The 72,089-nt window shown below is 41.4% G+C and overlaps 2 protein-coding genes across 2 annotated transcripts in view; both read left to right on the top strand.

The window, feature by feature from the left end:
* cnga1a (cyclic nucleotide gated channel subunit alpha 1a) overlaps positions 1 to 2,455 on the top strand; it is a 3,916-nt gene extending 1,461 nt beyond the window's left edge. Inside the window, exons 5-7 of the mRNA XM_030093333.1 lie at positions 7 to 113; positions 828 to 1,438; positions 1,526 to 2,455. Coding sequence (XP_029949193.1) covers positions 7 to 113; positions 828 to 1,438; positions 1,526 to 2,455 — 1,648 coding nt within the window. The remainder of the gene's footprint in view (positions 1 to 6; positions 114 to 827; positions 1,439 to 1,525) is intronic.
* A 19,615-nt stretch (positions 2,456 to 22,070) lies between these two features.
* Positions 22,071 to 51,049, top strand: tacr3a (tachykinin receptor 3a). The gene is made up of 5 exons (XM_030093969.1): positions 22,071 to 22,438; positions 25,436 to 25,624; positions 28,328 to 28,478; positions 48,289 to 48,485; positions 50,337 to 51,049. The coding sequence occupies exons 1-5, from the start codon at positions 22,071 to 22,073 to the stop codon at positions 50,659 to 50,661; spliced, it is 1,230 nt and encodes a 409-aa protein (XP_029949829.1). The 3' UTR covers positions 50,662 to 51,049.
* Positions 51,050 to 72,089: the final 21,040 nt, after the last annotated feature.

Genomic DNA, 72,089 nt, shown 5'->3' with positions numbered 1-72,089 from the left:
AAACAGGGCTTGCTTTGAAGAGCTGCAGTACAATTATTTGATATATTGGGTGTTTCTGGACTACACTTCAGACCTAATTTACCTGGCTGATATGTTCTTCAGGACCAGAACAGGTAAAACCCCAAACCTTGAGCATCACGGTCTGAGGGATTCATTCTTTTCCTGAACTGTCAAGTGAATTGGTGACCTCTGATTGACTGACGATTAATGCCATTGAATATCCTTCAATTCAGTGAAACAAACCAAGTGTCATTAAAAAACAAACACAAACAAAAACTGTAAAGGGGTATATTTGGGGCATAATTGACTCAGAAACACGCCATCGTTTTAAATTGGCAGGTTTAGCATTTTTTTTCTGACATACATCAGTGTGTACTTTAGACATAAATCAATCTAACAGGAAAATGTATTAGACCCACCAAAACAGCTTTAGTGTGCAATAATATACAAATGCAACATTTGTAACTTGTCCTTCTTTCACCCAATTTATTGTGCCTTTTGGTGCTGTTAAAAATATTTACTCTAATGTATTAAGAGCATTTAAATCACTCAATATTCAGTAAAAAATGATAAAATAAAGGCATGTAGACATGTGGAATGGAAATAAATTGAGGATTGACAGTGTTTCTTGCGATGACTTGTCTGTATCATTATCAATGCCCCCACCAACTGATCACCACTGAAGAACACAATGTTTTCAGATTAAACAGTTTGCCTAATTTGTGCAATCAGTGATGATGACAAGCAGGACACAAAGTCCTTTTTTTAATTTAATGCCAAATCAAGCGTTAATTTTTCTCAAAGTTTTTCTTCTTCCTTGTTTGCAGGGTACCTTGAGCAAGGCTTGATGGTAAAAGATGAGAAGCTGCTCCGGGATCGCTACGTCAGCAGCTTCCAGTTTCGTCTTGACGTTGTCTCCATGTTGCCCACTGATGTCTTTTATTTCTTCCTTGGCCTTGACTACCCCGAGATCCGCATCAACAAGCTTCTGAGGATCGGTCGCATGATGGAGTTCTTCACCAGGACCGAGACAAAAACCAACTATCCAAACATCTTCCGCATCGGAAACCTGATCATGTACATCCTCATCATCATCCACTGGAATGCCTGCCTGTACTTCTCTTTCTCCAAATCCATTGGTTTTGGGGCTGATGATTGGGTCTACCCAGCTCTGGATGATCCCGAGGAGCCTGCGTTTGGGCTTCCCGGGAGGAAATATGCTTTCAGCCTCTATTGGTCCACACTGACATTGACCACCATCGGAGAAACTCCACCACCAGCCCTGGACTCAGAATTTCTTTTTCACGTTGTAGACTTCTTAGTTGGAGTCTTAATCTTTGCCACCATCGTAGGTAACATTGCCACCATGATTTCCAACATGAATGCAGCCCAAGCCCAGTTCCAGGCCCGAATAGACAACATCAAACAGTACATGCAGGTCAGTGAAAACTCCATCAGAAAGACAAGGAGTTATGAAAAACACTTGATTATTCTTTCAATTGTTCTAATTTCTTTTCTTTTGCAGGTTCGAAAAGTCAGCAAGGATCTCGAATTGAGAGTCATCAAGTGGTTTGACTATCTTTGGAATAATGGCAAGGCGCAGGATGAACGGGAGGTGCTACGGTACCTCCCAGATAAACTAAAAGCAGAAATTGCTATCCAAGTCCACATGGATACTCTGAAGAAAGTCCGGATCTTTGCAGACTGTGAAGCAGGCCTGCTGATTGAGCTGGTGCTCAAACTACGACCTCAGGTATTCAGCCCTGGGGACTACATCTGCAGGAAAGGCGACATCGGCCGGGAGATGTACATCATCAAAGATGGAAAACTTGCGGTCGTTGCCGACGACGGCGTCACACAGTTTGTAGTTCTTGGAAGCGGCAGCTATTTCGGCGAGATTAGTATCCTTAACATTAAAGGTAGTAAAGCAGGCAACAGGAGGACAGCCAACATTCGCAGTATTGGATATTCAGACCTCTTCTGCCTGTCCAAGGACGACCTCATGGAATCACTGGTGGAGTATCCCGACGCCAAAGGCATGCTGGAAGAAAAGGGTCGTCAGATTCTGATGAAAGACGGTCTGATAGATTTGGACCCGGCCAACATCAAGCCTGAGGTCAAAGAGCTGGAGGAGAAAGTCAATAAGCTGTACGGCACAATGGATCTGATGCAAACTAAGCTCAAGAAGATTCTTGGAAGTTACAAGAACGCCGACAAAGCTCTGAGGCATCGCATCGCAGATCTGGAGCGCCTCACCGGAGAAGAGGTCGAGGATGAGGAGGAAGAGGAGGAAGAAGTGAAAAAGGAAGAAAAAGTGGAAGAAGGAGAAAGAAAAGATGAAGGAGAGGAAGATGGTGAGGGAGAAAAAAAAGAGGATGGAGAAAGAGGTAGCGAAGAAAAGAAAGAGGAAAAAACTGACAAAGAAAAAGATGAAGATGAAGAAAAAGGTGAATAAAGACACAGAATTTATGGAGGGAAAGAATATCTAAACATACAGTTTTTGTATGACAAGCTGTTTTTTTATATAGTCCTAATTGACTCAATCACAAAATGTCCTTCTGACTGGACTTTATTCATCAACTGAAAATTTTAAAAATATGTTGACTAAACCCAAACAGATGGACTAAACACACAGACTGAAGCAAAACCAAGGTGTTACTCTTGTATATACTGTACATTACAATGTTCTCATGATGGGCAAGTGCTGCAAATGGAATTACTGAAATTCAGTTCAAATAAATGATTGTATTAAGCTGCGTCTTTATTGTGATGTGTAATTTACATAGTCAATACGGTTCCTGGTTCCAGAGCTGCAACAAAAACCAAGCAGATAAAATCATTGTGGTGACTAATAGGTGGTTTATTGTCAGAAACATGAGCTACAGAACAAAACAGAAAAGCCAGAACCAGAGCGCCACGCTAGACTGGAGCAGAGGATGATTACATGCAGCTGTGCCACGGACTGCAGGTGTAGCTCAGCAAGGTGACGACCTTCAGCTCCTGATTGGACTCGCCGAGTGTCAAAGTGGAGGGTCGTCGCAAGATATCTCATAGCAGCGATTTATCGCTTATCACATCCAGGAAAGTAGCTTAGGCTTATCAATCATTAAACCTTGGAGGCTCTGAGATTACAACACACGAAGCACAAAGAGGCAGAACGATCAATCATTTACAATGAGGATGTGTCTTAATAATTTCTTCTTTTTTTGTACAGACTTGGATAGTCAAAACAATCAATGCAATGAAAGAGGCTGATTCTCATCGCGAAGGTTCAATAAGGAGTTAATTGGTCTCAATAGACCCACTGTCAATAACATACTGTTGAAGAAAGAAGAGAACATGAGCATGTATTTTTGCCTGCCTCCATTTTTGCAGTTTTTATTTTTAATGCTAAATTAAACCTTTTATTAAAGCCAAAAATTTTATAGAATATGTTTGTTTATCAGCCTGTCTTGGCAAAGTTTAGCAGAGCTTTTGAAGAGCTCAGAAAGACAGCTTTGTCTGGGAATAACAGAAAATGCTTGTTTCATTATTACCTTCGATCATCAGGAGTCTGGAGCTATGCTTTCAAAATGAAACTCCAAAAGAAACAGAAAAAAAAAGGACTTTCATGGAGCATGCAGAGGAGGAACACCAAGAACCAGCTGATTTACTGAGAAGACAAATATATAAACGTGCCGTGAACACATAACTGGCAGTGCGGGAAGAAAAATGAGGGGGAATGTGTAAAAACACACTGACAGTGTGTATAATGTGAAGTTGGAACAGGGATAGGAATTATTCTGTCTTTAGCATCAATGATGGACGGATATGGACTGAAACATCCGGTGTGTGGCCCACCTACTGCTTTTTGTCATGTGCTGTGTTGATACCGATTAAACTGCACCTGGATGTGGTTTGTGAGCGGACCTGGATCAACTTGTGAAGCACATTTGACCCACATTTGGTGTGCACCAATACTGTATGGAGGCAGTTTCCACGCTTTCCACAAATAAGGTGCATTATTTTAAACTGGGATAATATATAAACAAGCTGACAGCTGATAATATATAAACAAGCTAATAATTAATTAACCAATTATGTGTATATTTGTCATTTTAAGAGAGATTTTTGAATTGGTCAGTGTTTTATATCAATGAGTGAGTTTTTATTTTCATTCCACTGGTGTTTCATGTGATTTTCTGTTTGTTTATTGGCCACAAATATGCCTTTTTTGAACGCATTATTTGATTGGTTCCGCCCAGTAGGAGGGGCTTATCAAATAAAAGGGAGGTATTTTGGCTTCTTTGTGGCAGGTCTGTTGTTGGAGAGAGTGAGACAGAGTGGAAGACAGTTTATTGACAGAGGTGATTGACAGAGTTGGTCAATAAGAGTCAGAAAGTCAATGGTACGAATGTAGGTACAGAGGAGGCTCATCTGGCTGGGGACCTGACTGTCTTGGTGGCGTTCTTTTGTCTGAAGGAGGAGCTGAATTCGAGTTCCAACCAGACCAAGAAGCCTGATCTGTCATGGTCACACATCGTTCTTTCTTTGTGTAACAGTCAATCTTGGCAACGTCGTATTACATTTGATGTTTTTTAGAAAGAACCCTGTCACATAGATGTGGCTAAAATAATCATAGCAAGAACTCTTCTAAACTTGAGGGACCACAAACACATCAGGAGAGAGGATAAGAAGACACGTGCTCATAATCAAATCAAAATTTGACAATGATGTTGTGTACGGTCACTTTCCTTTTTCATGACTGAGCTTGTTTCAGTGTGGCAATGAACAACATTATTAGGGGCAGAGTTAGAAAACAAAACAATAAAATATAACCCACAGAGTTCATTTTAAGCCGCTTCATTTGATTTTTGTACTTATTTTTTCTTGAAATGAAAAAGAAATGAGCAAATGTCTACATAAAAAGCAGGTGTTTGGAGATAACGGAGGCTTTCTCTGGCTCTGGCTTTCATTTATTGGAGAGCCAGAGAATAGTGGACATGCTTTACAAGGTTTACCATTTTGAGTTGTTACGTGTGTGTGTGTGTGTGTGTGTGTGTGTGTGTATGGATTGGCATGTGCGTGCATGCATATGACACACTGCTTTACATCAATGAACATGCATGATTTGATTTTGTTCAGAGACATCAAAAGAACACGATTTTCACTTCAAACACTTATAAATCTTCTTCACTCATCAAGACACCACAATTCACCCACACCTGACCAATTCTGGATCAAAGTCAAAGAGTGGAGGAAACAGAAATAAAAAGCATATACTTATGCGTTCCTCCAAAAAAAAAAAAAAAAAAAAAAAGACTGTGAAAGCAGCCAAGAAGGGGAGAATTGATTCTCTTTTGTGTTGGTGTCTCTTTGCTGATCGCCACATGACAGAGCCGCATTCCTCAGCTGGAATGTGTGAATGAAGCCGAACCGAGAAGAAAAGCCACTAATCTGCGATAACATGCATGACTGAATGAGCATGAAATCAAGTGTTACGGCCATAGTTTTTTACTAGTGTTCTAATAACTGACTGTGTGGCAAGTTGTGGGAAACAAAAGACTGTTGTGATTAAAGGGAAAAAAGACAATGAAAGCAGTGGCAGTACAATTAAAATGGTAGCAATTCACTTGTTAAAGGAGACTCTCAGTGGAAAAAAATCCAAAACAACTGGCCTGATTCCTCTGAAGTTATTGCAGTTGACCTTTGGGTGTCATAATCCAAAAAAAACATTGAGGGGCCAGTTTCTCCTTCGAGGGGTGGCAACTTCAATATCTTTTCATCAGCATGAGCAAAGTCACTATTTTAGGTGAAACATCAGGATTTTGGTAACACTTTACTTGAAGCCCCCCTGCATAACACATTATAAGTACATTCATAAAGCATTATAATGCCATTATAACATGTGTAGCTATACTTATAAACATTCATAGATGATCACAATGCCAGGACCAAACCCTAACCCTAACCCTAACCCTAAGCCTAACCTTAATCCTATGCTGTATACTGCTGTATAGTGAGTTATAAAGCATTGTGATCATGTATTAGTGTTTATAACTACTTATAATGTGTTATAAAGAGGGGCTTCAAGTAAAGTGTTACCAGGATTTTGAATGCAGATTTTTAACACTAAAATTGAGTATCGAGTATACTTATGAAACTATGAGGTTATTTTTCCTTTACAAACACTGGGCAAATAATAGTGATTTTAGAAGTGATTGTGTAAGCAGTCCTTCGGTGTTTAAGAATTTTGTTCCATAGATGGGGAGTGTAGGAACTAAAAACTGCTTCATCCTGTTTGCTTCTGACTCTGTGAACACTTGGTAATCATCTTCTTCGGGTGTCTGGAGGCTTTATATTCTACAGGTAAATTGCAGATCTATTTAGGTCCAAGACACCTCAAAGCTTTATAGACAAGAAGATAATTTTTCAAACTGACCTCTTGCCACACAGAGATTTAAGCTCGGGTGTGATGTGCTTCACCCTCTTACTGTTGGTGAAGACATGAGGACAGCCGTTTTACGTCAACACACCTCCACTATAATCCAGCCTGCTGAAAATAAATGGATTAACACATCTAGTTCACTCAGAAATCCTTTAGTTGTTGCATTTTTTTTAAGATGGTATCAAACTTTATTTTTTTGTCTTAAAGTGATTGTTGTGCCATCTAGTCATTGACTTTTGACCTCTGTTTTTGGGAGCCAAAAACAATTAAATAGTGAAGCTACAAACGCAAAGCATTCAGGTAGTCAGCAGGTGCAAACGCCACATGTGTTCTGCCTGCTTTAATTAAAAATGCTCTGTAATTCCATCTGGATAGAAACACACATTTTGTATGTCTTTTGCAAGGCGCTCATTGTTGTTGAAAGATTTGCCAAACCTCTGCAGTGAGCATGTTTTGAAAGTGCGCACTTATCTGGAGCCAGTTTTTTTTTTTTTTTTTTTTTTTTTTGCCTGTGGGTTCTGCTGGGTTCTGTGAGTTCAGTGACGGCATCTCAAAAGCCTCGTAAGAATCATATTACAATATGATGACTGCTCGTCCAGTCAAAGAATTCATGCCAGTTATGTGGGAAGCTGGAGTTTTATTCCCAGCTAAGACATTTTTATTTACTTCTTTTCAGCAAAACAAATAAAGGATTTATGCCGTGACTTATGCAGTTTATTGGAGAAAGAGACAAGAAGAAGCAAAGTCATCCCAGTGCACAACCAGTTCCCGTCTACGCTGGGATTTCTGGCACCGAGTTTAACGTCAAACCGTTTTTTCTCCTTCTGGCAATGTCTCCTCTGAGAAAACAAAATTAACTGGTGGTTACCTTTTCCCATGCAGCATTTCTCCTTTTGTTAGTTTTTCCAAACAAGGGTATCAGTAACTTTCTAGCCAGCCCACAGCGGATCGTTACTGGGCAGTGTATCATGGAGCTGTTTAAACATTATTTGACCAGGGGGGTATTGCGCAAAACCAGGATAAATACATCCAGAATGAATGAGCCTCGGCGTGGCTTGAATAAGCCTAGTTGGTGTTTTCTCGGATTAATTGGTTGCACGTTTGCCAAGTCAGGATAAAAAGACGCGGCTTAGTCAAGCCGGATGAGGATCATATGGATAAGTGTGCGTTCACGGCATAAGTTTTTAAGAAGACCACGAGATCGATCACAGAATCACAGATTGAAAATGAAACAAGGACGTGCATCTATCTTCACGCGGGATGAGCAGGCAATGTTTCTTCAACTATATGAAACATATAATCCCAAATTGCATGAGTGTTGTTAAAAAGGAGAGGAAAAAAGCCCGGGCGTTGATAACGGACCGGCTTAATGCGTAAGTAGCACGAACATGTGCTAAATAATAATAATAATAATAAACTGTACTCTGCAGACACTGTCATCATTACAGTTCAAGGATGTGGAGCTGATGACGTTTCAAGTCCACTAATAAATACTTGTGTTTCTCTTTAATGTGGCCCATAGACATGCATGATACTCGGGTTAGGTGAAGCATAATTAAGTTCAAAGAAAATTTCAGAGCCTCAGCTTTAATCCCCAGGAAATTCAGATGAGGAGACTCCAGAAGGCTTGAGGTATCATGTCAAATTTGTGGAGCTATACTGCTTTAGTCCAAAATGGTTAGAAAGTCGGTGATGTGGTGCTAATAAAAATCTGTTACAGGACCGAGAGACTGCACCACCTCAGAATCAAGCCGGTAACATTGTGAGTATACTCTAGGCTGAAGTAAATCTATGTGATACACACATCCTGTTGTGCTAATTGATAATTCTACAGAATTCACAAACTATCTGGTTGCTCTATGCCAAACACCTGCAGAAAGAGGTAGAGCTGGCAGAAGTGAAAATTCAGAGGGAGAAGAGGAATCTGGAGGTGATTGATCTGGGCATCAAAATTAAAAAAAGGAAGCTTAGGATATTGGACTTAGAGATCAATAAGTTGGAATGGGAGGTGAGTAGACATAGCAGTGCACACTGTAACCATATCTGTAATTGAGTGTGTTAATCATTTTTACTTTTTTTCTCTCTCAACTAAAGAATGAAAGCTGAGAAATGACCAAATAAAGAAAAATACATTTTGGAATTTTTTTCTTTTTCTCTTTTACTGTGAATGCGGGGTATTGATTTGGAGATGTGGAATTTAGAAACTGACTACACAACGTTCTACCAATGCTAGACAAAATGCACATGCACTGCAAAAAGTACCACACATGATCATTTATTCAAAATTCACCACTTAAGGCTATGAAAAAAAAAATTGGCAATATATTGCTCTCTGACTACTCGGCCAGCAATGTTGTCCGGGAAGATGAGAGCATTTTCCCAGACTTCAACAGCCACTCGAGGCGGGGCCCTCTCCTTGTTGTGCAGCACTGTGCATGCTGCAATGATGTCACACGCACTGGGTGGGGAAACCCTCAGGTGGTGCAGGCACTAACATCGGGATTTCAGAAGGCCAAAGGTCATCTCAATGCAAGCCCTTGTCCTGCTGTGTGAATGGCTGTAGGCCTGCTGTTGTGGGGTTTGGGGGTCAGCAAGAGGAGTCAGGAGAAATGACTGGCAGGCATAGCGTTTGTCTCCCAGCAGCACTCCAGAGAATTCACCTAATAATAAAATGCATAAGTTCTTAATCTAAATAGTTACACACTCCTAATATCCAAGGTGCTTACAAATATAATGTGTGGCTTACCTCGTGTGTCCTGTGGAATGGACTAGCCCTAAAGATTGTGGAGTCATGGACTGATCCAGGCCACTTTGCCTCCAGATTGCTAACAAGGCAGTTAGCATCACAGATCATCTGAAACGGTGACATGTAACCTATTCATATCCTTAAATGAAGAATCTATATAGGCCTGACTCACTACATATTACTCTTATCTGAACATTGATGCTGTGGAAAGATTTTCTGTTGATATAATCTCCCTCATGTTCCCCTGAGGGACGTTAAATTCTAATGTAGTTGCAGTCCACTGCACCCATCACGTTAGGAAAAGCTGTTACACAAAAAAGTATCCAGCTGTAACTGATCGAGTTTGAACCATTATTTGCAAGCTAAAACTGATGTTACCTGCAATCTTGCAGGAGTCCTCCACGATGTAGAGCAGTCTTCTGTGGTCAGGAAAAGTGATGAAGATGTGGATTAGTACCTTCAGGGCCAGGCAAGCATGTCTAACTGTGCGACAAATGGTTCCGCCTACATAGGGAGGCCTACATAGGGACTCCAGTCCATCGCGAGAAAATCTGTATCTCTCAATGAGATAGTCTTCGCCAAATGCCAATGGGTCTGACCGGTCCCTGAAAACTTTTTCTCGTGTAAAAGCTCGTCTGATGATGAGCGCTTCCTCATCCAATACATCCTCCAAAAAAAGGGCAGGTAACAGGTGAATAGGAATTTTGACCTATATACGAGGGGCTACCGGAAAATTCCCGGACTTTGATTATAACTTTTTATTTCTGACATTTCAAAATAAAACATCACTGTCGCCTTCAAAATAGTCTCCATCCGCATTAATGCAGCGCTCCAGCCGTGTCTCCCACTTCACTAATGCGTCGTCAGACCCGCGCGTAATTGTGCCATTTTTTGCCGGCTGCGATTTTTCTGTCACCTCCTCCACATCTGCAAACCGCTGTCCCTTCAGCTCCTTCTTCAACTTGGGGAACAAGAAAAAGTCACTCGAGGCTACATCTGGCGAATTAGGCGGATTGGAGAGGAGACTCATCTCATTCTTCGCCAGAAACTGCGTGACGCGCAGCGCCGTGTCCGCTGGCGCACTGTGGTGGTGGATCAACCGGGCTCCACTCCGCCACTACGCGGGCCGCTTCCTCCTCACAACCTCACGGAGCCGTCTGAGGACTTCGATGTAGTAGTCCTGATTTACAGTCTGACCTGGAGGGACAAACTCGCTGTGGACGAGACCCTGGACAGCGAAGAAGCAGCTCAGCATTGTTTTCATGGCTGAGCGGACCTGACGCGCGGACATCTGGCCTTTTAAAACTACCCGAACCACTCATGGACCTGATTCTTTCCCAGAGCATCATCCTTGTAGGCTTGCTGCAACAAGGTGAGTGTTTCTGCTGCTGTGTTTTCCCAGCAAAAAGCAGAATTTAATGTTTGCGCGCTGCTCTGGCTTCCCAGTCAATGTCGCCATTTTAGAAAAAATCGAAGACGCAGCTGCACTCTGTTACTATAAATAGCACCTGACAGGCGTCAGTGTAACTCTGGGAGCTCAGCTTTTCCACAGATGTGCAGGAGGCTTACCTGTAACACATCTGACGGCCAGAAGTCGAAACTCATTATTATTATTATTTTATGACCACAGTCCGGGAACTTTCCGGTACCCCCTCGTATACTCTGTTGCTCTCGTTAGTCGATATTGAAAACATCCTTGCAACTCCAGCAATCGTTAAAAATAATAATTCAATTAACGATATTAAATGATATACATATTAATCAAACCTCTGACAGCAATTTCACAAGCTGTCTTTATTAGTGTTATATTGCAATATAACACTAGGGCTGACAATAATGACACCGAATGAATGAATAGAAAGATTGTTTAAGTTAAAAAGTGGAGTCAGAATGATGTGGGACCCTTTCTCTCCTAAAGGTGGAGTCCTGAAATAAGACGATTTTCCTATTTTCAGGAGACAAAATGATATGCTGTCTGTTATATTGTCGTCCATTTCAGTGTTGTGATATATTTATTTTTCCTTTGTTTCTCCTCTTTCTCATAGCTTTAGGGTTGTTGCTTTTTATTTTTTTATTTTTTACATCAGTTTGGTTTAGCACTAATTTCAGTAAGGTCTGTTTTTTTTTTCCATTTTCTTTTTAACAATTTTAAACCTTATATTGTAGGACTTTTATTAATAAAGAAAGAATTCTTAAATATCTGTCTTAAGTTATTTTTGTCTTTCTATAATCTGTACAATTAAACATTACTAAACTCAAACAGCAAAAGCACTGACTACAGTTGTCAGATTTGGGTGCAGGTCGATTAAATAATGTAATGTGTAAAAAAGCAGAGAAATGCTGTAAACCATGCTCATTTCTCACATTACAGACAGCAGAGCCAGCACAGGATTACTCTTGCTCTGGTAGTCAGCCTGGTCTGGAGCAGGCTAGCTGCAGAAAATAAGTCACCATCGTAACTTGTCCAGGACAAACTTGACCAGCTTTTGTTCAGCCGACTTCAGGCTAACTTCATCCAGGATAATCAAAGTTTGCTGGCTTAATCTCTTATCCTGGTTTAGTGCAATACCCCCCAGATATAAAGCAGATAAAAATAAACTAGTAGGGGCTGAAGACTGCTGACTGCAAAGTCAAAGATTAGAAAATGAAAAGTGGGAGAGAAACATTTTGTGCATGTCAAAGAAACTGTAATAATCCACTTCAGCAGATATACAGATCCTTCTAATTCAACTGTTTTCAATGAGATTGGAAAACAAACACCCATGTAAACTGGGCCTGTGAGTCTTGAGGGGTGGGTTTCAAAACAGGATGTTTGCTGAACCCTCATGTGTTCAGGTTAAAATCATGACAAATGGGAAAGGAGTCTTGATGTACTTTCAAGTCCCCACAGGATGGCTGGTGAAACCGCTTCAAAACATCAAGGAAGGAAACATGCATTGGGGATAATAGAGACAATGTGCACTTTTCTTTACTTTTCTGTTCCAAAAATGTGAAAAGTATGTTTCTTGATAAAGCTGTGAGGTTGCTTTAGTGCTTTTCGTAATAATCCATATTCTCTCACGGAGCTCTTCACGACTCCACACTGAAGTTTCTGAGTCTCTACACCTGTCATTGTTCATGGCTGAGCTCTCAGTGCTTTGTTCAGCAGCAATACAAAATAAGGAAGGAGGTGTTGCTTTTCTACACCACAACGAGCCAGTAAAATGCTCAACAGGGATAATACAAGAGCTTTCTGGGGTCCATTAAGCCATCAAAGAATAATTCAGAGGTAGATGTGCTTCAGAGACCAAGGGGTTTTTTTTTTTGGGCTGTTCTTCCAAAAGAAACTGAAGAATATCTAACTGTTAAGCTATCAATACACAGTGAAAAGAACCCACGCTTCGACATGTTTTAACAATTTTGAAGACATTGATTTTAAAAAGTCATCTTTAACATTGGATACACAAGAGTACAAATAGACATTAAACTATAAAAAGATTTGTTAGGAGTTTTGTGGTGCTGTTGGCTAAAGGAGACCTCCTGCCAGCAAACATACACATCCTTGAGATGTCAGCCGACATCCCTTCTCCCGCCACAGATCCGTGCTTCTTGACCCCCAGAGCAATTCACAGAATCAGGATCCTGCACTGATGTGGCCTTTTCTGCCAACTGCTGAGAAGACGTTTGACTGTGCGTCAGCTTTCTGATGTGTGAGGCAGCATGAGCCAAGTTTTCTCAAACATCGGCTGCAAGTTCAAAGAAATCCAGCAACTCCTTGCTGTCTGAGTCAATGACGTCAACCTGCCTCTGCCTGCAGTCGGGCTCCAACTCATTGTCAGTTCCCAAAGAAGTTAGACATGTGGAATATATGTCTTCATTCAGCAAAAGTCAGAAAACTTACTACCAGGCCAAGAAAGTCAGTAAAGTGCAGCAAAGTAGAGATAATACATGTTGTCTTACGTCTGTGGAGTCGAAAGACGCAGAGCCACTGACATCTGCTGAATGCAATTTGTAAATTTTGACTAGAAAATTACAAAGGTTAACTGCACCCTTAGTTTCTTTTAATTCATCCATCTAATACTCTTCTATTCATGCTTTGTCTGACTGAGCGTTGTTAGGAATTAAAGTCAGTTGTAGCTGACACTGGGCAAATCGTAGAAAGGTTGCCCATTCATTGAATGGACACATTTTTTTGTTTGTTTTGTTTTTTTAAATATTAGACTTTAAGTGAAGTCTTTTACTTTTGTAAGAAAGCATTATTCACCTGCTGCAAAATTATACCAAAGAAAGCTTTTATCACACAGTCAATTAAAATATTTTACTTCCACGCCGCCCTTCGCTCTTGGATGACCAGCAGCCATTAAGCAGCTGTGAACAGCTGTAGGTCACATAAGAGTCATGATACATATGCTATTATGGCATTTCCTGCTTCATAAAATGTCAGTTTTATTTGAAACTTAGCAAGTAAAAAAAAAAAGTGTACATAGTGCACCGTGTGAGGAGCCTTTACTACAGTTCATGGAGCAGAGAGGATTGTTTCCTGTCTCATACCAGCAGCTTCACATACTTCATGTTCTCCATCTAGAGGCCATATGAATGGTTCATCGATTAATTCTGCCTGTATGATCAAGACTCTCTGAATGATTCAGTGGCTCCCACCAGTCGGGTTAATGGTGTCAAGGTTCACGCTTCTGGCTCGGATGGGTTTGTCAGTCCCTGTCAATATGCAGACAGTATATATTCATGACAAACTGCACCATTCAGAAAATGAACCCCTGCAAAATGACATCTGAGAGGCAGGGCTCTTGAGCGTCAGCTTTAATCTCCACGGTCTAGCATGCAGGAATTTGGTAAGATTCATTCAGACATCTCTGGATTCCTTGATGTTTCTACAGGTTTCCCACAACATGCCTCTAAAGACACTTCTTCAGGAAGGGGATCCTTCAGTATGGCTATGATGGGGCTCCTTCTGTGAACTCCGAACCTCCCTGTGGGTCTCTTTTTACACTCTGACGATGCTATTCTTGGATCTGACACCTCGCAGATTCAGTGGTGAGATTTGGGAGGCTTGTTAGAGAGCTCACATCTCCAGACATGAAAGTTAATAACCTCTGACTGAGAGCTCAACTGACACTTACTGACAAGTTACTGCTGTCATCATGAGCTCACCTCGTGTTTATCATCAGGGCTGGGAGGGTTACTTTAAAAATGTAATCTGGTACAATTACAGGTTACTTGTCATCATCATCATCATCATCATCATCATTTTATTCAAGCTCACGACCGTTACAAAAAATGTAATCAGTAAAAAGATAGACATTTATAATGTGCCATCCTCACAGTGTATAGACAACTCTACACACAGCAAAAACTAAATGCTCGGAGGACTATGAACACATGCAGACCTCTGTGTCTTCAGCCCAAAAATAATACCAACAACATGACATCCTCTAAACCTACTAAGAATCTTTCTTTCTTTCTGACTCAGGATCAGCACCATCAGTTCAAACTATGGTCCACTAGTAGTTATGCAGCGGCAGCACCAGACTTCCCTGTCCCAGGACACTTCCTCCAAATCTTCCGGGAGGATCCCAAGGCGTTACCAGGCCAGCCGAGAGGCATAGTCTTTCCAGCGTGTCCTAGGTCTTCCACTGGGTCTTCCACAGGTGGGACATGCCCGGAACATCTCCCCAGGGAGGCATCCTAAAGAGGTGCCTGAACCACCTCAGCTGTCTCCTCTCGATGTGCAGGAGTAGCGGCTCTACTCCGAGCTCCTCACCCTATTTCTAAGGGAGCGCCCAGCCACCCTACGGAGGAAGCCACTTGTATTCAGGATCTTGTCCTTTCGGTCATGACCCAAAGGCGAAGCTCTCGATTCACTGGTCAATGTACGTCCTCACCCTCTCACCCTCACCTATGGTCGTGAGTTTTGGGTCGTGTGTATCATACCTGTAGATATTTCTTCAGGTTTGACGTTGAGTCCCTAGATGTTGAGAGCATTTTCACAGCTGAGAGGCACAATTTTCATTGCACAAAGAAGTTATGTGCTTTCTCTAACTTAAATACAAAAAAGAGCTTCTTTCCCTGGGAGCAGCCATGACTCCAGCAGCAGGTGGTAAAATCCATGGCTTGTTTTTTTCATTTAAAAGTAGAGCGGACGACTGCCTCAATATGGTGGTAGATGCAGCATATATCCTTTATATATTTACGCCGTCTATTGTTTATGTATTTATGGTGGTGTCACGGGTTGTGCCGTAAAGTGCCGTAAAATGCCGTAAAGTGTCACAGTGTCTGTATACAGTGCTTATGTTTGTTGTAATTCTATTATATTCCATCTGGTTTTCAAAAGTAATCCCGCTCAATTCACTTTTTCATCAGATATACCTGTAATGAATTTACATGTTTTTGATATGTATTGTAACAGATAAAAGTTACTTTTTGTATCTTAATTACGTAATACCGCTACATGTAATCCGTTGGTCCCCAACCCTGTTTATCATATGAAGCTATAGAAGAGATGAGAAGTGGCCATGTCAAAAACAAACAAACAAAAAAAAAAAAAATAGAAAAGGCTCTAATGATGTTGATCTCCTGCCAGAATCTCAACAAGCTTTTCACGGATACGACTGAATTTTGAACAGACACTTGAATTCCGAGAATAAAGAATCCTTATGACCTCTTAAATTCGCCTACCTTTAACATGTTTGCCTTTGATCGATAATATTACCATTATTCATTATGTAATTTCCAAAACAGGAGGATGAACATTAAATCTGTCTAAATGTTATATTTTCAGCATTTTTAAAGAAAATTCTTTCATGGTGTATTAAAGTTAATACCGTGACCCATAATGTTCTCTAATATAAAGATTTAGAGCTGCTGTCTCGTGTCCTGCCTTTGGATCTTTACCTCTGGACTGACGCAGACTTTCTGAGCTGTGGCACAGAAGGCTGATAAATTGTTATTTGGGGATGGCGGTGTAGTTCAGAAATATTAAACAGTTACAAAAGGATATAGGCTTACATCTATATGCAGCAATAATTTAAGTACAGTACATTATTATGTCATAACAATTGCATAATTTATATATTTAATATATCGTCTTTTTCAGGAGCATCAGCGTCCCACAGTGGTCGGCACATTGGCCTGACAAATACATGAAATAAATCATGGATGAAAATCATTGCCTGCTGCACCGTTACACCTGAAACACACAATCATAACACAAGAAATGTTTATTTTAGTAAATCAATATTAATTTTACTATGAGCAGTATCTATACGTATCTGGCTGTAAGTGCTCAGTGGCTCTAGTATGTTTTATGGGATCATGCAGGCTACATGTCATCGGATGCAGGATGTGTTTTGGTGTCTGTTCGCACTTGTCTTTAGGGCTCACCACATAAGATCTGATCACCCAAAACGCATGTTAACGCCAGGGGCAAGCTTGCATTGGAAGACAAACATGAACCCTTACATGCTTGCTACTGTTAAAAGCAGGTCTGCTTATTGGCTGAATGTGGGTAATTGCATTGAAGCCAACATACAAAAGAAAGACGGTTTTTATTTGGTTTTTATTTCTGAGACTGAATGTTTAAATTTAAGAAAAAGCCATTGTTTTTCTGTGTGTGTGTGTGTGCGTGTGCGTGTGCGTGTGCGTGGGCGTGGGCGTGGGCGTGGGCGTGCGCGTGGGCGTGGGCGTGCGTGTGTGTGTGTGTGTGTGTGTGTGTGTGTGTGTGTGTGTGTGTGTGTGTGTGTGTATCTTTGTGCCTTTGCTCGGCTGCACTGAACACAAAGTAACTGAATTCTAAATTTGTGCCCAAATGCTTCAGCAATGCCAACATGCCCTCTGATGACACTTAATTGATCAGCGTGTGACAGTATGTGGTTGATCAATAGCCACTTTGCACACACACACACACACACACACACACACACACACACACACACACACACACACACACACACACACACACACAAACAAAGCAGACCGCCATTAAAAACATAGAAAACATAGTAAAGCCTTCATGTGAAACATTTCTTGGGAACATCGTTTTTTTTGTGGATATCTCCATGAAAAAACTAATTACAAAAAAAAAAAAAAAAAAAAGGAAACCTCTTTCATTAGGAAAAAATGTGCTGTCCCTGGCAACATTCCGAATTGATTGAAGCAAATAGCCGGGAGCCCTGACACAAGGTCTGACAGCACAGGCACAGCCGGAAAAAGTCTGGGTGACAACACTGCAGCTGAAGCGGTGCATGTGTGGCCCTCATATTTTCATCACAATTACACAAAAAGTGTCATTTCATGGCAGAACATGTAATTACGTAGCGACAATCAAGTCTCCGCCACATAGCATGTGCACAGGCATGCCGCGGTCGGCCAACGATCCCAGAGAGCCTCATTAAGCAGGCAGACGTAAACTGATTCAAGGAGAGAAGAGACGGGGCTCAAAATGGAACGGTGCATGCAACACATACAAATGAAGAGTTTCTTTTAACCTTTGATCTTTTGTCTTGGCCACTGTGTATGGTGGGAGGTGTTAATGTGAACTCCATGCCGCTTTCATAATACATATATTTAAAATGCATCATGAGACCTCAGAGGTGTAATTGTATTGTGTGCTTGAAGATTGAACCTTTTTTTTTTTTTGTTCCTTAAACCTAATTGCAGGGCATTTGCTTAACCTCGTATTAAGATGCTTATTTGCAACCATAAGCCACCTGGTTTGAATATTACTGGGGACTTTAGTTTGACGCCATGTTCAGCTTTGAGATGCTCCAGTGGGTTTTTCAAACTTCTGTAGCATAATTTGTGCCGGTGGAATTTAAATCCCAAACAGACTGTTGACTTTTTTTCTTTTTTCAATAGATGGGAGGAGGAAAAAAAACAGTCAACAAAATGTTTATCAAGATGTTCAATAGTAACCATTCTACATTTAATAAACAAAATAAAAACATATATTGGACATTAAGATTTTCTGACAAAAGATGAAACCATTAGTGGTCAACTGGATAATTTCTCCCCTTGAAAAAGGGGTTTTATTAACAATGTTGATCTGGAACATTACATCTGTAGATGTCCTTTCAGTACGGTTGTGAAGTTTCTGGAATGCTTTGGGGAATCCCTGCCAAAAGAAAGAATAAAAACTGAACTGGAGTCAAAATCAGTTGCAGTTGTTCTACCTTTAAAAGTCCTGTTTCTATCTCCCCAACAGCTTTAAACTCATGACCATGTTATGGGAGAATAACATTCAATTCATTTTTAAGGATATCCCATAGTGGCAGAATTTCTGCCACTTGGGCCAAGAACTATCACTCAGATGCCAATGAACAATAAAGAATTATGAAACGTCTTCATGATGCAACATACAAATGACATGTAGGGTGTCAACACATCAGAGGAAAGAAAAACAAAGACTACTGTCCCATCACATAGGCGACTGCGTCTCTATCTATCAAAATCTGCTGCACCTGCATGCACCACCACCAGCAGGACACCAATCAGAATAATGATGGCAACAAAAGTTCATTTAAAGTAGCAGGTAAAAGTTATGATACATACATATTATACTGTATATGATTTCCTTTAAAAACATACTTCTCTTTGAATGTTTAAGAGCAGTTTGCATATCCCTGGATCAAATCTGGATTTGGAGGCCTCTCAAACATAAAATTCTAGTGTCCTTTCTTCCTGTACATGCTTGAGATTTTCTCCATAGGCGCCCCCTTGAGTGTGTGCGTGTGTGTGCGTGTGTGTGTGTCTGTGTGTGTGTGAGCCCTGTGATGGACTTCAGTCTGTCCGGGGTGTCGAGCTGGATTGAACCCAAGACTCTGCTATTATCCCTGATTGGAGAAAGTGCTTCATGTGGAAGACGGATGGAAGCAAATTTAACATATAAGGACCGATCCATAAGGGGTTTTGACATAAAAAAATCCGCCTCACACTAACATGAAAGCTGTCCTTCGACTGATACACACTGCCTGCAAATGAAACAGAAAAAAAATGAAAAAGAATTAATCACCCCAATCATAAAAAAAAAAACATTTACAGTTTGTATTTGTGTTTCTTTCTTTAGTTTAGTTTTTTTTTTTAATTCAAATCCATTTGCTGCCACACTTTAATGTGTTTAAAACTTCCTCCACTAACACACCCAACTCCACATTTCTGTGGTTGTGGAGGCTCAGCATCCATTATCTATAACTGCATCGTTAATGGACACAATACTATTACCAGCAAATTGTTCTCATATAAAAGGGCCTGTTATTGCACATGAAAAACCTCTCGCTTAAATCATCCCATTTGCGCATCACTCATGGCGTTATTCCGAGTCGAGCGGCCACAAAACACACGCAAACACAAAACGAGATGCATCTGGATGGACAAGTGTGCTACATTTTATGCCTGATCTGACACACATACTCAGTTTTCTTTCAGAAATCTAACCAGGAATTAAACACATAACGATGCATCACTGGACGCCTCTTAGCGGAGCCATTCCTTTACGTTCCATGCAGGATCTCTGCGCACATGTCTGTGTGCATCCTTTCAATTACAACATCAATAGCAAGACTCGCACAGCACATTAATAACTGCGGCTGAGATTGTACAGCTGAAGAGACCCTCGGGGTTTTAATAGTGATCAAAGACTCAAGTGAAAGCTGCTGCGATGAGGTTCGTGTCCTCCACAAGTCATCACCTCCGCATGCTGTATATAGCACACTGCTGTGGCTGCTCATGTCTGTAATTGAGTTTTTCTTTTCCCTGTTACCCCAGAGCATGTCCGCTGGAGCTATGGATTTGACATTACTTACAAAGTATACCTATAAAAACAATATTTAGTCACATTGCAAGAGCACATAACAAGCAGACTTACACTGATACATACCAACAGTCGTCAATATGAAGATTTCAAAATCTATGAATTCATTCAGGTAAATGGCTGGATGTGTGTGCTCCACTCTCACAGCAGACGCAGCCACTTCTCAATAAACCTCTGACCGTGTGTAAACCCTCAAAATTGCACTTTATAAAGACTTTTACCTGTTTCGTTTTGAATTAAACAGTTATTTATTTTGCATTTTTAGAAATAGCGTAAAACCTGATGTTTTGAGAAACTGAATTTCCAGTCACTTTGTGTCTTATAAGGATGTTAAGTTTTTTTAATATGGCTGATTTAGTTTCTGTTTCTGCACCACATTCAGCAGAGCCACTTGTTGAAAACAGCAAGAATATCACTGCTGTTTGTTTAGATTCATTGATTTATTTAAATCGTATGATTGTATTTTTGTTTCTTACAAGTCTTTTTAAGATGTAATTGTGGAGGTTATCTCACTTCTGTCCCAGCATAGGGTCTTTTCAGAATATTATGGTAAAGACAATAATCCATTAGTCAAGTCCAGTGACAATGCATTTTGATTGCTGTGTTTTCAAAGGCAGGATGAAACTTTCTGCTGCTTCAACAGAGCTAATTTTATTCCTTTCTTGTTTCTTTCAAACTTACTCTTATCATCCAAATTACACATGTCATTTTTTTTTTTTGCAGCACACTTCTACTGTTTGATAAGGATTATAAAATGGAGTCGAGGAAGCTTTTTGGAGACATCCCGTGAACATTTTAGTTTATTTGGACTTTTTTTTTATTATGAATTTTAAAATACACTGTCGTTGTGGTAAGCTTTATGTTTTTGTCATTACATAATGTGTAGTTGTGTTTATAAAACTGACTATAGAAAGGCACAAATGTGAAAAAGGTGTTGAAATGTTCTCTTCCATAACACACAATGTGTTGAAATTCTTCATCTACAAATGCTTGAATAACTACCCTATAAGGGATTATTATTATTAAAAGTTTTGAGGTTACGGTTGGTGTAATATCTATTTGAGGATGAAATAAGATGTTTACTGACTGGAAAGCAGTATTGTATCTCTTCAAAGAGTGAAACTATCTGATGGGCCCCTGTCTGTAAAGTGAGAAATCCTCTCCTCTGCTGAGGAGCTGTATCAGGCTAATTAGATCTGATCAGTCATGAAAGGCGTGTAAATGTAACCCATGCAGAGGTTACAGGAGCACTAAGGGCAAATGCAAACAGATGAAGGAGGTTTATCTGATGTGAATAGTGGGATGTCTGGGGGCAACTTCAGGACGTTAGCTGTGAATGTGGGTTTGACAGAAAAGGAGCAGGATCACAGCCATTCTGCCAGCGATGGGATGAAGCACTGCACTTTACCATCATTTCCAGTGGAGCGTGGAGCTGATTTAAGACAATTATAATTGAGAGAGAGGGGGAAAATGAACCACAGAGATGTTTAATGTTGAAAAATGACGTCCCAGATCATGGCTGTAAATGTGCGTGACAACAAATGAGAGGTGCGCTTCCTGCAATGTTCCAATATCCTGTGGAGGAACCTGAAATGCGGTTGACGCGAGATAAACGCGGGGATAAAAAAAAAAAAAAAAAAACGCAAAGTGAGGCAGACTGATTATGAACTGCGGAGATACACAGAGGGGACCATGTGTTATTCATGAAGTTTAAAGCTGCATCCACGAGTATCAATCAATCTCTTTCACTATGTGTGCCATTCGTGCGTCACTGAGTGCGCACGGCGCCCTGCCCGCTGCTGCTGCTGCTGCTGCTGGAGGAGGAGAGGCTGTTATTTCACCCCCCGCATTCAACAGGCGCTGGAGGATACTTGATTCGCTTACACTTTCTCTGCATTATTTACTTTCGAGGTGAAAAAGTGCATGAAGGGTTACAGATAGGGATCTTGAAATGATGCGCGTTTAACTCGCGCGTTATGGCGCCTTTACGCAATTCCTCGAGCGAGATTTCCAGCTTTGCACCTCAAATAAGTAGAGTCGAGCAATAAAAAAAAGCAGCATTACCCGCTACTTGAGGAGAGGAAAAGGAGAAGAGGATGGCAGCTCCACACAACGGATCAAACCTAACCACGAACTACACCAACCAGTTCGTGCAGCCGCCGTGGCGCGTCGCTCTCTGGTCGGTCGCCTACAGCTCCGTGCTGGCGGTGGCGGTGTTCGGAAACCTCATCGTGATTTGGATCATTCTTGCACACAAACGCATGAGGACGGTCACAAACTACTTTTTGCTCAATTTAGCGTTTTCCGACGCGTCGATGGCCGCGTTCAACACTTTAATAAACTTTATCTACGGTCTGCACGGGGATTGGTACTTCGGGGAAGCCTACTGCAAATTCCACAACTTCTTCCCAATAACGTCCGTGTTTGCAAGCATCTACTCCATGACCGCGATCGCTGTGGACAGGTAAACACTGCAAGAATAATATTTAGTCAGTGGTGCCAAGTTCTCTCAACCAGAGTAGCTTTGTTAATTCATCTACATAAATATGATTTTAAAAATCAGTATGAAGAAAAAAAAAACCCACCAATGCTATTTTGCATAAAACTGAAAGCTTTTTTAGCCGTGAGGCATGAAATCTGCTCATTTTCAACCTTTAAGAAACCTTTTTTATATATATTCTCATTCATCGAAACGAATAATATGGAAGATAAATCATGAATATTTCAGGTTACAATTAATGTAAAAAAAAACACATCTCTTCTTACTAAATCAGTTAGCTCACCAATGTTTATTTACACAGTTTAATTTTGCTTTCCTTCTTTGGGTACAGCCTACTGTTCCATCTGTAGAAGCATTGTGTTTCATTGACTGCTGTGTTCCTCCAGCAGTGATGGAAGACTGTGCCTTAGAGAAAAAAAATCTCAACTCCATATAAAGGCTTGCTTGATAACAAATTGCTCTCTGTTTGGCAAAGCTCTTGTAATTGATGTCATTTATATCAACTCATGCCTCTCATATAGGGAGTCATTTCCATGAAGTCTGTTTATTTTACATTCCACTGCTGCATTCTTTAGATTTATCGTCACATTATTCAGTCATAGTTTGTTCTTCCTGCTGTTTTAAGTGTGCATTTATTTGCATTTCCCCTGGAGACGTCAGTACGTACTTGTTTATGATTTGCATTATTGTGCAGGAAAGGCGGCTTCTCAGCAGGGTGACTGCCATCTCACCCACCAAGGACCTATTCCACAGATTTAATTTTACGTTTCAGTGCCAATGAATCAGAGGCTGAAGCTGTTGTTAACGGAGTCTGTGTTGCGGTGAAAGACTCTGGAAATGATAAGTCATTCCTCTGACTCTCCTGCTCTCTGTCACATGCACTCAGACTATTTATGCTCTTTGCTTTCATATATTTGCTTTCTGTCATGGCTCCTTCACCTGTTCCTCTTTGACTGCCCCTGTGGATTTCAGCAGTGTAGGTGCACTCTGCACCATTAGCCGTCCTTTGATACCGATCAGTGGAGCATCAAACGTCATAATGTTTGAATAAAAGGATTAAACTGATGAGCGAAGCAGCCAAAGACTGAACATAACAAAGAGCAGAGGCTTTTCAAAGCTCTAAGCAAATGCAGTGTGTGTAGCGTGCACATATGTGTCACAATGTGGAGCTGATACAGTGTGAGGTGTTTTTCTCCTCCAGTGCATCTCCTTTACACACAAATGGAACAGCGCATACCCCCAAGGCTGTGCCCATTCTGGCCTTGCTGCAGCAACTTTGATGCAATTGTATTTTTGCTCTGTAGTGTCCATTCAGGTTTGTCATGTGTGCACTGAGAAAGAGAACATTGGCATGACCTACATGATGTAGCTGTAACCTCCGGTCATGCTTCCCGTAACCCCAGTGTGGTGCTGTCTCCGCTCTGATGTCTTGAAATGGCACGAGGCCACAGTTCGCGATCATCTGTGAACATGTCCTTTCCTGCTAACTCTCCCAGCCGCTGTGCGTTCCTTTGGGCGTTGCACTCAGAGCAGCGCGTGTTTCTGTGTGAAAGGTAGCACTGACCATTGTTTTGTTTAGTATTAACGGTGATGAATTGTAACATTTATTCCTCGTGGTGTTAGCATCAACAGCCAGGCTGAAAGAACAAAAGGAAAGCCAACTCACAGTATTAGTCTGATGCTTCAGAAGAGGAAAAGAGTGTGGCTGAAAGATTTGATGATTTTTCTGAGGTTATTTCAAGCCGACACTTGGCATTTAGTGGTTGTTTGCGTAATGTGTCACTATTCACACTGGAAGTCCTCTGCTGGTTAAACACCAGGTGGTGATAGAGCCGGCGATTGCTCAGCAATGTCATCCCATCGTGGCCTGATGTCAAAACAGTGTGCTGTCTCAACACTTCTCTGTGCAACTTTTTTGAAACTCACTAAAACTACACTTGTCAAACAGTGACTTCTTCTTAGATTTACTGAAGCTGATCTGATGTAGTGATTTGAGGAAAAAGTCCTTTGATATGTGTGAATACAAAAGTGTGTGTGTGTGTGTGAGTGTGTTTGTGTGTGTGTGTGTGTGTGTGTGTGTGTGTGTGTGTGTGTGTGTGTGTGTGTGTGTGTGTGTGTGTGTGCAAATAGGCAAAATCCTGCCTTCCTGAGCTCATTCAAGTGTGACTGTGTTTCAGGAGATTTGATCAGGAGTCATTGTGCCTGCTTGTTTGAGCCTTACTAACTCGGCACATACTTGATTGGACATCCTACAAGGCTCAATAAGATTTTATAAGTCGAAGGAATCGCTCACTAAGGCGATAGGACACCGCGGTGGATAACGTGTCCATCGTCAAACGATTCCTTACTATCTTAAAGTGACTGAATTAGCACCGCTAAGCCTGTGTGATCTGCAATTGGAAAAGCTGCGTTGCATCCCGAGTGGGTTCATGTGGCTCGTCCCTTCCTGGCCAGGTTCCCCTGTTTTATTGTGCTGTTCAAACAGAATGTCATCAATGTTTGTTGGAATGACTCGCCCATGATTTTCCCTGAATATTAAACAACGCTGCTTTATCAGACGCGGGCAGGCTGGCTGTGGAAAATGAATCATAACTTCAATTAGAAAAAAAAAGGTTAAAGTTGTATTTTAACATTTATCGTCTGCAACAAACTCATGTCACAAAATTGTTCGCATTTCAGACGATTCTGTTTTCCCCTTGTAAAACTGTTTGAATTTGCTCATGGGAATATGAGAAATCCCTCAAAGGTAGAGGATTTAGTCTTACAGAATGGTGACACATTTGAAGAGCTCACATTCAGAAGCTTCACATACAGAAGATCATGCTTTATATCAAATAGCAACAAGCTGTTAGCCTTGGAAACATCCCTTAATGGAGTAATATATTTCCATATAAGGTCTGTGGTTTCAGCACAGATTCCTGACATAATCATGATGCATTCATTTGAATCTCTTTGCTGCAGGTACATGGCCATTATCCATCCTCTGAAGCCTCGTCTGTCTGGAAAGGCCACCATGGGGGTCATCATCTGCATCTGGAGCCTGGCCGTGGTTCTGGCCTTCCCACCCTGCTACTTCTCCACCGTCAAAGTTCTGCCCCACAAGACCCTCTGTTATGTGGCCTGGCCTCGCATGAAAGATCACATCTTCACGTGAGAATAATCTCCTTGTTTTCACCAAGAAGAAATATGTCAGCAGAAGCAGGTTTGGTGCACCACTTTCAGTTGTTATGCAACTTAACTTCTTTAGATTCTCATGGCTCTTAAAAGTGAATATAATATAATAATAATAAAAAGAAATTAATCAATGATTATAAGCTGAGGACGACATAAGAAAATAACAACTGGCTTGTGTTGGTTCGCTGTCTGACTGCTTGTAGAGAACTTTACGCTTTGTGTGTTCAAGTTGCACCAACATTCATCTTTTCCAAGTCAAAGCAAGAAAGTCGGTAACTGTGATAAGTTGCTGAAGCATTGTTTCTACAAAATACTTTGTAGTGGGTTTCAGTCATTTTTTTAAATCAGGCTTGCTTATTTAAATCCTCAGTGTGTTTCTGCGACAGGTGCCAAGAAAAATCGAGGACTGAGTTCCCACTGATGTGCAATTACTCTCATTATTGTTGTGCCAGAAAATTTAGGCACTGCCAAAAAAAGTTAAGGATGAAGGAATTCTGTTGTTCACTGAATGAACTAACTGAAAGTGAGCTGAGTTCACTACATGGTAATGGCTTGACGTTATTCCACAGATGTCAGAAAAAATGCATCAGGAACAGGAATTTATCAACATCTGCATGACACTGCCCATAACCCACAGGGACGCTTCATTTTAGAAAAAAAACTGGAAAATTAGCCCAACTGGAGCCTCAGTTCCCAAAAGAATGTACAAAATACCACTAGAATATCAAATAACTGTGGAGTGGAGTATCACTGTCCCATGCCGTGGTGAATAGGCAAATAATCACAAGAAAACAAACGATCTCATTTAAAAGCAATCTATGTGCGTTTTGGAAATTGAGGTGGGTCGATCAGTGTTGGCGGCATTACAGAGGACCCTTCCTGAGGTGCTGTGGATCTAATTCAATGGAGCCAGGAAGAGAATGATCCCACATGACAACTTGAGTCCCATTCTTCATCCCCTAACCTTATTCATATGGCTTTGATAATATCATACTGGAGTGTGGCCTGTGTGAGACAGATTGCATCGTCGTATTTATGTACCACTGCACACTTAAAACTGTTTGCTTAAAAACAACTCATTTTGGGTAGTTTCCCAACCCAGCGCTGGTTTAATATTGGACCAAACACACACTGGGTTAATTTAACCCAACAAATTTGGCTGGTTTCCTTAATGTAATATAATTGGGTTGTTCGAACAACCCAATTAAGTTCACATTGAATACACTGCTGGGTTCTTTCAACCCAGCAAGTTGGGTTGCTAATAAATAATTATTTCTTATTAATAATACAATATTTTTTTTAATTATTTTCTTGATTAGATATAGTCTCACAACAATTAATACTTATAAAATTCTACAGAGCTCGCAAAAATACTGTAAGGGCATTTGGTCACAGAGTGTCAGGCTTTCATTTACAGGAGCTTTTTTTTCCAACATGCCTTGACCTGTAACAGCAGCAAGACCACAACACCTCCTGGTCCGACATTAAGACCAACCAAACACAAAAAAAGATAACCACCAATAACACTATCAACATTGGAGCATCAAAATAAACCAGCAAATCAACTGTTTAAGTCTTAAATATCCCACATTGCAGCACCACCATCATGGCAGCCACCACTAAAATTAAAAAAAAAAAACCCACAACAATTCCATAGAATAGAATTCCTCATAACCTTTTTTTTTAAAAGGGCTGTATCATGCTTTTTTAGCTAGTCCAAACCCTAGAAATGGCATTAAGATGGTAATAGTTTATTTTTGGCGCTAAGTTAAAGTAATTTTGTGTGAAATAAACGTTTTTCTGGGGCTAATTCTGAAACCCGGAAGAAAAAACGCTCTGTTTCACTGAAAATCCTGCCTCTCCCCCTGTGGACTTTGACTGACAGCATACTTCAACCAATCAGCGCTTCAAAACAAATACGCTGGCTAGCTTTAGCTCTTTAGCTCTAGCTTCTCTACATGCAAAGACACGCGAAAACGTCTTTTCCTATGAGAAACTCACTAAGTGCAGACCCTTCAAACTCTTGCTCTTGCTTGATTGTTGCTTTCAGACGATGGTTAAAGTTTATTTCCGTAATCGGAGTTACAAAAAGCAGCAACGCTGATTGCCGAGGGCCTGCGGGAGGGGGGCTCAGGGGAGCCATCTTCACCGTGTGACGTCAACGTGGGAAGCACAGAGTTTTCACGGGTGTGGGAGGGGCTGCCTCTCTGAGCAGCAGAAACATGAGGAAAGCTCATACACGCAGGCACGAAGGAAAAATATGCTTTGGGGGTCTTTTTGGTGAGTACATAACTGTATAACAAGGTTAAAACATACAAAAAGTGAATTTTGCTTGATGCAGCCCCTTTAAGTATTTAACCTTTAATTATACAGGTGTATCTCAGTGAGATGGCCTGACGAGATAGCTTAATTGACATTAGCTTGGAGACATACCAGTCGACTGAAGCCAGTACTCAACACAGCTTCACTAACTTACATCTTAACAACTTTATGAAGCTCTATATAATAATGATACAAAGGTAACTTTAAACCAACACAACCCTATAGAAATTACAACCCAACAGCTATTAACTTACTATACTATACTATACTATACTATACTATACTATACTATACTATACTATACTAAATAGCACCTTATATTGCGTAGATCATTTATTTGTCTGATTCCTTCAACAGGTATCATATCATTTTGGCAGTTCTGGTCTACTTACTGCCTCTGGTGGTGATGGGCATCACTTACACCATTGTAGGAGTGACGCTCTGGGGGGGCGAGATCCCTGGAGACTCGTCTGATAATTATCATGGACAGCTCCGGGCTAAAAGAAAGGTAAGAATGCCTTTCTTCCTATGACCCCAAGTCTCGTCTGACACTGACACATGGAGATGAGGGAATATATTCTGTAATTTTACTCCATCTGAAACCTCAGCTGATTCAGATAATCATGATGTTACAAAATGTTCATGTTAACAAGAGAAAAGTGAATTACGGCATGAGCAAAAAAAAGTTGTTTAAACACATATTGTCTTCAGGTCTATGTCTTATCTTGAAGTGAGGAAAAAAATCACTAAATAGCTGCTGTGCTCGATTATGCGCTCTCTGCTGCGATAGGTGTACCTGCAGGATTTAGAGTTAAGCTCCCGTCTCAGGTGATTTAATTAGCGTGTCTCAATACATGTGTCCCAGAATCCCGAAGCACTATCGTAGCTAATTACCTGCGCATGGCATGTTCAATGTCGTCTGCATTTTCTGATAATCTGCCGTTAAGTGTTTCCTGCTGATAATCAGCCTAGTGACAAAAAGAATACTGTTGTAATAAACTGCAGCACTGAAATGACAGCGTCTTCCACTTTGTGATGCTTTGCACAGTTTCAGGTCTGAAACGTAAAATGTTCTTATGTGTTAAGTTTTCTATTTAACCTAATATATGCTTTCAGATTTGTTTTATACACTTTAACTCATGTCTGCTGCCAGCGCAGGTCTCCCTAATCAATCTCAAAGTTTGACAACACAGAGAACATAAATAGAATTTTAATTCATACCATCAGTAACAAATCGATCTTATGTTGTTACGGCTGAAGGAAGAGAAAAAGATTATTTCCAACTGCGAATGAAAAAAACAACAACACTGTGGATCCAGCTCAAAAAGTCTAGTAAAAGCAGAATCAGAAATCACACCATGGAACTTACATATTGTTAATGTTTGTTGGATTTAAATGAAATGTTGATTTTGTGTGACAAGGTCGGACTTCTTAGTCAGTGAGTTTCCTTGCATAAGTTGCTTGGGTTGTTTGTTTTTTGTTTATTTTTTCTTTTCTCCTTTTCTGTAAGAAGTATAGGCATAAAAAGCTTTGAGCTGTACCCATTGTCATGTAGCATCATTTACTGTTATTGTATTTAAGCTGTGTTCACTCCAAAAAATTTATTTTCATTGTATATCATGAAATTGGTCATTACTTCGATTCATATACAAATATATGAATACAGTAATGCAAGTAAAATGCAAAAAAACTCAAACAAATTATATCTTTTTTGCAATAGTGAGCAGCAGGAATTTGCCTGTCAGACACTTCAGGGAAGGAAACCTTGACTCTAAACAGTACAACCTTTAGCATTGTCAATAATTGTCAGTCAAGAGGTTGTTCTTTCATCCAGAGAGGCACAAGCTCTGAAAGCCGTCACCAGTGTCTGCAGGCAGTATGAGATCGACACTCTAGAAACCGCCTCTTTTATCCTTTGGACTCTTTGGAGTCATTCTCACGTTTGTTGCAGTGAAAAGCTCAATACTGACATGAAGAACGATATCTTACAGCACATTTATTGGTCATGAATCAGTGGCAAAGGCAACCAAATGTTGACAATTCAGTCCATCATTGCAATTTGAGTGGTATAGATATTTCTTTTGGGACATTTTTATGTATTGACCAGCATGGTTATGGATTCTTGGCATATTATGTCTTCATCAGTTCTAAACCCTCATGTTTTTGTGCTCCCCGGGTCTACTATCAGACTGAATCAAGTGTTTTTATTGGTGTGAGTGAGTAAGAACATGTTTCAGCTCTAAGTGAAATTGTGACAGGGAAAAGTCTGTGTTCATCTTGATGTACCAGTTTTTAGTGAGACATGGAGTGAACCAGTACTTCTCTTTAAGGTGGGCCCATTCCTAGCTCTAATGCGTTTGGATTTGACAAGCTCTAATGAAAGCGACAGCTGGAGCCGTTTTGAGCAGTCATGGATCAAGCTGTCTCTGTGTGACACTTAACCTGTCTGAAATAACAGTGAAAGTGTCACCTGTGGGTAGATCCTGACTGATGCTTTTCACACACCGGGGTCAGGTACGCCGTGCCGCTACCGCTGCCACATGCGCGCAAGAGCACCGTCCCACTGTTAAAGCATTCTTCACAGACGCTGCTCCAGCAATTTCTGCAACAGAGAAGAGGGATTTTCACAGTCTGCAGGAATATAAAAATGCTATATTAGCTCTGGGTATAACTGTGGCAAAACCCTTGTGTGTAATGTGTCTGTGCACATTCTGTGATAAAAACACTCTTCAGTTGTGCCAGTCAAGTGTCATTCTTTGCCTCAGTAGAAAACATCATTTTTAAAAGTATAAGCACAAGCCATCCTTATTGAAAACCAATGACACAAATAATACTTGGTAATATTCATCATGCAGTGCCAGCAGGGATCTGGCTCATCGATCTCAATTTTTTTTTTTGGATCCCAAATGTACGACCAGACCAAAACGTTATCTTCACTGACAAGAAAACTCAGAATTGTGGTTAAAGGCAATTGTCAGTGACACAAAATAAAGATCTTTTTAAGTCCATTCACTGCACTTCATACAAAGTTAAAGAACAAATAAAAACTTTTGGGATCATCGATCTTGAACGCTTCCTCAAATAAACTTGAGTAAACAAACATTTGCTCAATACAATAAATACCTTCCCTCTTGAAACAGGCCTTGACACCAGCAGACTCTTAAACAGTCACGACCTCCATTCACAACCAGCTCACATGGACGCAAACACAAACCCTGTGTATCTCTTTCGCATGGAGTCATTTAAACAAGTGTCAGACTAAAGCAAACACAATTTCGGGGCAATCTGGGCCTTCCCTGAAGCACACACATCCTGTACTCAAGCTGCTGGCATTGTGATTTAATAGGTAATGAACTTCTACCCGAGTCTGTTTTAGCTCATTAAAAATGTGAGCTGCGGACGCGGTTTGCCGTGGCCCCAGCTTCCCAACTGCGTCTCACAAGATGATGCTGAATGAAGTGCTTCAAAGCGCATTGTGAACACAGTAAGTGTTTGCGCCTTGAACTCACTGAGTCCAGCGTGAATGCAAAACGTTACTGCTCACAGTTTTTTGACACTGCGGTATTTTCCCTTTGTGTTCTGGTAATTGCTCATTCTCTCCATCACCTATAGAATTGATTCCAGTTAGTGCAGGCTCCAACTTCCTGTGTTTGCCTTGACAGGTTTCACCCTCCCCATATTGACCTCGCTACGATTTTCATTATTTCTGAGTCCTCCTGACGGAAAATTGGTCTTTGGAGGGTTCTTAAGATCAATAATTCAAATAAATATTTGTGCATCTGAGTGTGGGCATGTGAGTGTGTGTGTGCATGTGAGAGTGTGAGGTCAAGACATGTTTTCGGAGGAGACTACAGTTAGGGATGTTTGAGATTAGTTCAGTCTGGCAGATAATCCGTATGGTAAAGGTCACATGAAATCTATTTATCTATCATCTATTTCTTTTGATCTATTTATTTCATTTTGTTTGCCACTTAAAAAACCAAATGGTGACTTTAAAAACAGACTTTAAGGTCAGTGTGTGATCTGCCCTCAGCTGGTACATTAGAGTTTTGAGTTGAAGGTTCACAGACTCCACAGAGAAAAAAATAAGAACGCCCCGAGGCAACACGCTCAAGCGTCTCAAAACTGGCTGGCTCGCAAGCTTTTCTATCTACTATAGTCCAGATTCCTTACAAATACTCTAAATAAAAAAAAATTAAGCGTGCCGAAACATCAGGAAAGCAGATAACTTAGTTTTTTACACTAGAAGATTCCTTTGTTTCCTGTTGTTCTAATCGTTTGGATGATTGATGTGTTTCCATTAATCTATAGCTAATTCTTTGATGTTTGTGCATTAATTTGACCTTAATTCACTTATGAAGGTTAGAACATTACTTGTGGTCATGATTGGTGAATGTACGGCTCATTACCTGAGCCCCTGCTTAATGTTTCTGAATAATTCTGTGATCTCATTCAACATTCATGCGTCTCTATGAATCCCACATTGGCTCATTTGTTTTCAGGTCAGCAGTCGATGGACACTTTTTGGTCAGTTGACTGACCATTAGAATCTGTGGAACCTTCCACAGCTGCCACAGATTGGAAAAATGGCTGACGATCGTAATTTAATATGAGTTTAATCAACACAGCCACAGTTTGCCATTCAGATCTTCACAACATATGAGTGAAATGACTTTCATATTGTGTAGCATTTTCCTATAGTTGACACTTTGTCACATGGATAGATGAAGGTGAGGATTGTACCACTAACTTAGATATGAAAGGCGACCATCAATTTCATATATTTGTTTGACAATACAATTGAAACTAGTCATTTAACTACTAGATTTCGTAGCTTCTGCGCTTCAATCTTTCATTGAAGTGTATTAAAATGTGCTAGACTCTCACTGGTCAGTCACTCAACACCAGATATAATCTCAAACCGCTTAACACTGAAGAAACCTGCAGCCGCACAGCTGACCAGCAGGACAACTTGTCAACACTGTAACGACGCTGAAGGGAACGGCCTGTGCACCCTGTTTTCACTAGTTCTTGCACCTCGCCTTTGACATGTTGGGCTTCACAAGATAGCAACAGGCTTGTACCTTTCTGTACAAAAGCAAATATCACTTCCAGACAACACAGGAGAATTTTTTTCCACATTTAGATTGATTTTTTTCTTTCTCCTTCAGCAAGACTTACCAGTCATCTCTCGCACTACGGGAGGTAAAAAGAGGTTGGTTTTTGATGGGCAAGTGATAAAATCACTGTCATCTTTTGTTTTTAACGCAAAAGCCATCCAGTATTCAAGCGGCCTATCTGCCTGTGCATGGAGCGGTGATGACTATTGACTTGAACTACTGAAAATGGATTTAAGGACAGTGTGAAATGTGTGTGAAAGATGTGCTCAGACATTAATACAGTAACTTGTGTAACCTCAGGCAAACATGAAGCTGAATGAATAACTGAGGCTATGCACAATGAGGGGGTTTCACCTGAGAGAAAGGATAAATGAATGCTCGAATGTATCTTTCAGAAAGGTACTGGATAACTACGATCTTCACCTGTACAGACATATAGGATCTGCCCATATCTGATGCAGCCACTCAAAGGAATGATGAAGTGCTTTCTGTTTAATATTGCGAGGATTGTAGCGAAGGCCACTAAACTGAATCTGATTGCACATAAAAAAGCAGCAGTATTGTACAAGCATGGGCAATAAAGGGAGCTATTATTTCTTGGGATTCCTCAGGAATTGGCTGGTCCATTCCTTCATCTATCTTCAGTGTGGGTGGACGTAACAGACCCAAACGGGGAGGATTCACATCTGTATGCATGTATTCCGCTGCAGTCAGTGTGCAACAGGTGTGCTCATCTCCGCCCCGTCCTGAGGCTGCGTTTTTCAACCGTCCGTCTGACAAGCAGCACCAATCATCTCTCATAACGTGGCCATAAAACTCCTTAAGACAATCTGTGCTGAATTTGTGTCCTATAAGCACCATCGATCGGCCATTTCCCTCCTGTTGACGTCTAAAGCGCTGCGTGTTGTCAAGTGTTTCTCTGTGGATGTAATGATTTCAATGGATTACCTGACAAAGATCAGATTGTTCCCCGAACGAGGCGCAGCAGCGTTAAGCTGCAGTGTCTGTCAGTGCCGTACTGACAACAAGATAACAAATATTCTGTGAGTCCAAACGGGTTAGATGCATGTCAATAGTGGTTAGAGGGGCATGTGTATCTGTGTGTATTTGTGTGTCAGGGATTCTGAATAGAAAGGTCATCATATAAAAAAAAAAAAAAAAAAAGAGCAACAGAATGAAACAATGTGACCGGTGGTTTTTGGATGTTTTGTTGTGTACGTTCTTCTTTCACCTGCTGTGCTCTTTCTTCCCACCTCCACATGCCTCAGACCGTAATCGAATCTGTACCTTTTTCATGAGCGCATACTGGTAAATCGACTGCAGGTTTATGTTGCGTTTGAGTGAAACACTTTGCTTTTAACCTCCTGTTGTTTTCGTCCTCACTTTTATGCAGTGGTTCTTTAGAGATGAGGACTAAAAGCACTTTTCTTAACTGATAAAACATATAAAGAAAAATTGTTAAAAAGACTTCTTCAGTGCTTGACATGAACTGCTGTACCACACAGAAATCCCGAGTGGATATTATAAACAGCAAATGAAGCAAAAGTACATATAAATTAACACACTGATTTTCAGTTTCTATGAGTGCACTTATGGAACTTGACGATTTCTTAATATAATTTTATTTTCCCAGTAGTTAAACTCCTTCAGTTCTTTAATCTTTTAGATTAATTTAGAATCTTTAGTTGCTCATTTCATTTCTGTTTCCTGTGTCTGTCTCTCTGCTGCCTCGTTTCTCACTTGCGTTCAGATGAGCTGTTAGTTAATTTTTGTCTCTATCGTGCCATGTTCTGCATTGTTGATGGGATTCGTTCTGCTTTCACACCAACAAATGGAAAGTAATAATAATAATAATAATGGATTTTATTTATAACACACTTTACATTGGTGGGCAAATCTCAAAGTGCACAAGTCATTTACTGAATTAATGAAGAAGCCTCAATCCACTGCTGCAAACCAGCCCCAAGATCATCTTTGTTGGAATCAGCGTCAAATTTATATTAGAAATCTCATCATCGTGTGAGTCTCATTACTTTTCATTTTCCAAGAGCAAAGCACCATTCTAATATGTTTCCTAAGTCTTTGCCTTGTTTTAGTTTGGAAGTGAAATACAGCGATTGAGAGCATTTTCAAGGCAAAAACCAGTCACGTTCCCTCCTCAGCTGGTCTTTATTACACGATACAAAAATGTGCACATGTAATGAAATCTGCTGCAAGGCTTGCACAAGACAATAACACATTACATTGGAAGCTGTTGGCTAAAGGTCCCTCTTATCGAACCGCATCATTTTTATTAGGTTTGGATTCTTGTGCATCTTCTCAGGACAGTGCAGGCGATCCGGCCGACTCGATTACCTTTTTTTTAGTTGAGGAGATTTGCGCAGTCTGGTGACCTCAGATGTTGTCTCAGGGCTTGATTTACTTAGATTCTGGATGAAATATATCTTGGAAGACGTTTCACCCCTTGCCTGATAAACAGCTTGAACTGATGGAGTGTCAAGTTGTCTCGATGTCTTTCAGGTGTCTTCAGTTTGCTTTGAGACGTCTCCTACCTGGTCAAATGAAGATATGCACAAATGTATGAAGGATGCTATCCTGCATGTGCAGAGTGTGCTTTCAGTTTTCTTGCGTTTTGCAGTTTGTTGGAAACCTTTTAGCTCAATGGCAGCATCTCTAACGGCTGAACCAATTTGCTCTCCCTTTACAAACACAATGACACAGAAAGCAAATAAAGCATTCCAGACTTAGTAAATGATTTTTGCACGTTGTACATTATTCTCTTGACGTGAACTCTTCCCGGTATTTTGTGTGATTGGAACACATGGATTAAAGTGGTTCTAAATTGCCCATCCTTTAGGTGTGAAAATGTGGGGGTTTCTCTCTGTTTTCCCTGTGATTCACAGGATGCCGATTGGCCCCAGCACCCATTAACCATGAACTGGATAGAACGGCATAGAGTATGGGTGAATGGTGGTTTCTTTAAATATGAAATTATTCCTAAGGTGGGCCTTCACTCATCTTCTCTGCCAGGTCATCCCAGAGTAAGTGGCCTCCTTTATTTTTAATCTTGACTTTGACACTACAGACTAGGAAACCTGGATTGCACTTCTGCTCACATGTTGAAAGCTCAGTGATTACCTCAACCTAACATAAAAAAAAAAAAAAAAAAAACAATCAATGGCTCTTTTACCTTTCCCTGTGAATCGTTATATGTAATAGTGTAATTTCTCCAGGCCAGGATTGAATGAGGTGGAGTTTAAACATGGACGCATTGAGGTGCATCGCTGGCTGTGCTTTCCAGGTGGGATGCTTTACTCTCACATCAACAAAAGAGCATGTAATCCCCGCTATCTGGTCCGCACCTTGACATTTGAGGAGAAAATGCCACCCAGCTTTTGTTCTCTCTGTCCTCTTTGCAGAATTGATATGAAATAGCCTTTAGATTACACCGCCGTGTTTCTATGGGGCCATTTTGGCTCAGACTGCGAATCTTTAGTTTAAAAGTGGGACTGAACATAAACTCTTTTGGTTCTGCTCTCAGACATAAACGGCTCTACCAATGGAACCTGCAGGAATAAGTTAGCTGAACAGCTTTCCCTGGCTACAGGTGTTCATCCCTCCATCCATCCATCCATCCATCTTGTGAAGTTAATCCCAGTTTAAGATTCAGTAGAAATGAGTTGATGATTTTCCCAGAGACCCAAGACAATTTATTTATATTACAGAGCTATACCCTCTTGATTAAAGAAAATTGTTTTTCTGATGAAAATTATTTTGTTAAAATTGATGGACTCGGTAAGTCTCTCGCTCTCAATCCAAACACTTCTCCGCCATGATGAACAAGCTGTAGATTGACGAGCAGCGAGCAGCTGTTAGACATTAGGAGGCTCCCCTTTGCATTCGGATTCATCATTGGGAAGGATTTTGCTAAGTACTGCCAGCATTAATGCAGTGATCAATGGCTGTGCTCGTGCACAGACGACAGACTTTCCATGTGATTTGCAGCCTGGCTCCAAAAAGTAGTGTTTGTTAACAGGAGTAGCAAACCTTTGGGGCCTATGGAAAAGTGTTGCTGGAGCTTCCACAGGTCACGTAGCAAGAAACTAACTCCTGTAGTGGTGAAATCATGTGTAAATGATATAAATTACAGGCCAGACTTTGCTCCTGATTCACCTCCTTGTTCTTGCATATTAATTTGAGCAGTATCAACTTTCCAATTATTGTGGCATTCATAGAATGAATAGGCAACTTATTTTTCTTTCTTCATGAAACTTTAGATACGATGTAACAAGTTTCAACGACAATTCTTTTAATTGACAATTTTCTCTTTCAGTTTTGAATATCTGAAAAGTATACTGCCAAATACACCACTTAAACCCAGTAATAACAATACAATGGCCCCTATTCCAGTAATCTGTGCACTGTCCTTTTTTCTCTCCACTCAAGCAGCTCATGCTCTTACAAGTTCAGAAAATGTGGTAGATTGAAAAAAAAGTAAAGTGGTGAAAATGATTAATCCACTTAAGCTGTTGTTGCTTTTTTTGCAGCTAAGATATGTTTTGTCGTAGATCCTTTCTACAAAGAGCATTGTTTCGCTCCATTCATGTGCTATTCTTCTTATTATTCCAATGTCTGTTTTTTGGGAGAGGTAGTTTGACACTGTCGACTGGAGAACATTTCATTTTCCAGTTTGTTGTTCTGTGTCTCTGCCCATTTATGTAGGAATTTCATGGCCTCGCATATTATGAAAAGCATCTGAGGCTTTCTGAATGCGTGCTCTTACATTATTAAATGTGTAACTGAATATATTGAAGTATTTTCCCATTACTTTAATTGATGTATTTCATTATACTGCAGTTGAATGCAGCATGAAAGCTAAGATGATATCTGGAGTACAAACTGTTATTCTTACATAAAATAGATATGCTGAAGCCGTATGATTGCAGCAATGCAATTTAAAGAATCCCACTACCTTTTTTTTTTTCTTTTCTTAATTAATAAAATGTTTATTTGCAATTGGTGGTTTGTCACTGAGCAGCTGAATGTGAATTAGGAGATAAAAGGTGCATTGATAACTGTAATGCATCAACCACAAAAACACTTCAGCGCTGTACAGAAAGTTAAAGCAGTGGAGAGGAAGCTGCTTTTCCTCTCTCTCTCTCGCTCTGTCAGTGCTTTTAGGCTGCTTTGCTCTGCACTCAGTCGCATTTCATTCTCTCAAGGACATAAAGGAATGTTGGCGAGACGTGTGCAACCCATGAATCAGGAAAAAAGATACGATTTTTATGATATAAAGATTAAAATTTCCTCTGTTTTGCGATTAATATTGAGGGGACAGTAAAAACTAGGCAAGCTGTCATGAAATACAGCAGATATTTAAGAAGAAGAGGACTCATATTTGAACAGTTAGGAGTTTGAAACATCAAATTTATTCAACTTCATTTTACTCACAGATCAACATCGAAATCACAAATCACACTTGAAATCTTTCTTTTTGAATATTAAGCAGCTATTAGAATTCATTGTCAAGTTGAATTTGCTTAAAGACACCCAAGAACACTGCGGATAATGGGGAGAAAAGACAGCTGATAACGAAAACATTCTGGAATACAGCCTTGAAGTGGAACTGAAAAGTTTCCAGGGACTGAAGGTTTGAGACGTCAGGTGGGAGAACTTCCAGAGGAAGCTCGATTTGCTCTCCTCGCCCTCCACTGCAGCTCCTCCTTGTTCTCCAGGGTTAAACACCGGGTCTCCATGGCTGACTGGCTGTCATTACTCATCCATGCTTCATTGTTCAGGAAACACTTTTAATCAGCATAATTGGCGTGGGGACTTAAAGGATCATTATTTGTATAAACTAGAGTTGTGTGCTCCACACAGTCCCCCGCCATCAGAATGAATCACTGTGAAATAAAACTGCATTAAACAACAACAAAAGAGGAGATGTTTGTTAAAACTGAATTTTTCAATTTCATATTTCTGTTTATTGCCCATCGAGATGTGAAAAGAGAAGTATTGTTTTGAATTTCTTTACAGATAAGTCTTTATTTCTGTCAATATTTTAGTCCAGACACAGAAAAGTTGTTTATATAAAATCTCTTATTGATTAATAAATAGAGAATGTTTGAGGCAGGTATAATGCAGCTGGATGATTCAGACACAGGAGTTTTATCCAGGAGACCTCAGAAGAGTTTTGATTGATTGAACTTACATTGTGAATTTATCATCTCTCAACTTCTGGTGACTCTAAGTGAGTAACAAAGTACGAAATCTAACTCAATGTTTCTTATTGCTCATACTTCTCGTCCTCGTTATATCTCATCTCTACACATATTCACTGGTGTAAAGAAATTGTTGGAGAGTGAGGATTCCTCATTGGAATTTAGTAATTGGCTCCTGGTGTTAATTTAACATATTTCTGTTTCAGTAACCTTCAACGATGTAATGAGCGGCGAATGAGATGGGAAATGACTTCCTCAATGTTTCAGGCTCTCTTTATTACTGACCTTTGCTTCAACATGTGTTTAACATCAATATCTGCCAGACATGTCAGTATATGCTGAAAACTGATTGTTTTTATTATTAAAGCTCGTGTCCGGAGTTTCCGTTCGTTTCCAACGTATGTATCATTTTTCAACAGAGCTTAAATGTGTCAGTCTGGTTCGATACTACAATATAATATGAGCATAAAGCAATGTAAAAATTTATTTATGAGCCCCGCCTTCGTCTCATAGACCCCCATGTTATCCGAAAAAGCGCCGGTCAGCGTCAGCCAATAGATTTCGAGCTTCCGCATTCTCGTGTTGTCAATCAAAGTGTGGAGCAGCCAGAGAGCACGGCCGCTCGCCCAGGCAGAGGTGAGTTAGCTACGCAGCAGCCGCCGCGCTTACCTCGGATATATCCACTGTCTGCTGAACATCCACCGTAAACAGCTAAACATGTAGGATGCTGTAGGACTCCGAGGCTCTCATTTTCACCCGACAGAGAATACGCGTGCACAATTAAGGGGGCGTGGCTTGGTCGCTCATGAAAGCAGAGGGAGGGCGGAACCTGAGACTTTGGATTAAAAAAAAAACTCTCTCTTTCAAAACTCCGGACACGAGCTTTAATGTGATTTTCCTGTTGACCCGTGCATTCAGATTTTTCTCAAGGTAAACTTGACACACACCGGGCCTAAATAACATTTCACCCTGAACCTGTGTGTTTTTGTGTTTTTAGGATTTATGTCTTTTATAAGGACAAACATCTTGTCCCCTTAAAGAAAGCCAATATATTTCAACTTAAAAAAAGCAGAAGATGTGAACACCAGGTTTCAAGACCTCACACATTTTATTGAACCATTCTTTGAATCATTTATGTGTTGTTTGTTTGAGATCAATAAAAAAATAAATCATCATAATCTCATGGTAAAATCGATTGGGATGTAGTGATGTAAACAAAGCAACATTAAAAAATTAAAGTCCATAAGATATCACAGATATCCAAAGCGAGACGACCCTATATGTCCACCAAGACGACGGTTCGGGGGCAAAAGGCAGGATAAACCCAGGACAGGCAGGCTTATGTCAATAAAAGGTTGAATGTTGGTCAGGAGAGGAACTCACAGAGTCCATTTCAGGCTGTTCCAGCTCACGGGAGCAATAAGGCAAAAGCTGCTTTCCAGTTGACTCTTGATATTTGTGAAAAGTCAATACCAGCTGACCCGATAGAGCCGGGGAGTCTTCACTGACTACTCAGAAATGTACGCTATAGTATCAGGAGGTTCGTAAAGCAGGAAAAAAAAAAAAATCACAGTCGACTTCACTGATGTTCAGGAACAGCTGCAATGTTTGTACAGTACTGTGTGCTTGCATGTGTCGCAGTCCTGCGTTCACCTACAATGAAGCCAGATATTGTTTTTGGATTAAACCTTTTGGTGGAAAAGTGTTGATTCTATTACTCCGAGAACAAGATCTGACTTCAGATTTGACTCTCTGAACACCTGTGACATACTAAAAAACTAAAAATATTCCTCTGCTGTTAGGCTGGAAGGAAATCTATCACTATCATTTTTTAATTTCTTCATGGATCATCGTCTTTTATCCCAATAATCAGTGTGATCTGATTTAATCTCGGCTTTCATTCCTGTCAATATGTGTAATTTAGTTGACCGTCTCGATGATTTTCTTCTTATCTCACATCCTGGGGGCATTGTAGCTGAATGTGTTGTCCCTGAAGCGACCTGGCTTACCCTCCAATTGGATTCTAGGAAGAAGCATCTGGTCTGATGCCTGTAGCAGAAGGTTGGGAAATTCTTAGGTCGGACTCTGAGTTCTTGGACTGCTTATCTGGACCGACTTATCTGTGCATGACAGAACAGTCTGTAGTGTTGAAGTTGCTTCACTTAACACTTTGTAGGAAAGTAGTTTTTTCTAGATGTGTGAGCGTTATACTGCATATCGACTCGCGCACTGTAACTCTCATTCTGTGAGGCTTGATGGGCCGGATGGATGGGCCCGTGGCTGAGAGCTCCACCCCGACTCAGACGCCAGCAAGGTGGAGGTGGGGTTCTGGTATGGGCTGGTATCATCAAAGATGAGCTTGTGGGACCTTTTCGGGTTGAGGATGGAGTCAAGCTCAACTCCCAGTTTCTTCAAGACACCTTCTTCAAGCAGTGGTACAGGAAGAAATCAGCATTGTTCAAGAAAAACATGATTTTCATGTAGGACAATGCTCCATCATACTCCACTGCGGGGCTGGCCAGAAAAGGTCTAAAAGAAGAAAAAATAATAACATGGCCTCCTTGTTCACCTGATCTGAACCTCATAGAGAACCTGTGGTCCCTCATCAAATGTGAGATCTACAGGGAGGGAAAACAGTACACCTCTCTGAACAGTGTCTGGGAGGCTGTGGTTGCTGCTGCGCTCGATGTTGATCATGAACAGATCAAGACACTGACAGGATCTCTGGATGGCAGGCTTTTGAGTGTCCTCGCAGAGAAAGGTGACTATATTGGTCACTGATTTGTTTTTGCTTTGTTTTTGAATGCCAGAAACGTATATTTTTCTAAATTTTGAGTTGTGATATTGGTTTCCCTGATAAAAATAAATAAGTGAAATGGGTATACATTTGTTTTTTTTGTTAAGTTGCCTAATAATTATGCACAGTAATAGTCAGCTGCGCACACAGATATCCTCCTAAGGTACTGAAACTAAAAAAGCCCCACTCCAACTTCCAAAAGTATTCAGCTTTGATTGGAGTCTTTTGTCTTCATTGAGAACATAGTTGTTGTTCAATTATAGAATTAATCCTCAAAAATACAACTTGCCTAATAATTCTGCACACACTGTATTTATTGTCCATTTTATGCAGGTATGCTTTTTATAATGTATTTCATAATCTCAACATTAAGATATTTTATTGCATTTTGCTTCTTTCTGTGTAAAGCACGGTGAATTGCCATCTGTCTAAATGGCGCTCTATAAATACATTTGCCTTTCCTTGCATCACTGGTTGAAGTTTGTTTTTCCACCTCGTAATAGGTTGTCATTTGTCCACACACCAATATTCCCGGAGCCAATATCCCTGGCTTCAGTTTCCGTGCCCTTGCATGATAATACTTGCTGTCATTGTCCCTAAAACCTGGTACTTAACCACATTTCCCTTTTCATTTGTCTTCAGTAATCCCCTGATTACTTTGGTGTTTATGATCCTTTATCTAACTGTGCTTCCATATTTGTTGCATGCCGCATTTGAATAAGTATGCTTCATTAACCTGCAGACGTGTTTCGTTGTTGTGTCTTGAAGTGCAGCTCATTTTGAAAATAAATGACTGTTGGTTTTTTAATATTTCTGAGCATAGCTTATGTTTTATTCCTCTTTTCTTGCTATCTTCCTCTTGAAATCAAAGTCAAGATCTATATCAAGCGTAAAATTCATCATACAAGTCTTCATTTTCTCGCCTCTTATCAGCATGCATGTTAAAGTTGGTCCTTCAGCATTTTCTCCTTACTTCAAAGAGAGACTTATGTGTTGAGATGAAGCTTTGTCACTTTTTTTATTCTCAGCCCGAGTCTCACAATAGATCTTTTCAATGTTGTTTAGGCAGCAATATGAGGAAAAGATTGCAGTCTGTCTGTCCATTGTACACAAAATGTTGTCCACCACAAGCACTGGCAAGATGAGCAGTTGTCACAAATCAAATCCCCCCTGGTGGGGAGCGAGGGTCACTGCGGAGCCACTTCCGGTGTCGGCTTAACTCTCAGCGCCACCTCCACTCTCATGACAGGGAAACTTCACAATAAAATCTCCGAGCTCCTGCTGAAATAATCCTGGATTTGTATCCTATAGAAAACACAGACAGAAAAATTGTCCTTCCAATGCTGCACCAATACTATCTGACAGAGATGCTGTTATCTCCCTATCTGGGAGAGTGACATCCAGTCTGAAAGAGACATCAGTCTGCGGTTCTTCTTTCTAAAAATATGCATAAATAAGTGAAATGAGGTTTGTTGTGAAGGTGGAGGGGGATTGAAATGCCGTGCCTTGATTTTTGGACAGCAGAAATGCCATTTTTGGCTTTCACACTGACATTTCTTAAATGTTAAGTTTCTGTTATTTCCTTTTGGCTTCATCGGGTGTTTCCTCCTGATGTTTTTGTTTTGCTTCTAACAGGTGATATATGACAGAAAGAATATTCGAACTTTCCGAGTTTTGATTTAGGAGCTTTATTCTCCTGGGCAAAGAGAGAAACCCGAGGACAGAAAGATGCCAACTGGATGTCACGGCTGATGTTGGAACTCCAGACGGAAGTGTGGTTGTATCTTGCTGTTGGATCAGTGCTGAAATTGGAGGAGCTGGAGTGGAGTCAGGCAGCAACTGAGGTGGATGTTTGGTATAGCTCTAACTTTAGCAAACCTCGAAGAAAGTTTCCTTCCACGTATTCCCTGCATTTTATAGAAGCAAAATAATAAGAAAAAACGACATCAGCCAATGACAAACAAATCTTTCTGTCACTCTCTCTCTCTCTCTCTCTCTCTCTCTCTCTCTCTCTCTCTCTCTCTCTCTCTCTCTCTCTCTCTCTCTCTCTCTCTCTCTCTCTCTCTCTCTCTCTCTCTCTCTCTCACACACACACACACACACAATTGTAAAGACAAGTGAAATCGATCAGTGACAGCAGAGAGGTAGTGAGGCGAGCGAAGACGTATCTATATACTTTCTAGTAATTGTGTTTTTAATGTGGACCTGCAGGTGCTGCTGCAGATTCGATGGCAGGGTCAGTTGACAGTTATGGCAGAGAGGGCACAGGTACAGCCTGCAGTATGTTGTGCAATGGCTATTGCAGACCTTTTTGTAGATGCATCATTCTGAAATAACTGGATGATGCATCTACAAAAGGCAGAAAAGGTATAATAGGTGTTATATTTGTTTTCAGATTTTTTAATGTCAAAATATCACACTTAAGTCTCCTTAAGTGGCTGTGGTCATTCACAGTGATTTTATCTTCACGTTCGTGATTTGACCTTTTTCTTACCCGTACATAGCACACTTATTCCATTGTATTAACAGATTCATCATTTTCTACCTGTATATCAAAACAGCCTCTCCAAGACCGTGTGCTGAAGCTGTTTCCTGTGTGTATAAACATAAAGATGTGTATGGAACCTCTGGAGTTCACTTTCAATCTAAATATGGAGTGTTTAAACAAAACGTAAGAGCTCTTAGCAAATGTGTCTCCCAGCCTTGGGTTTATTGACAAGTTGAGCCTGTTTTAAACACTGACATAGGCTCAACTTTTATTGAACGTATTACCAAGAAAGCCAAACGTGCCAGTCGAGGGGCAGAATTCCAAACTGGTTCCCAGGAGTTGATTCTGTGTAGGCAGCGTCTGGAAACTCAGATCTCTGCACTATCAAGTGTCATTATTGTCCACAAACTATCAGAATCACATTTAGCTACAGTCACTCAGCATGAGATGTCTTTTCATTATCATAAATATGAGCTCTTAAAGTGTTTTCAAGTCCGATCAACAATCATCCTGCCAACCTGCTGCGAAAAACACTTTCTCAAACATCATTATGTATCAGTGCGCCGAGGAAAGTAGTCCCCGACTAGAGTATGAAGCGTTTTCTGAAAACTAATGTCAATACCTATATTTCCAACCATGTTACTGTATTTTGATCATGTCCAGTGTGAAGGAACAGGATTTGCTCACCATAAAGAACATGAGATAAATATGTAGACTATTTATCTCACATTGCATGTTTTGCCGTTTCTGAGCAGGTGCAGGAAATTATGGCGATATATCAGTATCTGAAGGTCGACAGCAGACAGCTAACGTCATGTTTCTATGACCACAGACAGATGCACCTCTGAGCCGAGCTTACAGTATGACTGCTGCTTCAAGCCACAGCCTCTAACAACCCAGAGAAATACAGAAAAGGGGATCAAAGTGACTCCAGTGCAAACACCAAAACAGTAGCTCAGAGATTTGGTAAAACGCTGGACCTTGTCCACATTCTCTGTCTGTTTTCATATCAAGCATGTTCCCTGCAAATTAATACAATGCTGCCAGTTCATGTTTTACACATGTTTCACTTTATGTTGTGTTTATCTACACAGAAAGGTTCACGCCTGTTTTCCTGTTACCCATCTGTGTTCATGTTTGTGATCTCTCCCATCATGTCATCCCTACAGACACTACAACTCAGCCTGATTGATGGTGGGAATACTGGAAAACAGCTCATAGCTTCTCCTCGGCTTCTCCCCTTAAAAGTCTCGAACTCTTTGTTGAAGGATTCTTTGGTGACAGAGTGCATCACACGCATTTATCACTTCACATAAGTCTTTTGTCACATCATCACTCTTTCAGGATCACTTTTTGTACATGCGTCTTTTTGATTTCAGCAAAATAGAAACGTTTAATGTGTGGACTACCATTAGACCCAAATACTGATTTAATACTGTTTAGCAGCCACCTGGCACAGTTAGTGTCAATATCATAAACTCCCTTGAGACACGCACTCAAAGCCGAGGGTGTCAAGACTTCTGTTTGGATTACAGGAGGGACTCCATGATGTCTGTGCTGTGTCATGTCGTGTGACTGCTCACAGCACTGCGGCTTGTCTCTGAGGAGCCACGCATCTGCATAGATTTTTGTACCTTCAACATGCAGCTCACTGAAGACTGACACGAAACAGATACTTTTATCACAGTCATGTCAGATGTTTATGCTCACTTTCTTTTAATGAAATTATTGCAAACACAATGATTGAAGGGTTTTTTTTTTATTATTATTGGTATACCAGTACAATGTCAGATGATATGGTACAACATTCCATAAAGTAATATAAATTAGGATGGAAATAATATAAGTAGCCAAAACAAAAAAAAAACAGTATACGCAGTTTTTACAATAATAAATAGATAAATAAGTGTTTCATGTTTCGGTATGAGATGTGCAGAGCTACAGGGTACCAACAGAGTTCAACAGTTTGGCCTCAGTCTAATGGTCCTGCTCTTGATGCTGCGCAGCCTCCTGCCTGAGGGGAGGGGGGCAAAAAGAGAGAGTGAGAACAGTCCTTCAAGACGCAGAGTGGCCTCTTCCTGCCTCTGCTGGAGTAAATGGAGGGCAGCCTTCACCACCCTCTGCAGAGCTTTCCTCGCTCCTCAGCACACCTGTAGATACTGCCCTCAAGTCCAGCGTGCCTTTAGCTTCCACAGGAAGTAGAGGTGCTGATGGGCCTTATTGATTAGGAAGGAAATGATGTAGGTGCAGGGTGAGGGGTACGGTCCAGTCAGTCCAGTGCTGAGGGTGATTGGGGAGGATGGCTGTGTGGCCCACTGATGAAAAGGCATCAGTGGTTTTTTTTCCTGTAGGTGTACTGATGGATGTCTGCAGGAACGTCGATGGACTCTTCTTCCATATGGGCCATGGCCAGCCTCTCAAAGCACTTCATGATCATCAGGGTGACTGCTGCCGGCCCAGGGTCATGCATGCCTGTCACTGCGGCGCTCCTGGGGATGGGGATGATGGTAGCAGACTTGAGGCAGGTTGGACCAGCTGCCTGTGAGAGGGAGGTGTTGTAGATGTCTGTCAACACCTCAGACAGCTGATGTGAGCAGGCCTTCAGTACCCGCCCAGGGATGTAATCAGAGCCTGCTGTTTTGTGGGGGTTGGTCCTCTCGAGGGTCTTCCTCCCACACTGAGGGGCGCTTGGTGTGGTGATGGGGTGGGTGTGGCGCTGGGTGGTGACGAAGTCCTCAAAGTGGGCATTGAGCGTGTCGAAAGAGTCGGGCAGAAAGGGTTTTTTTTTTTTTTTGACACTAAGTTCAGAGACTCCTTTTTTATTAGCTGCTATATGAGTGTGTTATCTGCAGATATTATCAGCAAAATGATAATTACAATCTCTGTGATCAACGATTAAGTCCAGATTTTAATGTATTATTCAATTTAAGATAATGATGAATCGGATGCTGAATATGTTGCGTTTAAATTGCTTTCATGACCTTAACCTCATTAATTTACATGCAAATTAATTCTTTCTGCTGAACCTATGACTTTCGTCACAGACAACTATCTTTGGACAAAAAAATATATTTGAATTGCTCAATTAATCATGTATTCACTTTCCAACACATCAAATGGCTCCATGTTAACTAAAACAAGATAAATCTAAATAATTTCCTTTTCGTTTTTTTTTTTTTTTTTACTTTTCAAATCAGTGAAATGAGAGAATTCATTTAACCCAGATATAAAGATGAAGAAGCCTGCATTGAAGCGTCGTTCCTCACTGATTCACGTGACTTTTTTTCAGCTTTTTTTTTTTTTTTTATTTCCAGATCCTGATCATATACAGACACTCTGCTTTGACCGTGAAAGGTGTGACTCAATGTTTTCTGGCTCCTGTGTACGTCGTAAAATCTATGCATGGATTTGGGTCTGGCTCATTTCCCCATCAGCAGAACTGGAACATGCTGTTCTTCCCACCATTACATACAGTACATCTGTTTGTTGTAGGTGCTGCCAGGTGCTGCCTAAATGCCGTCATTAGAAAATTCAGTGAAATTACATGAATCATACTTGTCCTGCAAAGCAACCGCCATTCTTCAGATGGTTTCACAGTTGCAGGGAGCAGGATGTCTTTTCTCCTGTTGCGTCAGCGAGGCTCTTTTTTTTTTTTCTCTTTCTCTGATTGTTCCTCGCTCCTTTTGCTGCAGGTGGTGAAGATGATGATCATTGTGGTGGTGACCTTTGCCCTCTGCTGGCTGCCTTACCACATCTACTTCATCGCGATGGGTCTTAACGAGCGCCTGAGCAAGTGGAAGTACATCCAGCAGGTGTACCTGTCAATGATGTGGCTGGCCATGAGCTCCACCATGTACAACCCCATCATCTACTGCTGCCTCAACAGCAGGTAGGCTTCCGACAGCAGCAGATACACAAGTTTACATTGTCTCTGATGGAGAAAAAAGGCTGTGATGATCTGAAATATTATATTTTATCTATTGGCAGACAAAAAGAACAAGCTAATGCAGCAAGATTAGTGGACACAATGACGATAATTACAGGGGGGAAATTACGAGCAGATATTTGGACACCTCTTCTTTTGTTTCAGGAAAACACAAAAAGCCAAGTGAACTTTATTTGGTGAGAGAAACAGGACTTGTTCATAAAGGCAGACTTTTAAATGACTTTTATATTACACTGAAATGAAGACATTTTTTTTCATATCTTTTATGTTTGACAGAATTGTTTCAAGTTCAGACAATTCAAAACAATCTAGTTTGAATGGCCCTTCTCTGTGTCCAGCATTAAAAAACAGCCGAAGGCAAAACCTTGATCTTACTTTTAAAACCAGGAAGGGTGTTGATGTAGCATTCATGAGGCAGATGTGGCCGGGAGGGAGGAAGCCGCTGGGTTTGATTACCATGCAGGGGCAGACTCTGCTTCTCAGTCAATGACATGGAGCTGTTATGAGAAAGGGACAAATGCTATTTATACGCCATGGGAAGCACAAAACAAAAACCACAGAGAAAGAAATAAAACCATCAGGACGGAGGAATCCACTCATTTCACCACGACTCATGCACGGAGAGAAACCGCTAGCCCCCAACGGTTCAAATGTCTGCATTTTGTTTTTGGAGCTAACTACTAACTTAAACATCTGAGGTCAGGAAATACAAAATAAATGTGAGAAAACTGTCTCATGAAGAATTCAAGATGGATAAACTGAAACTGGTTCATCGAGGCAATGAATTAACTTCAACAAATGTTGTACTATTGTCACTTTCTGAAGGTTGCTGTTGCGAATGACCACTTTTCATGCCAGCTCCTTCATATGCGTTCATATCCAAACTTGCTATTTCAAAAATTTCCACAATGTCAGGCACATGTTTGTTAGATGTTGTTTACTTGTTTTCTTCAAATGCAAAGTTCTAAGATTTCTGTTTTCTGTTTTTCTTAAGATCTCAGCTACACTTGCTCCTACATTGTATATTGCAAATTTACCACCATCAGAATGGATTATCTTCCCGTGCACTGTGTATTCATGCTCTGCGTGCCGACCAGTTTGGCCCATAAAGTAGAGCCCCACTTCAGTGGATAGTGTTGACAATGCATCATATTTCACTCCATTATTTCAACATTACATCATGTCTGGTGGGAACAGGCCAGACGTCAAAACAGGTTTTACTCAAAACAAGCAAGTGAACAAACTGCTCTGCTTTTGAAATGCTGCTTGGTGGGAACTCCTGAAATACATGGAATCAAAAGAAAACCACTGTATAGTTGCATATGGCTTCAGTGGACTCAAAGAGAAGAGAGAAAGGGAGAGAGAGAGAGAGAAAGAGAGAGAGAGAGAGAGAGAGAGATATCACTGTCATTTGGAAGTGAAACTCAAAGACACATATAGCAACAAGACACCGTTTAATTGACATGAAACATGGCTTTGGATGATCAATAGCACTGTCACTCTCTGCTGCTTCAAGATAGCAATGCACCAGTGATGTTCCTCTACTCATCTGGTTCCAGGAGAAACACTCATGGATGTACAGATGTGTGTGAGCATATTTTGATGTTCTTCAGTGCGGGTACCAGAGGAGGAAAAGGTGCCTTGTTCTGCCCATAATTAGCAAAAGTTCACACATTGATTTCTGTTGTTCTGTGAGGATTTTGACTGGCTTCAATGCCCATGTCAGTTTTGTATTTTTCATATGATGTGTGTATGTGTGTGTCTCTTCCCTCCATCTTCTTGACACGCCATCAGATTTCGTGCCGGCTTCAAGCGAGCCTTCCGCTGGTGTCCATTCATCAAGGTGTCCAGCTACGATGAGCTGGAGCTCAGATCCACCCGGCTGCACCCGATGCGTCAGAGCAGCATGTACACGCTGTCCCGAATGGACACCACCATGGTGGTGGTGTACGACCCCGCCGAGGGCGACGGCGGTGCCTCGGGAGTGAGGCACTCCCTCCCGGCCAGGAAGAGGAGCTACATGACGTCTCGCCACTCAGAGATCAATGGATGCAGTGAAAGCGTCTCAAAGATGCAAAACAGGGGAGCTCCAAACGCTAAACCTGAGGAATTCTCATAAGCATCTCGCGTCGCAGAGATGCATGCAGCACAAAGCTGCCAAACTTTGCATGAGAAAGGTGTCATATGAGTGTGTCATACGTTGTACATAGAGACATGCACAAGGTGTTTGATCTGCTTTGACATGGAGGCATTACTGAGGAAGAAGTGGACGTTTCACTCTTCCCGGATGTTTGTCCAGTCACTGTCCATCTGTGGAATGAAATACTTCACAGAGCTATTAGTTCTTAGGACAAACTTCATTCTCGATAGCATAGCTAGTGTGTTTACGTTGTCACTCCCAGAGTTCAGTTACGATCTGTCTTCTCAAAAATGAATTAAAAGTTAATTAAAGACCACTTCTATTTCAAATCTAGTTCCTAATCTTATTGAAAATCCCATGTGAGGATGTTAAGATCCAGATGACAGATCTCTGTGGGCAAAATAATCAGTCAGTACTTCATTTGAAGAGTTTTGTTTTTGAACTGCAGTATGCCAGTGACTTCAAAAACACTGATAAAGACATTAAACCAATGCTGTCAGTGCAAGGCGGCAATGTTTTTTCTTTGCCACGTAGGTAGCTTTGCAGAATTGGCTTGTGCTAAACATTTTTAATGTAGTGGTGAGTAATACTTACATGAAACACTGTACAGTGCCATTCTTAGCTTATTACTATTGACCTCTGTGTTGCATAGTGCAGGTAACCAAAACCAAAAAGAAACAGCCAGTGTGTTTGATGCACAGCTGAAGGTTTGTAGGAAAGCAGCAAAGTAGAGGCGAAGGCTTTTTCTCATATTCAAATACTGATTGTCAGTGATGGAAAAGGCAAGAAATAACATCAAAGCCACTTTAAAGCATTTGAGATTTTTTTTTTTCCGAAAAAGTAAATATTTCTGAAAATATAACTGTTTACAGAGTCAAACTTTCATGGGTTTAGTCAGCCCCGGGGGAGAAACCTGAGTATATATGAGAAAGGTGAGACCTCTCTCGCAGAGGAGTCAATCTGAAAACGTGATTGTAATTATGTATGTCATGATTTTCATTTCCCTCTGTAAAGTTTGTGTCGTACAGATGAGGGACGCTGCTTTTATTTCTCCCCCAGAGCGATTTGAGCGGCTGCAGACTCACCAATGGAACAGCGACTGATTGAACTCTGTCTGGCTGCGTATGTGGGTCTGGGTTTGACGTTTTGTTATGTAACTGATGTAAGGAACGTTTCCCTTTGACTGGCCTCAAGCCAGGGGTGAAATCCACTGGATGTTTACAGCTGATCGATGAACAGGATACGAAATGAGCTTTACTGAAGGCAACCAAACACGGGTTAGAATTTCAGTGAATTTAAATAAAAAAAAACTATGTATTAAATAGTCACTTCTGGCTGTAAATGCCTTTCTGTACACGAAGAACGTCTTGATGTGCTACAGCTGCTGGTGTGCATCCGCTGTTTTTGTATGTTGTTACTTTGACATGATTGTGTGTGTATTGAGCACTGAGGTTGCTCCCGGGAAGTAAACCAGCTTGTACTCAACTGGATTCACAGTTTGAACAGTACTGTGTCAAGTAGGACTGAATAAACTGGGGCTGCATTTACAGATATCCCATCTGGACCAGCAACACAGGTGCAGCCGTGAAACAGGAAGAAACTCGTTTATTAACTTGGTTCACAGAAAGCAGTCCTAATTTTTCAGGTTTTGCTATGAAGGAAAGTTGTAATGGGTTTGGTACCAGTGTAAAAATGATAGCCATAAAGACTCACTCCCGTTCGTCCTGATCTCTGCTACCAACAGTTTTGAATGTTAGGAGACTTCATGAAAGTATCTACTCAAGAATGTGAAGAAAAACCCATGCATTTCAGTGTTATGCATTTTCAAGCTGTTACTGACTTCATAACAGTAGGCTATATATTTGTATGTGGTAATCAAGCTACCTTTTACTTTCTATGTAAAAAAAATGTGTGTGTTTGAATGTACTGCACGTGTGCCTCTCTCTGTTAAGTGGTAACTTTGTTGTTGTCTCTCAAATGATATTTGATTTATTTCGGCCTGAGCCTCACATTCTCTCCATTTCTTTCTTTCTTTGGGTTATTGGAGTGGTATCCATTCTTACTGCAACATTTTTTTTGCTAAATATGAAGCATCTCTGTCATTGGTCTTTAGTGAGACTCACAAGAAAAATGACTGAAAATAAGAATTTTAAAGTTATTGATGGCAAATTTCAAATATGTTGTTAACTTGAGGAGTTCCTGAAACACCTTACAGTTGATGTTATGAAATAACTTTAGATATACCGTAAATATCTTATTTTGTGTCCTGAGGCCTCGAAACAGTTTGCTCTTGATACTGCGTTAGTCCTTACAGTAGCTTAATGTGGCTTTATGGCATTAATCTTTTTCAGTATCTCGAGTGTTTACCTGTGAGTTCTTGCAACTTAAGAAGGACAAAACAAAAGAGAAACTGTTATGTTTTGTGTTCGTTGTGAAAAACAATTAAGATTATTGTAATAATTTGTAACATTTCAGTGTTTTACTATTTAAATAGACCTCACTCATCAGGAGATAATCTTTCAGTTATCAGTGTAATCGATACTTGGAATACATTTGCAGTCTTTTATATGTTTCGAGCACTTATACACAAACTTTGTTCTATGTTGACATTATTTTTTAGCAGCACAGATTAATAGAGTGATTTTGTTTCTTTTAAAATTTTTGAGTTGTCCAACACATATTAGACGTCAGACTAAACCTCTTGAACATTGAAAATTAACATTAATTACACGGATCGCCACCAGAGAAGTTTGAAAAATCTAAAATTTAGATGAAAAGAAATGTTGTGGATTATAACAATAATTTGACCTTTAATGAAGTGCCAATATGTGTTGTTTTCTTTTGTCTTGAAAGTGTACCAAATCATGTAATAAACCACTAACAGTGTAGAAACAGGACCAAAACTGACTACTGGGATTTTTTGTTTTCGTCATTTCTGTCAGGAGAGAAATCCAAAGGGATGGATATGGGAGATAATTTTGAACTCCAGGCCAAAATTTATTTTCATTGCAAATCACTAAATATGATTTGTAGAAAGAGCTGAATGTCAGAATGAAGTGAAGAAAAAAGTACAGTAATTCAAGGAAAACTTTGGGATAGTTTTTTTTTTTTTTTTTTTTGTGCAGAATATGTTAAGTTTGACAGTGGGACTGGCATTCCTTTTAGCTTTAAAAAAAAAAAGGACGAATTCTTGTCTCCTCATAGCCTTTGAAATAGTTAATATCTCAACTGTGTTTTTTCCAAGTATCCAAGTACAGCTTGGATATAATGGGTCAATTTGTTGGACAGTTGTCAAAAGGTGACTGAAATACTGATATTTTAGCTTGCAGCTGGTTCACAGAGAACCAGAAACAGCTGCTTTAGCAACCAGCAACACCGCAACACTTGAAAACTATGGATTCAGACTGGGAGTATGTAATTAAGACTTCATAGCCACCTGGTCTATGAAGATCATGAGCAGAAGGGAAGAACCTTGAACAGATCCAACTCTTTGTCGAGCACACGGACACGGCGCTCACACCACAAGTACAAACACCACATAGCAGACATCCCAGAATCCCATCCTGCAGAAGCTCCTCCAGGGACGTCTCAGGAGACACTGTTTTGAGCATTATCCAAACCTACAAAACACATGTACACTGTGCTGCCAGACTCCCGTGCCTGCTCATTACTCTGACGGGGTGAAAAGTTGGGCCTGTGCTCCATGGCGAGGGTGGAACCAGCATCATTCTTCACAGGCTGTTAAAGTGGGGCTGATAACTCCAATGATTGCACCCCAGATGTCTAAAGGTTCAAGAGACCTTCAAAGGTCCCCCACCCCTTCCATCTCCTGTTGATTTTCTCATTTGAAGTCAAGGGTATCCCCTCCTCAGCAAACCTCTCTGACCCCTCCTGAACTGCCAGAAGATGCCCCAGAACCCCTGTAAAGACGTTTGAAGTCTTCCCCATTCCACATATTAGGCAGAAGTGCAGCGGCAACAGATAACTACACTGGGTGGCAATACTGTGAACTGAAGCACAGTGTCAGGTGAGTATTGAAAACTGTGCCTGGTCTAATAAATCTCTATTTCTGCTGCAACAGTCAGATGGTAGGCTCACAAGTTGGCGTAAACAACATGAAAGTATTGATCTTTCCTGTCAAACATGCTGCAACTGCTAGTGTGATGGTGTTTATTTGGTCCACTTTTGACCCCAAATACCTAATAAGTATTGTTTGAACACCAAAGGCAATCTGGAGACTGCAGCTGACGATCCTTTTATGAGCATAGCGTAGTGCTTGATGAAAACTTCCAGGAGAACGCCTCACATCTACTTCCCAAGCTATCCTGGATTCACTGGGATCTGAGCTTTCAGAATCAACTGCAGAATAAATCTAAAAACTAGAAAAGAAAACTCTGTTCTAATGAGACAACCTGGACTCAGTGGGCGCAAACAGTTTCTAACTGGGCATCAATCAAAACAGCTGATCCATTGATTGAATGAGACAGCCCAGATCCAGTGGGTGCAAGGGGTTTCCTTAACCCCAGGCTCCTACCATGTGGAACCGGCTCCCGGTTCTCCTTCACTTCTCTCGTTTCTTTCATGCAATGTTTCATGACTTCATGCCATTGACCATTGTTTCTCTTGTAGTCTATGTACTCTCTGTTTATACATAAAAATGTATGTTGATACAAGAAATAAACAATGTACCTGTCTGTCCTATCTCCTTCTCTTTCTGTCCCCTCACCCCATCCGGAACAACAGAAAGCCTCCACCTCTGAGCCTGGTTCTGCAAAGGTTTCTTCCTGTTAAAAGGGAGTTTTTCCTTTCCACAGTTGCTCATGCTTGCTCATGTGGATCTGTTGGGTTTTCTCTGTAAAATTGTCTAGAAATGACTTGTAATTGCCACTTTATAAATAAAGCTGAACTGAATTGCATTGACTTGCTGAAGTTCAAAAGTCAAAATATTTACGACTTTTGCTTTAGAAATAATGAGATCACAATCTAAAACAAGGACATAGAAATCCCAAGGACACATCAAAATCCCTCGCACTTCCAAGTTGTAAACACTCATCTTAAGGGGCTGTTTTTTGTTGGCTTCAACTTTCTGTGAACAACAAAAGCAAAAAAAAAAAAAAAAAAAAAAAAAAAACCCATTAAAGTCAAAGTTTTTATCAAAACAAGCTTTTATAAAATACCAGCAGCCTTGTGGGATTTGGTAATGCTCCCAAGTTATTACTACCCATTTTTAACTGGAATCTTGGACACATGCAGCCACATTTACACAGGTTTGCAGGTTCTACCCAAGCCGCTGTACAACAGCGTGTCTCTGAAGATCCTCAAGCACAGATGCCAGTGTTCTTCTCTATTGTTTCTTTAGAAAGTTGGAAACACTGAAACTCAGACCGGCGCATTGTCTTAGACAAACACAGGAAGCACACTGACAAATTTACACATTACATGATGTATTTTTCTGCTCTGCCACCTTCCCCGAGCTTGTCGTCAGATGTGTCCCAGACCACCTCGGCAGGACGTTTCAGAGAAAGTGGAAGTGGTTTCAGTGAAAGCACTTTGGTGCCTGTTTACACATGTCATCTGATCAATCCAAAGTGTTCTTGAGCAACACACCGAACCCCAAACTACTCCTAATGAATGGACTCAACAACTATCCATGCAGCCATGTGAGCTGCCTCCAGCAGTGCACAAATGTGTATATGAATGGGTGAATGTGACTAACATTGTAAAGAGCGATGGGGTCTGTTAAGTCAGTGGAAAAAGCATCCTAAGTGAACTCCATTTACTACTTACCATTTGTAGCAAGAATGTCATCAGCAGGGTTATTTTCACAAAAACAAAACAATATCCAGGAAGACAGGAGTATTTCTAATCTGTGCACGGCCTGCTGGTCGCTGTCAGACCACTTGGCAGGTCGGTTGTTTTAGGAACAGCTTGTTACCCTCCAGCGTGATCAGGGGAATAAAAAGCTGTCAATTTGCTAAACTGTTTTACAAACAAAGTGCAGACTTTACGCGCAGTAGTTTGTCTCTGCTATTTCTTGAAGAAAAGATTTCTGTCATTGTTGTCATTGTTTAAAAACACATTGAGTGAAGAGAAGAGATGAACTGTCACAGCAGCTGTGCTCCAGTTTTCTGAAACTGCTGAGCCATTTTTCTCTCTTGTCTTTATATCAATTAACAAACCATCTGATCTGCCACGTGGAGTTCGTTGTCACTTCAATTAAAGAAATCTGTTTTTTTTTTTACTATGTTTCTACAGTTTTATTTCACCTTCAATTACATATATATATATATTTTTTTTTTTGAGTTGTTATTCATTTTAGATAATTAGTCATTAACTCAGATAATAATGCTTCTCATCTGAGGAGATTTGATGTGCTCTGTCATATTCAACAGAAAATGATGTGTGTGAAATTGAACCCTATTCAGACACTGGATTGTGAGCGTTTGCTTTGTGATAGTTCTACAGTTTATTCCTTCACAATTTATAAAAAAAAAAAAAAAAAAAAAAAAAAAAAATCCCAAGGCGTTCCCAGGCCAGCCGAGAGACATAGTCTCTCCAGCGTGTCCTGGGTCTTCCCCGGGGTCTCCTCCCGGTGGGACATGCCCGGAAAACCTCCCCAGGGAGGCGTCCAGGAGGCATCCTGAACAGATGCCCGAGCCACCTCAGCTGGCCCCTCTCGATGTGGAGGAGAAGCGGCTCTACTCTGAGCTCCTCCCTGGTGACTGAGCTCCTCACCCTATCTCTAAGGGAGCGCCCAGCCACCCTACGGAGGAAGCTCATTTCGGCCGCTTGTATCCGGGATCTTGTCCTTTCGGTCATGACCCAAAGTTCATGACCATAGGTGAGGGTGGGAACGTAGATTGACCGGTAAATCGAGAGCTTCGCCTTTCGGCTCAGCTCCCTCTTCACCACAACGGACCGATACAACGACCGCATCACTGCAGACGCTGCACCGATCCGCCTGTCAATCTCACGCTCCATCCGTCCCCCACTCGTGAACAAGACCCCAAGATACTTAAACTCCTCCACCTGGGCTAGGGTCTCTCCACCTACCTGGAGAGGGCAAGCCACCTTGTTCCGGTCGAGGACCATGGCCTCGGATTTGGAGGTGCTGATCCTCATTCCTGTCGCTTCACACTCGGCTGCGAACCGCCCCAGTGCCTTGGGATCCTCCCGGAAGAGCTGGAGGAAGTGTCTGGGGACAGGGAAGTCTGGGCATCCCTGCTGAGACTGCTGCCCCCGCGACCCGGCCCCGGATAAGCGGCTGAAGATGGATGGATGGATGGAAAAAAAAATCTAGTCAGGATGAATGCTACGATATTAAACGGTCACCTCAAGGCTGACATTTTTTTGGACATGAATATGTCCTGTCTGGACTGTGAATCTGAATTAAATCACATTCTAAAAAATGACATGTAATCAGTTTATGTCGAGTGGATGTCAGTGTGTCAGGAAATCTACGACCTGACTTAAGATGACAGGGTGACTTGTAAAATTATACACCATCCCACAGCGACTGTGCCTGATTTCACATCTGAGCTGTAATGTTCTCGTCCAACCCTCATTGCTGACATACAAATTTCACTGATGGCATTTTTCAAATTAGTGTTATTTTAAAATGTTAATTTTATTCAATTTTCAGTCTTCTTCAGTGTAGTTATCAATTGTCTTCTGGGATTTCACTAAAGTAGGTTTCTGTCACTTACAGTACAGATACTGTATCTCTCTCAACAGGCCTTTTTTCATGATGATGTTCTTCATCCTGACGCCTCCCTGTGGGGTTAAAACATTAAGTCAGCGTGTCTTGGAATTGGCCTTGGGACCCAGTTGAATCAGGTCTCAGAGTTTTTTTGTTTTTTTTTTCCACATTTGGAAGACATTTTTTTTTATCTTGTTTGATCACTTTATTGGTTTTACCATTGTTAGATTGCCCAACAGGGTCAGCTTTTACAGTTTACTTGGTTTTATGTATTCAATTGAGTATTTAAATAAACTTTGACTTATCTCCAAAACTGCAGCTCTTGATAGTTGTTGCTGCTTCATGGTGGTCATCATGTATTCAGGAAGGTAACGTGGTGAACTGTCATTCATTTTGGCTCCATCAGAGAGTTGTCAGAACAAATGCGTTTGATTTTGTTGCTCATCGGTCGCCTACCCAGTGCTAGACCGGCCTTCTTCTGGATGTTATGGCTAATGGACATATGAACCATTGATCAGTCAGATCATCGTTACTGCTTGAGGATAGGTTATTTAAATTAATGTAATCTTATCCAACTCATACAGAAAATTTCAGGCACTTTTTTAAAACATAAGTTATGCAGCAGGAAAACTGATTGTATGTAATTGATCACATTTTATTATATTGCTATATGCGAAAGTATCAACAACTGATTTAAGTAATTACTTCTGGCTTTTTAATGTAAAACATTGCAAAAAAAAAAGGTTGAAGTTGAAGTACTTTTTTTAAAATATCAAATTCAAAGTAAAAGAATTAAAATTAAGATCTTTAAAAAAAAGTATTCATGGCTGCCAGGGCATGAATGTTTTGTGGGGGGTCATATCAAGTGTATGGGGGGGCACAAATGTGCGTTCAGCGGGGGTGGGGGTGGGGGGGGCTCTTGCCCCTGCGTAGACCCAGCCCTGTTTGAAGCTGATTGGCTGAAGTGCACTGTCAGTCAAAGGAGTAACCAACACCCCCTGCAAGAAGTTTCAATGGGCTCCTATCCAGACTAAGCTTAACTCCAAATCCAAATGTGGATGAGGAGTGACTGGGTCTGGTTTACGAGGCAAATGACAATAACCCAGACTCTTTCTTTCTCCCTTTACTGCCCAGACCGGTCGATACTTGAGCTCCTTTTATTTATTTCTTTACAGTTGTGTTGAAACTTAAACACCTTCTTCTCTTCTTCAGCTGAACTGATTTCCTCTTTGTAGATGGCGGACGCTGGCGCGCATTGGCTTCCGCTCCCTCTGTGTTGCCACTAATTTAACACTGTCATCTCTGCCCTGGTTCCTGATCACGCTCTATCTGCCTCGTTTTTGATGCCCAACAAGCTTGGATAAGGACTTTTTACGATCACCAGAATATATCACTTCCAACAACTGGCTTACCGCTTCTGCTCCTGTCCCGCGCCGGTTCCTGTCCCACCAGCTCCTGTCCGGTGGCTGTTCCACACAGCTATTCCATCTGACGATGTCTGTCCTGTATTCTATCACCCGGAGTGGTGTCCCTCGCTGTCACGTCAATCTGTCCTCTGTCCCACTGACTGTCCGCCCAGGATCTAACGATCCCGGTGCGTTCGGTCCGGTGGTAGCACGAGTGCCCCGCTGGTCCCACAGCCTTGCAGTGATACACACTCCCATGCAGACAGCCCGTCCTCAGACTGGACCCCAGGCTTCGGCCTTCCACCGGACTCCTTGCTGGGCGATGACTTACATCCTGTGGACTCTTGTCAACTCTCTGGATTTAATCATCAGCCTCATCCCACCAGTATCCAGCTCCGCCGGTCTGAAGCTAATGCTAGCTCCCTGCGAGCATCTGCCACTCGGAGCATGCTGCCACTGCAGTACTCCGCCTCTGCGCTCCATGGGCTCAACAACAGCCGTCGTCCGGCCTGCGCCGCCTCTCTCCAGCACCTCGGACTCCTCCGCAGCCCCCGTCCTCCTCATCGAGGATCTGGGCGCTCATTCTCCCACCACATCGCCCCTGAAAACGCCATTCCCTCCATCTGGTCTCATTGTCCAGCCACTTCCGCATTACGTCATCACAACAATCCACACGTGAGTCGGACCAATCTCCGCCCTCTCCCCCGGGACCCACAGCACACAACCAACACACGTCACTTCAGTGTCTCCCTCCTCACCACCCGCTAACTCAATAATAAGGGATTCATTCTAAATGAATACATCACTGACAATAAACTGGATTTTCTCTGTTTGACTGAAACCTGGCACAAACCCATGGATTATTTTGCACTTAATCAGACCACACCTCCTGGACTCACCGACATTGACAACCCCCGTTCAGATGGACCGGGTGGCGGCACTGCAGTAATTTTCAATAAGGACATTAAATTAACTCCCATATCCCATATCCCTCACAAACACCCACCCTTTGGGATCAATAAAGTTTTCTGAATCTGAATCTGAATCTGAATCTGAACTCCTTCGAACACACTGCCTTCAAACTGTCCGGTCCCTCTCCACTTGTCACTGCTGTCATCTACCGTCCCCCAAAGCCCAACACCTCCTTCCTATCAGAACTCACAGACTTTTTGACCCAGTTAAGTGCCATCTCCTCATCCATCCTCCTGCTCGGTGACTTCAATTTTCACATTGACAATCCAAACTCCAAACCTGCTACTGAATTCCTGGACCTTCTCACCTGCTTCAATATCACTCAGTATGTAAATTTTCCCACACACAATCACGGCCATATTCTCGATCTCATCTGCTCCACTGGTCCCACTATACACAACCTTTCCAGCCATAACCTAAACATATCGGATCACTTAGCCATCACATTCAGCATACACATTCCCCTCACAGCCCCCAAAACAAAACGTGAAATAACCTTCAGAAACCTCAGATCCATCGATCCACCTGCACTTTCAGCCCTCCTCACCACCAAACTGACAACCTCCCCTCCATCACCTTCCGATAACCCCTCTGATCTGGTCTCTCATTACAACAACACTCTCTCCTCTTGCCTCAATGAACTTGCCCCCACCAAAACAAAGACAGTCTCTTTCACCCACACAGCCCCCTGGTACACCCCCGAGCTCCATCAGATGAAATCCCGCAAGCGTCAGCTTGAGAGACTGTGCAAAAAAATCTGGTCTTACTGTGCATTTACAAATCTACACAGAATACATTCAGCAATACAAAGATGCACTCAACTCTGCTCGGTCCTGTTATTTCTCCAACCTCATCCACTCCGGCTCCAATAACCCCAAGGCACTCTTCACTACCATGAACACACTTCTCAAGCCCAGTAATAACACTTCATCCTCATTCACTACTGACAAATGCAATAGTTTTCAGTCTTTCTTTCAGTCCAAAATTGACACCATTTACATTTCCATTGACTAACGAGTCATTGCTTCTCAACTCCAAACCCACCTCAGCTCAAACAGTCTATATGGACCCTTCCAGTCCGGCTTCCGTTCAAAACACAGCACTGAAACAGCTCTATTAAAAATCACTAATGATCTCCTCCTCTCTTCTGATTCTGGCCATCTTAACATCCTCATCCTCCTGGACCTCACTGCAGCTTTCGACACCATCAGCCACTTCATCCTCCTGTCTCGCCTCAAATCCACCCTCAACATCACCGGCTCCGCTCTGTCCTGGTTTCAATCATACCTCTCCGATCGTCAACAGTTCGCCCACATCAACCGCTGCTCCTCCTCCATAGCCCCCCTGCCACAGGGCGTTCCCCAAGGTTCGGTGCTTGGTCCTCTCCTCTTCATCCTCTACATCCTCCCCCTCGGCAACATCATCCGTCGTCACGGTCTCCGCTTCCACTGCTACGCTGATGACATACAACTTTACATCTCCACCACATCCATACACCCCAACATCCACTCCACCCTTACCCAGTGCCTCACAGACATCAAAACATGGATGAATCACAACTTTCTCAAACTAAACAGTGACAAAAAAGACATCATCATCATCGGTCCTCACAACATCACCAAATCTGCACAACAGTTCACCTTAAATTTTGATAACTCTACACTCACTCCATTCCCTCTGATCCGCAACCTCGGTGTTCTCCTCGACCCCACTCTATCATTTGACCCCCACATCAAACACATAACCCGGACTGCATTCGTCCACCTCAAAAACATAGCTCGACTCCGCCCATCACTCTCCTTCTCTGCTGCTTAAACTTAGTCCATGCTTTCATCACTTCCAGAATCGACTACTGCAACAGCATTCTTTACGGTACACCATCCAAAACCCTCAATAAACTACAGTACATTCAAAACTCCGCTGCCCGCCTCCTTACCCACACCCGCTTCCGTGAACACATCACCCCTGTCCTCCACAAGCTCCACTGGCTCCCCGTCCCTCAGTGCATCCACTTCAAACTCCTCCTGATCACCTTCAAAGCTCTCCATCATCTGGCCCCTCCATACCTCACAGACCTCACAGACCTGCTCCACCTCCACACTCCATCTTGCTCCCTCCGCTCCTCCAACTCCAACCTGCTGTCCCTGCCGTGTAGGACCAGGCTCCCAACCTGGGGAGACAGAGCCTTCTCCATCGCTGCCCCCACCCTCTGGAACTCACTGCCCCAACCTCTCTGGGACTGCTCCGACGTCCCCACCTTCAAGAAAGAACTCAAAACCCACCTTTTCAGAATTGCTTTTGATGTTTGATGTTTGTTTGTTTTTTCTTCTGTTGATTTTATGCTGCTGTGTTTTATTTATGTTGTTGTGTGAAGCGACTTTGAGTGTCTTGAAAAGCGCTATACAAATAAAATGTATTATTATTATTATTATTATTATTATTCCTTTCTAGCTGGTTTTCTTGCTGCTTTCTGACTTTGTTTCTCACTGTTTCATTGAATGTCTGCTCATCCTGGACTTCATGTGTCTGTGACACAGAAAGAGAGCTGTGTCAAGAGTCACTTTGTCCTGTCGGGATGTGGACGCCGTGACGGCTCTGTGCAAAATTTAATCCACCAATTCTGTATTTTCATACAACAACTTCATTCAACTCTTCATATTAGGTAACAAAGAGACTGAATAGAAAGCATGTAAAATACAGGAAAAATTCGTAGCAGCTTGACCAGTGAAATGTGATTTGTAGTTTAATGGAATTATAAGATAAAGTGATATAAAACTACAAAACAGCGTCAGTGGAGTTCACAGAACAGGATCCTGTTGGACGCTTCTCTGCAGAAGAAGACATAGATGTGAAAGGGAATGTATTTAATGTGTTCAGCAACTTTAATCATGGCAAAAACCACAAACATTTACACACCTTTACCACAAAAATGTGTGAGAATTAGAAAAGTTTAAGTTAATCCACCAGAGTTCACGTCTTAAATTTAAATCTCTGCATTTGTGTTTTTTTCTACCTTGAAATAAAAACCCAGTTACAGTCTGATCCAGTCATTTCAGTTGATACCTGTTTCAGAATGTTGATCATCCTATCATTAAACGTGAAATCAATAATTCATTCGTATCTGTGAATTGGCTTGGGGACTCTTGAAAAACACACGAGTAAAAAGTTAACTGAATTTGCCAAATGTCACAATACAGATTGTGCTTCTTGCCTTTCAATAAACTGAAGTGATTTAAGCTCCTTGATCACGCAGAGGGTTTTGAATGAATGGGTTTGCTCTGTACTCACACAGATTAAAAGCAGAAGCCTCTTCAAGGACAAAACTCATTCCTCCAGCAGCTCGGCTGTTCAGGCTTTCAGGGTTTGTTATGGAAACATGGTGGAGCGACCAGCAAACTGGAGACGACTGTTTCTGATCCAAACAACATCTGATCTTTTCCTGTAAGAGACAATCAACAAAATTTAGTAATAATTCTGTTATTATTTTTGATATGGAACAACTTTTCTTTGTTGCTTTTCTATCAGCAGCTACACATCCGATATTTGCTCTGATGGACTGGAGCGACACACACGTTCTCACTGTAATTAATGAACAGGTGCAGGAAGCTTTTGGTTTTGTCTGTCAGACTGTACAACTCTACTGTATACGAGAGGGGACCCAAAAGTTTCCGGACCGATTCTATTAATAAAAAAATACAATGAAGTTCCGACTTTGGCCACTAGATGTCGCTACAGCATAACCTCATGCATAACTGTTGCAAGTTTTGGTAACCCCCCCCCCCCCCCCCCCCCCCCCCCGCCGTGATGCGGTCAGCTGACAATCATTGTTTGTGTTGACAGAGTTACACCCCGCTGTTCAATTTTTCAAGAGCGCAGATACCCACTGATTTGCGCTCTGTCAAAACATTTTGTTTTTTATTGGGAGAAACAGCGGCAGAAACACTCACCATGTTGCAGACATTCGTTAAGAAGGATTCTTAGGGTTTATGAGTGGTTTGGCCCTTTAAGAGCAACCAGATTACATCACGAAGACCGGGCACGCAGAGGACAACAATCCACTTCCAGAACAGAGGAAAACGTCACAAAAACTGAAGAAGACGTCATAGTAGATCCACGCAGGACTTTTGATGACATTGCAGATCTGATGGGAGTATTGTAGAGATGCAGACAGATAATCCTCAGGCGGTTATTAGAAGCAGTGAGATGAAGGCACCCGGAAATGGCCACATCATAGCAGACAGCAGATCACAGGACGCCCGTTACGCATAGAAATAGCACCAAATGTTGCGTGTAAAGCATATTTTTTTTTACTAAAACCATGACCAGCCAGCCTCCCAACCGCCATATTCACCTGGTCTGGCCCCAGGCGACTGCTTTTTGTTGTCAAAGATGAAACTGGAGCGGCAGCGGACAGGTAAGGCAGGCATACAGGCGGGGGAGGAAAAATCGAGGTACTATCTTATCGGCACAGTTACGCACGGTCATGGCGACTCTTCTGAACAGTGAAAATCTTGGGTGCAGCGTTGTATTCAAGCCAAAGGAGAGTATTTTGAAGGTGACAGTTTCAAATAATTGCGAAGATTAAAAAATAAAAAGTTATAACCACAGTCAGGGAACTTTTGGGTCCCCCCTCGTACGTAGAATATGAGCAACAACCCTGGACAAAATATCCTGCAGTCTTGGTCAATTTATAATGTTCTTTTTTTTAATTCTTTTTCCTCAATGCACAAACACACACACACACACACACACACACACACACACACACACACACACACACACACACACACACACACACACACACACACACACCCATTGTGACATAAAGTCCATTCTTCTTTTCCAGCGTCAATGTTCCTTAATAAAAGACACTTTTTTAACCTATTGTTTTGGGTTTCATTGAATTGTGCCTAGAAATTAGCTCTTTTTTTTGTTTTGGTTTAACCTAATTATGCCTGAAATGTCGCCCTCTTTTTGTCGTTTTTATCCTAAATTTGTTCAGAATTTTTTCTACTGTCTCTACTGTCTTCTTTTTCTCCGTCCTCAGTTTCCTTTTGATTTCCAGCTGAGCGAACTGGACAGAAATCACTTCTTCCAGTTCTTCCGGCTCTTCCCGCTGCAACAGCTAAACAGTTTCCTCCACCAGCTCCACCGGCTCGACTTTTGAACTGGCTCCACCGGCTCCACAGTCTCTACTGTCTCCACCAGCTCTTCTGTCTCTACCGGCTCTACTGTCTCTACTGGCTCTACTGTCTCTACCGGCTCTTCTGTCTCCACCGGCTCTACTGTCTCTACTGTCTCCACCGGCTCTTCTGTCTCCACCGGCTCTACTGTCTCTACCGGCTCTTCTGTCTCCACCGGCTCTACTGTCTCCACCGGCTCTACTGTCTCTACCAGCTCCACTGGCTCTGCTGTCTCCACCGGCTCTACTGTCTCTACCGGCTCCACCGGCTCTACTGTCTCCACCGGCTCTACTGTCTCTACCGGCTCCACCGGCTCTGCTGTCTCTACCGGCTCTTCTGTCTCCATAGGCTCCACCGGTTGAACAGGCTCTACCAGATCCAGTGGCACCACTGGTTCTGCAGGTTCCACCGGCTCCTCTGGCTGAACCACTTTCCCTGTCAACAGAAAATGTAGAGTCACAGCAGTGAGTTTGAGGGGTTTTTTACACACTGTTCAAAATAACAATCAGCAAATCAAGCTGCTCTGATCTGCTCTGATTTTGAGGAAACAATCAAATTAAAATGTGTGTTTGCCTCATGCAGGTTTGGTATCGAACACCATCAGCTCACCTGGCTCCACACTGTCTCGCTCCATCGCTGCTGTCGCTCTGGCCTCTCTTCGTCTCTGCACGTGTTTTGCTTCATCAAAAGAGAGAAATCAAGGAAGAAATAGATTTTAAATACAATCTGAGAGAGAAAAAAAAAGGTTTTTCTTCCATGATGAGTTTCCTTAGCTCAGGAGGAGACCTTACCAGAGTCACCAGCTACAGTCCAGCCACGACATCCCTGAGCCCATAACCCCAGACCCTGTGGGCGCAGCTGGATGGTTTCATCCACAGGGTCTGGTTTGGGACCGGCGGCCTGGGAAACTCTTGATTCTGCAAGAGATCAATCAAGGAAAAGCCTCATTATCACCATTCAGATGCAGCAGCACATCACAAAAAAAGACAGAAATTATTTAATTTCAATGAATGCGATTAAAACTGACAGCCCTAATTAAAGCATGTGTTGTATTTATTTATTTATTTATTTATTTGACAAGGACATTGCACCATAAATGTATTGCACAGACCAGATATAGCTAGAAGCTAATTTTCATCTTCTGATTCAACAAAAGAGAGAAATCGAGAAGAAAATGGTGGCAAATCGCTGGAATTCTCCTCATGAGCGCTTTATCCGCACCTGGACTCTTTCCTTTCTTTACATTGTATACATGGAACTCTCTACAGCTCGTGTTAATGGAGCCTCGAAGATGAAAACTTTGGACTCTTGGCTTGGGATTCCTGGATTCTTGAAACAAATATTGCTTTTGCTCTAACTCTCCTCTACCCTGACTCAAAGATGTTCTTCTTCATTCATACCTGTACCTCACCGGATGTGTCAACTAGTTGTCTGTCCTTGTGTTTGTTTGTCCTCTCTGTTTTATGTCTACCCCCTCCCTATATCCTACATCCATGTTTGTTTGTTTTTTCTTCTCACTCGTTGTCTGTTCATATTTGCGTTATGTTCATTGGCGTGTTCTGTGCCTTGGGCATTTTGTGACAGTGTAATTATATGCAGTTTTTTCTAATAAAATAAGATATTTCATCACAAAAAAGAGAGAAATTGAGGAGATCTTACCAGAGTTGCCAGCTGGAGTCCATCCACGGCATCCCTGTGCCCATAAAACCAGACCCTGTGGGCGAAGCTGGACATCCTCATCCAAACATTTCTGCAGAAGGAAAACAGAGAGATAAATATGCATTCTGTAGTCTGGAAGAAATGTGACACTCAGAAAAAGAGTGCTGGTCTAGTTTCTTCAAAGATCAATAAAGCATTTCTAAAATGCGTTTGTAATTGTGTTTGTAAGAACTGAATGCTCTTTTCTTACCCGTGGCCTGTAGGCCTGGTCAGCCTGGGTGGAACTCATGTTCTGGTGAAATGAATGGTTCATAATAACCGGACAAAAGTCTTCAAAAGACACGCAAATACACCAAAAGTATGCTGCTGGACTCGCTGGACTCGCTAGACGGACAGAATGACCCTGTTCTCCCCTGGTCTCAGAGAACCTCAGTGAGATTTAAACTTCTGATGACATGACAATGATGTCAACAGTCTGTTGTCATGGAGACACCCAGCTGTTCTGCGCATGCTCCCTGCTGGGTAGCGTGTGCATAGATTTAAACAAATTGTAAAAGTTCTTATATGCGGCCTATCTTAATATGCTTTCACTCACCAAAGCTGCAGACTCACTTTCAAAGAAAGGCGCACGGCGGTTCTTTTTTTAGATAAACTTTGACGACCTTCATTCCTTTTGATTTCCGATTGTTAGCCTTAGCTTTAGCGTCTCCCTCTATCTGTCAATCACTAATCAGGACCGTCTGCGATCAGGACCCGCCTACATTGGCAGCAGCCAATCAGATCTCAGTTTGGAAATGACGCTGCAGTCTGAGCCCCACTTGTCAAAAAAAAAAAAGAATTAAAATTGCTTTTTCGAGTCATTTTAAAACAGACACTATGCAGGTTAACATTTTTCAAAAAAATAGACTGCCTTGCAAATACAGGTTGTCTGATTTCTTTAACCCTGAATAATCATCCTAAGGGTTTTCCTCAAACCTGTCAATGGCTCAAGCAGTGACCTCTGACCCTGCACGCAACTGGCAGTCTTGGCCAAATCAGTTTTCTCACACAGGCCTGGATCACATGCATTGCAGCATTATCCAGGAAACGGCTGACAGGTGGATCTTCTGGCCACTGCTCAACTACTGAAGATGAAAAAAATAGAAATTTATTTTGACAAATTTCCAGAGGTGGAAAGAGTTCTGAAAATTTAGTCGTGAAGTACAAATACTGCTACACTGATTAATGCTCAATTGCATGTAAAAATGCTGGTGTCAGAAAAATACTTAGGAGCGCAAAGTATGTTTCTAGATAAACTGCTCAGAGTATTATTTCTTTTAACCAATGGATGCTTCACTGTGTTGTCAGTGGCAGCCATCTTATTTGATTCGTCTGATACAATGCTACGTTTAAAGCCTTTTCTCAGATGAACAATGGAAAAACTCTGCCAAGACAGTTTGTCTTTCTTGTGACCAAATGTTAATATAATCAGGAATTTATTTTGATTAAATGAATTTCCCCTTTTAAAAACATTCATTGTTTTGCTTTATTTTTTTAATTTTTTAAATCAATATAATTTCTTGATTTAAATTTTTAGATTGCAGAGGGAATCCCTCTCAGGGAATCAATCACATCAAAACCTTTCTCTTTGGTTAAAAACCTGCTTATTTTTCCTGAACTCCCTGTTCTTCCTCCATATCATCAAACTCTTCTCTCTGTCTCTGTCTGTCTCTCTCTCTCTCGCAGTGCATGCTGGAAGTGATTGGTAGTAGGAGTGTGTGAGATTGTGGTGTGTGTGGCGTTGCTTTTTGCTTGTTTTTTTTCTGTTTGTCTAAGTTGTGAATGTTCACTTTCACTGTGGTTTATTAATCACAGAGCACATTTATTAGTTTATATCGTTTTCGGGTTTCTTGGTGGGTTATTTTCCGTCCGTTTGGGGGTCTGGCTGCAACCATGACCACCCTCAGACAGCTCACCCGCAGACATGGTGTCCGGGTTATGGCCCTGCCCCCTGCAGCGTGGAGGACATGGCTGTGGGGAAGAAGGTGGGTGACGATAATGTGAAGTCAGTCGTGGGGATGAACAGCGCCGTGGTGATCTTCCTGGACCAGGTGGAGCAGGCCAACGCTGTGGTGGAGTCGGGGACACGTTCATCCCGGTCCAGTCAGCTGTCCGGGTCGTCCTGTCCAACGTCTGATACACTGTAAAAATTATTAGTGTGGTTCAACTTAAAAACTTAAGTTCATTTGCTGCCTTAAAAACATAAGTAAACTCAACTTTAAAAAAATCTATTTTTTTTAACTCAGGAAGGTAAGTTATACAAGTTGCCCAGTTAATAATAATGTATTATTTGAACTTGATACTCTGAGTTGAAACTACTAACTGTATTATGTTATCCATTCAAGAAAACTTGCATTCTCTTGTCAAGGAAACTTACAATTCTATGCTATTTCAACTCACATAATTACATAATCATAACATAATCAGCTATCCAGTTGTTTAATTAATGATTATTAGTTGTTTGAACTTTACAATCTGAGTTAAAACAACTCCCAACATTAAATTATCCATTCAAGAAAACTTGATTTCTTTTGTCAAAGGAACATACAATTACATATCCTTTCAACTCACATTTTAAAGTTAAACTAACTATATTCTTACCAATTGCCTTATCAAGTTAAGTTAACTCATGTTTTTAAGGCAGCAATTGAACTTAAAATTGCTAATCAAGTTGACTAAAATTTTCAAATTGTATCCCGTCTTGACTAATAATCACAAGTTCACCAGTTTTCTAAGATTACACTGAACACAATTCACATGTTCAAAAACATTTATTTTCACATTTGTCTCTACTCACAGCTTCTTCGCTTCAGTGCATTTCACATTAAAGAATGTGTTAGAAATACAAAATTGGATTAACAGTGCTTTAAATGTCGAGGCTGTCGAAACTTTGCATTTAACATTTATAAAACACAGTATGCTAAATATCTGCCACCTAAGCAGATAACAGTTGAGACTTCTCAATCAGTCCAACAACATTAAGTGTCTTTTCTCTGGCAATCAATCTCAAATGAAAATCCTGAGAGTGATATTTTTTGTAGTACATCAGCACAATACTGATTGTTAAAAAACTGGACAATTTTTACAGGAACTCTTTCCAGACAAGACACAGAACTTCGCAGATCTTACATTTTGTACCTCAGGATTCTGTTTCTCAATCCATGTACTTGAGCCGAGGCCTGGTCTGGTTTGATCTTCATCGCCACTCTCTGAAGAAACTCAAAGGAATACTTCATGGCGTCTGGATACTTCAGATTGACACAGTAGATGACACCCAGAAGCATGGCAAAGCCATGTGCCACATCCTTAACGTTGTGAAGAACAATGGTCTCCTCAACCACGACTGCCACATTATAGATCGCGTGTGGAATGGCACCTTGAGCACCACCTTCACAGCCTATTAGGATCCCGAGCTGCATATCCTTCATGGCTTCATCCAGAATCTCGACATGAGCCTTGAAAAGAAGAAATAATAATGTATGACCATTTTTATGTGCAAACACAGGATGCATTACTCCAAGGTATTGCATGTACTGCAAGTTGCTTGATGCTATTGTGAAGCTTAATGTCTATTTGTCCTGACACTTTAAAAGGATAATTCAGTGTTTTTTGGAAGTGGGGTTGTATGATGTACCATATTGACCTGAATATAGGACGATGTTTTTTCCCCACATCTAGTCCCCAATTGAGGACTAGATTGTCGTTACACATGCACGTCACTAGATGGAGCCAAAATACAGGTAACCACAAAGTGACTCGGTGATCTGATAAAAAAAAATGGAGGAACGTGACCATCTGGAATTAAGAAGCTCTAATGCCAGACAAGTGAGCAAACAAGAGAGGAGAAATTCTGATGCCAACTTTAAACTGATGGTGATCATCGCTGCAGAGTCAACAAACAACTGCCAAATGGCCAAGATATTGTGGCGTTCGAGCAGCGACTTGCGGGTAAGAAGGCGAGGCGAGGTCTGCTCTATTGTTCAACCAAAGCATTATTGTGAAAACAACCAAGCGAGGGAACATGACACACCAACACTGAAACAACGTCATGGAGGCCAGTAGGCCCCATGTCACTCCCCAAGCAACCCCCTTGACCCACGGTCTGACACATGATGAAAATAAAAGGACACAAACAGCACATAACAATAAGCAAAACACAACCATAATGAAGGGAACCACAAATAAACCACAAAACACACACAAATGGCCCGGAACGGCCCCCGAACTCAGTCCCGTTTCCCAGGGTGCCTTGCGGCACAACACAGTCCACAGGGCAGCGGCCCTCTAGCGCCCCTAGCGACCCCCGCGGTCGCTACAATATGTTAAACTGAATTATTAATACTCATGAAGTTGAATAGAACTTGAATTTGATGGTTCTAAAGTTATTTACATCATTAATGCAGTTATTAAACCTTTGAGGGTATTTAATTGTTGCTTATTCACTGAGTC

The sequence above is a fragment of the Salarias fasciatus genome, chromosome 6 (assembly GCF_902148845.1).
Source record: "Salarias fasciatus chromosome 6, fSalaFa1.1, whole genome shotgun sequence".
Lineage (NCBI taxonomy): Eukaryota > Metazoa > Chordata > Actinopteri > Blenniiformes > Blenniidae > Salarias > Salarias fasciatus.
This window is presented reverse-complemented; position numbering and strand designations above follow the sequence as displayed.

Excerpts from the sequence above, each read along its gene's own strand:
- tacr3a (XM_030093969.1), top strand. The coding sequence starts at position 22,071 with ATGGCAGCTCCACACAACGGATCAAACCTAACCACGAACTACACCAAC. Across the intron at positions 28,479-48,288 it reads AGCTCCGGGCTAAAAGAAAG|GTGGTGAAGATGATGATCAT; the intron begins GTAAGAATGCCT and ends CTTTTGCTGCAG. Across the intron at positions 48,486-50,336 it reads TACTGCTGCCTCAACAGCAG|ATTTCGTGCCGGCTTCAAGC; the intron begins GTAGGCTTCCGA and ends ACACGCCATCAG.